The sequence below is a fragment of the Benincasa hispida genome, chromosome 2 (genome assembly GCF_027475165.1).
Source record: "Benincasa hispida cultivar pf3 chromosome 2, pf3_genome.v1.1, whole genome shotgun sequence".
NCBI classification, from domain to species: domain Eukaryota; kingdom Viridiplantae; phylum Streptophyta; class Magnoliopsida; order Cucurbitales; family Cucurbitaceae; genus Benincasa; species Benincasa hispida.
Window position 1 is genome coordinate 44,613,699 of NC_143479.1, and position 72,089 is coordinate 44,685,787.

The 72,089-nt window shown below is 32.6% G+C and overlaps 4 protein-coding genes and 2 pseudogenes across 5 annotated transcripts; 3 read left to right on the top strand and 3 right to left on the bottom strand.

The window, feature by feature from the left end:
- Positions 1-16,163: 16,163 nt before the first annotated feature.
- Positions 16,164-18,150, top strand: LHCA3 (PSI type III chlorophyll a/b-binding protein). The gene is made up of 3 exons (XM_039023902.2): positions 16,164-16,550; positions 17,153-17,214; positions 17,326-18,150. The coding sequence occupies exons 1-3, from the start codon at positions 16,407-16,409 to the stop codon at positions 17,939-17,941; spliced, it is 822 nt and encodes a 273-aa protein (XP_038879830.1). The 5' UTR covers positions 16,164-16,406; the 3' UTR covers positions 17,942-18,150.
- A 5,291-nt stretch (positions 18,151-23,441) lies between these two features.
- LOC150037926 (phosphoinositide phosphatase SAC5-like) lies at positions 23,442-24,520 on the top strand. Its single transcript, XM_090311079.1, has 3 exons — positions 23,442-23,525; positions 23,618-23,750; positions 24,384-24,520. Exons 1-3 carry the CDS (start codon positions 23,442-23,444, stop codon positions 24,518-24,520), a joined length of 354 nt encoding a protein of 117 aa, XP_090167205.1.
- Positions 24,521-30,569: 6,049 nt separating this feature from the next.
- Positions 30,570-33,936, top strand: LOC120072336 (DUF538 family protein, putative (Protein of unknown function, DUF538)). Of its 2 annotated transcripts, none has more exons than XM_039024806.2 (2): positions 30,570-31,246; positions 33,733-33,936. In XM_039024806.2, the coding sequence occupies exons 1-2, from the start codon at positions 30,774-30,776 to the stop codon at positions 33,740-33,742; spliced, it is 483 nt and encodes a 160-aa protein (XP_038880734.1). In that variant the 5' UTR covers positions 30,570-30,773; the 3' UTR covers positions 33,743-33,936. The 2 variants fall into 2 exon arrangements, with proteins under 2 accessions (XP_038880734.1, XP_038880736.1); XM_039024808.2 differs by having other exon boundaries at positions 30,676-31,251.
- A 15,230-nt stretch (positions 33,937-49,166) lies between these two features.
- LOC120072075 (protein FAR-RED ELONGATED HYPOCOTYL 3-like) lies at positions 49,167-49,886 on the bottom strand. The gene has a single exon (XM_039024496.1). It carries the CDS (start codon positions 49,884-49,886, stop codon positions 49,167-49,169), a length of 720 nt encoding a protein of 239 aa, XP_038880424.1.
- A 7,813-nt stretch (positions 49,887-57,699) lies between these two features.
- LOC150037927 (transcription factor DYT1-like) lies at positions 57,700-59,057 on the bottom strand (annotated as a pseudogene).
- Positions 59,058-61,175: 2,118 nt separating this feature from the next.
- LOC120072077 (expansin-like A1) lies at positions 61,176-62,458 on the bottom strand (annotated as a pseudogene).
- Positions 62,459-72,089: the final 9,631 nt, after the last annotated feature.

Below are 72,089 nucleotides of genomic sequence, written 5' to 3' on the forward strand. Positions count from 1 at the left end.
CTCTTTCCATTTACTCTTTGTGAATTAAGAAAGCATGTTTAGTTTAATATTTGTCCTCTATGTTGTTTTTCTCTGTATTTTAAATAGTTCAAAAAAACGAATTCACTAACACAAGTGATCATTCACTTTCGTTACAAAATTTGATTCCTTCAAATACAACTTCCACATTAGACCTTGCATAACTATCAAGTCAATGCCCTTATACAAACTTGTAGGGTTGCTAACATCACATTGTATAATTGGAGTTACTATAGAGGGAACTAGAATGTCCTTATTTCCATTTTTCTTGCAAGATGAGGCTTGACAGAGCATGTATTCATTCGAGGTGGGCTAGATAACTTCATAGGGTAAGGTTATGGAGAAATTTATGATGAAATACTTTCTCTCACTATGACAAGAAGATTGGGAAAAGAAATAGTCACGTACGTACAACTACAGAATAAATCTCTAAGTGATAAATGAGTCAGGTTCAAGAGGTTGGTATGCAAATTCCCTTACAATGGAATATTGTAATTGTGTACAAATGGAAGTATTTTATGGAGGGTTAAGTTGAACATCACAAATGGTGGTGGACGCATCAACTAATAGAGCCTTTGATGGAAAAGATCTATACCAAAGCATAACAGATATTTGAACGCACAGCGAAAAACAATTATGAACAGATTGACGATGGATTTTGACCAGTTAGTTTAGAGATGAATAGAACTTAAAAGATACATGACCTTGCATACATCCTTTTAGTGCCCCCAATCTTGCCTATTTAAGTTTTATTCATCCTTGGATTCCATTCATTGTTCTACCTTTGTTCTCTTACATATCTCTCTTCCATTCTTCTCTTTTCCTCTCTAAAATAGTCATGGCATCTGGCCAACATGCCACAAACTAAACTGCGATTCTTATCTCAGAAACAAAGGGCAATCTCTGAGCTCTTTGTTTCTACAGCTATAAAGTAACCTGAAGTGACTGAACTATCACTATTCTCCGCTCCTGAGTGAAGGGTATCACAATCGTTTAAGGGTCTCAAGGCGATTGTGTGACACTTGTTCTCGCCCTCGAACAAGTTAACCAATCCAGATCCAAATAGTCGATGGCACAATGGGCGTTTCTCACAACTTCCACCCCGTTCTTGAGAAAAGATTTTAGAAAACAGGTTTAGAGGAAAAGGTTTTCGCAAACACTCGAAAGCATGTATAAACAATGAATATTAATCTTACAACTAGAAAGCAATAAGCAACAACACGGCTTTATAGCATACAACTCACTAGTATGAGGATATGATGATTAGTCTTACCTTTATATAGTGCATTCTGAACAAAAACACATCTGTCACCCTTGCATATGAAAATGGGCAAGCGGTCACACACTAAGAAAAGTATATAGAAAGCAAACTACCTAGCAAAAGGAAATACATAGGATGAAAGCGAGATGGAGGCGGACATGTGGCCATGAATAATACACCTTGGATAAGTATGACTATGACAAAGAGTGCCATTGCTTTTGGTTAGCTTCGTTTGAAAGGCCTCCCTTGCTCTATAGCCCCTTTGAATCATAGGTCAAAAGGAAATAAGTGGTTAACTGCCCACGATATATATTGGTGCGCATGTAAAGAAATTCTAGACTATATTGGTAGTTCTTCGTGAAAGCAACCCTTCTTCTTTTCTTCTTTTTGAAACATGTTTTGGTTCACCCTATCTTCTTTGTTTCTTGTAAACGTTCTTTCATGCATGACTAGTTTTGATGTTGGGAATGTTTTACGATGCAATAGTTTACTTCCTTTTGAAGGAAATTTTTATTTTTGTTTTGTTCTACATGTTGGTTTTTATAAAGCATATCCTTTTATCTTTTGCCAGCTAGTTGCTTTATCTTTTTGGCTTTTGATTCAAGTCTGCACGTCTCAAATTAACTTTATGATGAGTGTTATGTGAGGTCTAGCCCTTCAAAGTGGGAAGTTTTTGTTTGTCATGTTGAAGATAAATCTCTTAATCATCTTTTTCTTTGCTACTTGCAAAAGTCACCACTCAAACCTCTTTTAGAAATGAGGATCTTCCTCCTCTTTTAGTTTGGGGAGGAAGAGGTATGAAAGTGTTTATTCATTATTTTTTTTGTAAAATAACAATAATAAGAATAAGCTTGACAACTTCAATGTCAACGCAAAGGAAGTGACCAAGGGCAACTATGATACCCATAATGGCTACTAGATGAAAGCCTAACAAAGATAAGAGTCTAAATTGTTATTGACACTTGCTCATAGTTGGATATCTTTCATCATAAATTTGGATAAGTGATATGGAAAGTGCACACATCAAGTTTTAGTAATGGTTAAGAGACCGAATATCATCCTTAGGGGATCAAATGACCAAATTAATTTAGCTATTCTAGAATTATTTAAAAATTAGAAACAAGGTTGTTGACGATTGCTAATAAAAACTAAAAAGAAAAACAAAGATCAAATCTCAAAGATAAAAAATTTTCATAGTGTTGATTTCATTGTTCACATCATTAAGTCATGCATAGGTTTTATGGATATTTATGTTATTCAGTGTTTAAATCTCAAAACTATATTATAGATTATTATCTTTTGAAAAACAATCTTTTCTCATGAAATCCTAATTTATTCCTAATCTTTTGAAATCAAGTTAAGAAGCATCACATTAAACAAAGTCATAAGTGATTTTAATTATTAACATAATTATTTTCATGAGAGATTAACAATGATCTAATGTTATAGGTCTAGTTAAACATGAAATCTATCAAATGTTCTAACTTAACATGTAATGATGGCCAATCAACATAGAAGAAAGTATGATAACACCGAAAAATAATAAAATCTACAATATCCATAAAAACTCTAAACATTAACTTTAAATCCATGAACAAGTTCACCAACACCCTAAAATCAATAAGTCTAGTCACTCACTGATGTCAAAAACATACTTTCATAAATAAATAAAGATACTAAATTTTAATTTTTTTTTTCTTTTAGTTGTTGGCTTTTGTTTTAAAAGAAAAGAAAAAAAAAAAGAAGCTAGCTGGAACCCTAGCCTCCTCTCTCCCCTTTTCCTCTCCCTCTCTTTTACATCTTTCTCTCTCCCCTCTCTCTCCTCTTCTCATGATTTTCAACAATCAGAAACCCTATCCAATAAGTTTCTATCTTCATTCATCCTCCCTATATAGATGGCATGTAGACCCAAGGCCGCATTCGACGACTCCTACGCATAGTGGTTGACGGCGGAAAACCACTGCAACTCCGGCAGGCAGCAACAGTGCGAAAACCACGATGGTGACTACATCACCATAACGGTCGAGGATAACATTCAGTAGCAATTTTGCATGTCCTTAGTGGTGGACGACAACCCACACGTCTCTTCCTCCAACGAGCGACGACAGTGCCCATGCAACTACCCTTCAGTGACTCCGACTATAGACGAACCTATAAAGTTTGGCAACGGTTGCGACTTGGATTTGACGACCTATGTGACTTAACAATCTGGTAGTAGCATTTTTCCCTTTTTCGACAAGGATTAAACGAATTCGGACACCAACCAGCAAGGTTTCGAATTGTTTTGGGCTTGGAATAGTTTCGGAACTATTCGAACACCTTCCACCAAGGACTCAAGTCTGTCTTGTTAAACTCGATGCGAGGTTCATGGATCGAGGTTTAAGATTATTTCATGAGCCTTTTGATTAATTTAGAATTGCTTAGAAACACTTAGGTGAGTAGAATTCTACATGTTGGGTCTGTTTGCTTGTGTGCTAGCATGTTGTATAATTTATTTCTATTATTACTGTTACATCTTATGCTATCATAGAAACTATGATGCATTCTGATATGGTTGGGCACGCATGGATGTTCGTTGTGTTGATTTTATATGATAAAACTGAAGGAATTGAATTCCTCTATGGAAGCATGTGAACGTGTGTGCTTTCAAAATCCATTTTGGAAATTCATGAAAAATATATAAACAATAGAACAAGATATACATAAATTTACAAGCATGCTTTACAGGGGAAAGAGGAAGAAGACTAACCCTTGAAGACAGTCTTCAATACTTTCCTCTTGAACAAACTCCCACATCTCAAATTCTTCGTACATGGAAAATCTCCCTTGAACTTCTCTGCACGAACTTTAAGAGGACACTACCATGGGGTTTTTCTATTCTCTGACAAGAATTGAGATGGTAGGATCTCATTGTTTGGAGAAGGGAAAGCTAACTTTTTGAGAGATAGAGAGTAATTGATATGTTGAGAGGAAATTGAGTGAGATACCTATTCAGAAGAACTCCGATTCTATCTCTCTAACATCATAGAACTCTTCTCCTGTGAATTGGACATGTGTAAGGGAAGACAACTCCCCTCAATCTCACGTTAAGTCCCTTGTTAACTGCAGGGGAGTTAACTTTTATATTTAATTTAATATTAAATTCAATATTATTTAATTAAATTAAATTGAAAAATATTAACTAATATAATTAAATATCATATTTAATTAATGTAACATTTGAATCATATTCAAATGTATTTCTTCTCATATACTATAATTTTAATATGGAACTCATTCACATTAAACTTAACATATGGTTTTAATATGAATCCCATTCATATTAAATTTAACCTATAGTTATAATATGAATTTCATTCATATTATTTAATATTTGAATCTTATTCAAATATATTATTCTCTCATATAACCTATAGTTTTAGTGTGAATCATATTCATATTAATTTTGACTTATAGTTTTATATGAATCACATTCATATAAATAATAGTTAAATCTTATTCAAATATTTATCTCTCTCATATAATAAAGTATATGATTCAAAATTAACTTTATATTAAAATGTATATATACGTTATATTGATTGTATCTTATACAATTAAATTTCTTATTTAATTTGAACAATTCAAATCAATCCAAGATGAATTAATTCTTGTTTTACCCTTAGTGAGCTAGCAAGGGGACCATATGGATCTATAGATTAGAAGCTCTTAATCAATATTCATTAACTGCAGGTCACTCCACTAAAGACCCACAGCTGCACTCTTCGCATTATAGATATATTTCTGTGGCCATGGATATAACCAATCAATAGTAAGTCGACCCTTCACGAGTCGCTCGTAATTATAGCTAGGTCAAATTATCATTTTTCCTTTACAATTACATCTAACTTCTTAAGTCCTACTAATCCTCTAATGAACAACCTGTTTATGGTTCTATCATAAACAAAAACCCTCACAGGCCAACAAAAGGGAGGGCTCTCATTGTTCAAGACCCAGAATCAATATTTAAGGGAGTAATTCATCTACTTACCCTAAAAATGGGAATGAGCGAATTTAATCTTGTGTAGCTATGTTCCCAACTCTCTACTTGGATAAATCCCCAAAATGGTAGGCTTATTGAGGTGACGAATCTTGCCACTCTCACCCATACAAATCAAAAGACTACCCTCATAGATAGGAGTTTATAACTCACTTAGGATTATGGTCGAGTCATCTATGGTCATCCTACGAAATGTTAATCTCTTCAATCAATGGTGTTATAAAGAAAGATTAATCATTTCACGGTCCTTTCTTAAACAAGTTCTTTGTGTAGGATACTTCCACTCGCATGTCTCCACATGAACGATTAGGATCAAATCGTTTTGTAACACTTTACAACCATTATAACAATTACAAAGTAGGTCATATCCATAGTGTCACTAGGATAAGATACTCAATCTTATCCATATACTATAGACTATTTACATTATTACTTAAACATGATCGACCTGTATGTCATCCACATACATATTTAAGTTACATAAAATAACCTTGGATCTTTATGTAATAGACAATTGCATTTATAAAATAATCAACAACCATTATTTCAAACAACATATAACTACGAGGTTTTAGGGCATACATCCCAACAAAATCATGTTAAGGTGCTATTATGTGATTTTATGAATAGAAGCATATTGGTTGTTGAGATGTTAGTATACGTATATGTTCAATGTTAAACCTAATTTTAGTACAAAATGACGAAAATACCTTTAGAGTAGATCAAACTATATCTTAGGACAAGATTAAACCTGAAAATAGGTGAAAAGGGGCAAAAAAAAATGAGAAAGAAGATGTGCACAATGTGTTGCAAACAGGGTAGTGCCGCAAGCGGTGCTACAGAATACAGAAAATTTTCATGTGCTAATAGATACAACAAGTAAACATAGTTAACACACTGTTAATGCATTCTTTAATTTGTAACATTTTCTTTAATTGTCAATTTCGTAAGCAATTTCACTCTGAAATGCCTCATACCATTGAAGATAGTTGTCCTCCCTTATAAACCCATAATCATCCTCTTATTTAACCAATGTGGGATTTTGGTCGCATTTCCAACAATCCTCCCCTCGAACAAAGGACCACATCATAGTCTCCCCTCAAATAGTCCTCCATCCATATAACTCTTATCTAGGCTTACTCCTCTTCACCGTGTTGGGGTTGATGCCCTAAATCTCGTAGGGTCCTATAGTTTATAATTGTATTGTACAAACATTTTACTTATTTAATAAAATATGAGATGTTTTATTTGACATTTAGTTGTATTAAACCCACAAATCAATAAACTAACATCCAAGGTTATCTTCTGTAGCTTAAACATGTATGTGAAGACATACAGGTGAATCATGTTTAAGCGATAACCTAAATGGTCTGTAGTAGATGGATAAGGTTGGATACCTTATCCTGGTGACACTATGAATACAACTCACTTTGTAGATATTACAATTGTTGTAAAGTACTATAAATCACTACAAGAAAAAGAAGTTCTCCCGACGCCTAAATAGAGCATCGGGAGAGAAGGTCTTTCCGACAAAGTAAAGGGCCTTTGGGTGTTCCCCGGGGAAATTCCGACGCGGTAAAGGTTTGTCGGGAGTTCCCCGGGAACTCCCGACGCATGAAACCGACGTCAGGAGTACCCAGAGAACTCCCAACACATTAAACTGGCGTCGGGACTTCCCCGGGGAACTCCCGACGTCGGGCGGCGTCGAGAAAGGGGTCAGACCCCTTCTTCTTTCCCACTCCCCCATTTTTTCTTCCTCTCTCTCTCCCCCAACTGCCGTGCCCCTATTTTCTTCCTCTCCCTCTCATATTTTTCCCTCTTTCTCCCATTTTCCTCATTTTTCTTCACCATTCTTCCTCCCTCTCCCCATTTTTCCATCATTTTACACTTTAACTCCCATTTTCTCCATTTTCCCATCCAACTTTTCTTCCATTTTTTTCATCAAATTTTTCTTCCATTTCTCCCTTTTCTTCCATCCTTTTACACTTTCCATTTTTCCCGTAAAATTTTTCTTCCATTTCTCCCTTTTCTTCCATCAATTTTTGCTACCGCCGCCACCCCAGCTGTAATCAACTGCCCGCCGTCTCCTCGCCAATAATTTTCTCATTTTATTTTATCTTGTATATTTATTTAAATTATATGTGAAATGGCCATTAAGATGTGTTAAATATTATACTCGCTTTTGTTAATTTTCTGAAATTGTTGTACAAATCATGTCCATCAATATTATGCCCATTAAAATCTTATCTGAAATTTTTTTTTTGTACAAATCATGCCCATTAATATCTCGTCAATTTTACAGAATATATTTGATTATTTGCAGCCTAAGCATGCATGATTTAACATTTATGTTGAATAAATGAAAGGCCTATATTAATCTAAAAAATATTAAATAAATCTTTAAACTTCCAATTTGGTACTTAACATATTTAATATTTTAAAAAAGTTTAAAGAATCTATTAGACATAAAACTAAATTTTGTGTCTAATGGAAAATTGAAGTTTAAATTTTGTGTCCAATAGGCTTGTAAATTTTAGAAGATATTGAATAGATGAAACGCCTATATTAGACACAAAATTGAAAGCTTGGAGACGTACTAAATAAAACATTTGAAAGTTGTTAAAACAATTTAAGCGGTCTAAGGACCTATGTATTTATTTTGCCTTAGGTAATTTATAATTGTTATAGTTTATTAAGTATGTCAATGAATGCAATTGTATGATTCTAATTTATTTCATTTATTTTATAAAAGTTATAATTAAATTAAATTAGAAATTAAAATCAATAATTCAAAATTACATGCAAACCTTAAGTTAAAATCATTTTTTAAATAGTTTTTAAGATATGATTCATATAGACCTAAGATCATTTTTCTAATAAGATTAGAAATAAAGTTTAATCTTTTAATCAGTTTAATAGAATTAAATTGAGTTTTAATTAAAAGATTAAATTTGTAACAAATGTATCTATAAGGAACTTTTTGTCTAAGGTTAGTTCTGTCCAGACTTTGGTATTTAGTTGATGAATACGTAACACCCCTATCTAGGAACTTATGAATTAGATAGATTTGTTACAAACATGCAATGGTTGATCAAAGTTTATTAAAATTTTTAATAAATATTAATCAAAAAATTTTACCTATCCAAAGTAAATGTTATTTTTGGACAAATTAAACAAACACTTAGTTAAAAATCAATAGTCGGATTTTCTTAAGTTATAGAGAGCATCAAGGCTTGAGTATGGTTAAGGGTCGACGAGCGGTTTGAGCCTTAGGTACGACTGAGAGTGGACGCTGGATGCTGAAGGGAACATCGAGGCCTTGAGTACAGTTAATGGTCAATGTACAATTTAAGGCCTTAAGTACAGCTAAGTCTTGAATGAACACCATAAAGGATTTTGATGAGATCTTGTGTATGGTCAAGGGTCAATGTGGCTCGAGGGATTCAGTTCGAGATATTTTATGGAAGTTAAACTTAAGTGTTGAGCAAACTGAAAGATCTTGATTAGAAATAACACTATATGATGATGCAATTCATATGTTTTGTGTGTTGTAATCAATATTTATAGTGAATATTTATACTTGAATAATTGTTATGTATAGGCATGATTGCTTGTATGCTGTTTGGTGGCCTTTCCTGTGTGGGTTACTTACCAGTACAAGTTTGTACCGACCTCCCACCAGATTTTGTAGGTGCTGACGAGTATTATAACTATGGTGATGCTCAAGAGCGAGTTTGAGAAAGATTGACGCTTAGGCAAATGTCATTGTTTTGGTCTCTTTTCTTTATAAGATTATTTCACTCGAACTTTAAAAAAATGAAACTTTGTTTTATGTTCAAGTAAGTTTTTCAGTTGGCATTGAGTTGAGCTTGTAATGAACTTTAGTAGTTTTGTTATTTATTGTTTTAGTTTGTACTTAAAACTAGGATTATTCCTAGTCTTGATTTTTATGGTTTGTGTGTTGACAAAATTGTGTAGTCTGAAAACTATGGTAGTTTTGTAGAAAAGAAGTTTGTTGTTGAATGTTACTGGGCATGTGGTTTTTTGAAAATAGGTGGCAAAGATAAAAAATGTGTTTAGCATTGTTATGTTGCCAAAATTTTTACTGATATGTTAAAACCTATTTTTGGGTGAATGTCGATTTAGCTTTCTTAAGATTCCTTAAGTTGTATTTTGGGGTCCTTGAAAATTTGATTTGAAAAATAGTTGAAAACCTTAGAATTTATAAAACAAACTTTCAAAAATTATCACGACACTACTTTATAATGCAATAGCATTTTGATGCATATAAGGAAACTTTCGAATACCATGACGTCGCTCTTTGGCGCCAACGCTTCGGATTTGGGCATCACGCAAGCGTCGCAGCGCCCCCTTTTCTACATCAATAACCTTCTTTTTTTTCCCTTACTTTGCGGAATTAGCCCCTTCTTGTCTTTATTAGAAAAGAGTGGATCATTTTCACTCAATTAAACTCCAAATCACATTCTTTTGCTCATCTCCTTAAAATCAATAAAAAAAAAAACATCAAATCTAATAATATTAAGGACTAGTTACATAAATAGAATTTAAGCACAAAATAATAGAATATGTAGTACAAGGATAAAATAATTATATATATAGATCAAAAAATTGTAAAAGACTAAAAAACCCATACCTAGCCACCATTTTTTTCGCTTCTTCCTAGTTTTCTCAAATTAAAAGTCATCACTGATAGCAGTTATCGTTGATCACTGATAGGTTCTATCAGCTGCTATCGTTGATAGCTTCTATCAATTGCTATCGATGATAGTTGTTATCAGCAATAGCTTTCAATTTTAGAAAAATTAATACAATCTTGAAATATTAACTTTTAATTTGCTATCAATTATTATTAACTATCATTGATTCACTTTCATCAATTGGAATCAACGTTGAAATATTACTACTTAAGGCTATCAATGGCTATCAATGATAGATTTATAAATAGTGATCAACTTTGAAAGAAGACCAATAACTTTGATTACCATAGTAGTTATCATTAATAATCTTTTATCATGACTATCACTGATAGCAGCTATCAGTCATTATCACTGATAGACTTTCATCAATTAGAATCAACCTTGAAATAGTAACACTTAAGGCTATTAATGATATATTTCTATAATTGGTTATCACCTTTGAAAGAAACTCGATATATAGATATCACTTAAATTTTATTACCGATATCACTAATATCACTCATATTGTGGTTATCAGTGATAGCTTCTTTCACTGATAACATCATTAATAAGATGCTATCAACGATCTCACTGATATCATGCTATCAGTGATAGTTCTCTATCATTGATAACGTGCTATCAGTGGTAGCTTCTATCACCGATAACGTGTTATCGGATAACTTCTATTATCGATAACATGCTATTAGTATTAGCTTCTATCATTGGTAACATGCTATTAGTAGTAGCTTCTATCAATCATAACCACTGAACACCTTTTTGCCCCTTTCTTGTCCTTCCCAAACATTTATAAGTCTCCTTTCTTTTCGATGATAGCTTCTATCACTGATAAACATTCTATTAGTGATAACTTCTAGGCATTCCACTTACATTTTAGTTCGAGATTCAACTTTATTAATTAAGTTCACTAAGTTGGCTATCAATGATAGATTTCTACAAGTGGCTATTAACTACGAAAATATAATCAAAGATTAAGCTATCAATGATAGAAAATATTAGTGGCTATCATTGATAGACTTTCATTTGCTATTTATATTTATTCTTTGTTATAATAATCAAACTTGATGATTGGCTTGTTGGTGTTAAGTCAATTATGAATTGAATACTTTCAAGTCATGCGTATGGAACTCAGCATCATAATTCTTGTGAAAAAAAAAAAGGGAAGAAGAAAAAATTCAAATAAAGGAAAGAAAAATTTTAAAAATAAGAGAAAGAGAAAAATAAAAAACTGAAGAAAAAGAAAGAAAATTAAATAGGAAAAATGAAGCAAAAACTGGAAAAATGAAAGAAAAACTAAAAAAGAAAAAGAAAAAGAAAGACAAGAAGCAAAAACAGAGAAAGACAAGAAAATAAAATAATAAAAAAAAGATAAAGGAAGAAGCAAAAATTGGAGAAATTGAAGAAAATAAAAATTAAAAAAAAGGAATAAGTAAGAGCTGAAGAAAGAGAAAAAAAGAATAATAAAAAACTAAAGTAAGAAAAGAAAATTAAAAAAAGAAAGAAAAAAGAAAGAAAAAAAGAAGAAAATGAAAGAAAATAAAAAAAAATAAAGGAAAGATCCAAAAATCGGATAAAGGAAAGAATAAAATTAAAAAAAAAAAAAAGGAGAAGAAGCAAAAACTAAGAAAGAAAATAAAATGAAAAAATGAAAATAGGGAGGGAAGAAGCAAAAATCAAAGAAGAGAAATAAAATAAAAAGACTAAAAAAAAGTTGTACAACAAAATAAGACAAGGGAGAGCGAAATTGGAAATTAAAAAAAAAATTCAAAGATTGACTAGTCAACTCTTCCATATTTGCAAATATTTTTAAAATGTAATATATTTTTAGATTTTTTCTCTTATTCTACTATGCATTACAAATATCTTAATATTAAGTCAAAACAACTCCAAATTCAAGGCAAAGGTGCTTTTTACCACTTCAAACTTAGAATTTTGTTAGTCCCAAGGAAAAAATAGAACAAAATCGTAGGAAAATTTTAAATAAACATACTAATGACTCAAGTCTCATTATCTGAAATAACATGCTAGATTCATAAGTAAAAACATTCAAATACATCTATTGTTGAGAAATTTCAAAGCCAAATCTTTTCATCCCTCATGTGTGTGTAAGTCACTTTCAATTTAAAACTTAAAAACTCAAATTTTCCTTCTTAGAGTTTTTCCAGTTCTCTCCTGACTCAAGCATCAATTATCAAGCATAAGAATACTAAAAAAAATAGTATATCAACTGAGGTGCATGAAACAACACTCGAGAGTGCCCAAAACTTGCAATTCTTTTAGCTAAGGACATTAGCTTTCACACATCTACTGCAAGACCCAGAATATTTGCTCAATGGGTGTCCTAACTGATCATAGTAAGGATAACTCTTTTTACCCCAAATCATGCATACATATTACAAGTTCATTTTTTTTTCTTGCTTCCTATTCTTATTTTTCTCTTTCTTCCTCTATTATTTTCTATGAAAACTTTTATTTTTAAGCAAGAAAATACAGTCTCTCTTTTTTCTTAGTATAACATTACAAATTATTATGCAAGTCGACTCTTTAACCGGTAGGGCCTTTCGAGATGACAACCAAATTGATTCAAATTAACTCATTTTCAATTAATAATTCTAATTCAAAGTGACTACATGTTTAAAATATAAGATACTTCAAGAAGGACTTAAAAACATCTTAACTCATACTTTAAGCTGGGTGTACTAGCTCAATTATGTGAGTGGTATAATGCTTTGAGATAGTCTTCTCTTAATCGGGGTCGAGGAGAATTATTATGTGTGATTGTAATAATTTCTCATATAGTGAAATTTTCTTGTCCGTGGTTTTTTCTTCGATATGGAGTTTTTTCTACGTTAATTCTTGTGTTTCTAGTTTTATATTATTTTTTTAGTTTCTCTTTTTTTTTTTTTCTTATAGCATTTGGAGAGTGGGTTAAAATAATAGAGAGTAAAAGCTATTTTAATTCTGTAACGACCTAACTTTTCTAATAATTACTAATAGGACATTACTACATGCGTGCATAAACCTTAAGTAAATATTTTATACTTTTACTTAAATCAAAGTAAATTCATGAATTAAATAATATTATTAAAGTAAATACTTAACCTTAAAATAGTTGCTCAGGATCTCCCTAGAAACAATAGTTAAAACCAGAAAATATGAAATAAAAATATTCGAATTGCAACATTCAAAGTTCTAAAATTCAAACACTGAAAAACTCGTTTCAGAACATGAAAAGACTAAGCAAAAGCTTTCAACTGGTCCCATGACACTATCACACATTTCTCTCGTCATGCATAGTGCATCATTTCCTTTACCTGAAAACATGTAACATAAAAATATGAGTATATAAAATACTCAGTATCTAACCCTATTACTAGGGACAAATTATGCATTTATGTCCAATAAATGTATTCATACTAGTGTGACATGCATACTTTACTATCATGAATGATTTACAAGCGAATAATTGGATCCACCTTACTATAGGTGAGGTGTAATCTAGTGAATTCCAAAGGAAGCAAAAACCTCCATCTAGTGATCCCAAAGAAACACAAAGCCTCCAATGAACCTAAAGGAACACAAAGCCTCTATTGAACCTGAAGGAACATAACCTCTAGCGAACCTGAAGAATCACAACCTCTAGTGAGCACGAAGGATCACAACCTCTAGTGAACCCAAAAGAACATGTCCTCTAGTGAATATGAAGGAAAATTTCCTCTAGTGAACCCGAAGGATCACAACCTTTTATGGAATATACAATTACAGGTAGGAGGGCAATTATCACTAATCTATCTCACTTACAACATATTTTAGGGTCCCACACATATACACATTAGTCACATGTAGGTAACATCGTGCTCATAAAACTTCTTTATTTATATAGAATATCATGTTTTTCAATATTATTAGAAAGAGTCGAACCTATTATACTATCTATGTCACTTGGCTCAAAAACAGCTCCAATAGTAAGATTACTTACCTCGAGTTAATACCCAGACAAAATAGCAAATTATTCCCCTTTTATCTTGAGTGAAAAAAAATATTGAATTACCCTATATATAAATCAAAATAACTTAAATATTTAGGGCATAAATCAACTATGAAATTCATTCTAACAGTCTCCAAATACTTACCTAACTTGAGGCTTGATCCAAGATCAATTCTAAACTTTTCTCAACAATTCGAACGTAGGCACAAACCTACAGAGAGTTTTAGACCAATTTTTCCAAACAGAATTACCAAGTCTTAGAACTTACCCAAATCCACTAAGAAAGTTAACGAACTCCTATCCCCACTGAATTGCTTGCCAACACTTCCAAAATCCAAATTTGAAATTCAAATAGTATGGCTATCAAAAAATTGAAGCCAAAAGTCAATTGGTATCCATGGAGCCCTGAATCAAACTTTTATTTTTTTTTTTTTAACTTTTTGAGTCTCCAACAATTATTCCAATAATTATATATCCGATTTGATAGATAGACGAATATACAAGCATACATTTCATGTTTGTTTGAGTAATAGCAATAACATTCCTCAATATCATGCTAAGATAGCTAAGATTTCCAGAAGAAGATGTCATTTGTTTGATGAGAAATAAAAAGGAATATCGAAAATTCGAGTGGCTGAAGCTGAAGCAACTACTTTCGAAGCAACAGAAAGAAAAACAACGACGGGAATGGGAGAGTCTATACTTCTCTGACACGTATTTATTTTCCTTTTCCTTTTATCCTTAAATTCCCAATATTAAATCCAAGATTCCAAATCTTCTTTCACTTATAATCTAAATTGAATTATCTCAAAGTCCATAATTGAATTCAAACCCAAAATTCAAGATATCATCCAAATAATTTAAAATAATTAAATTAAAATTACCTAAAAATTTGAGATGTCACAAACCTTGTTTTGCTATAATAAAACCATTTACAACTCATTAGTTAAAATTATCCACTCTATCTCTTACCAAAATATTTTCAATAACTCGACACATCGACGACCAACTTCTGAGGTCCAACTTCAACTATCACTTTCAACGACTACTCTGGTGCCTAGCTTTAGCGAAGACCGCCTTTGATGCTCAATTTTGGCACCTTAAAAAAACCACCTCAGAAGTATGGTGGTAGTTGCAATTGTGCACTCTCAAACTTTTAATTGTTAAAAATGGGTCTTCAAACTCATACAAATGTTAAAATTTGACCCTCAAATTTGCATAATGATAAAAATTGTATTCACAAACATCTAATAATAAAAATTAAATCCTCAAACTTATAAACTAGAATGGTTAAAATTGAGCTTCAAAATTAGTGTATAAACCGTAGGAAATAACATATAGAAGATATAGAGAAATGATTATTTCAAATTTTATTCAGTTCTATGAAAGGGGAATAAATTCTGATGGAAACAAAAAATTTAATTAAAAAAAAAAAAAAAAAAAAAAAACCCCACTTTAACAATGACGTAACTAATTGAAAATTCAATGAGTAAATTTTCAAAATTTGAGGCCCATTTTTAATTCTTTTATAAGTTTGAGCAACCTAAAATTTTTTTATCTCCTCACTACAAATATGTGTTTTAATCATCCATTGAGCTATGCATAAATTAAAAAATAAGTTTAGTTAATTTATATAGTTGATAAAATATGATATTTAAGGTATCATTACTTGTATAATTAAAAAGTTATAGGAAAAAAAAACCAAACGTGAACTATAAAATATAACATGTACTCCAAACATAAATAAACATAACCCAGAGAATATAATATCCACAAATTTTAATAATCAACATAACATTTCAAACAAATAATATTTAGGAGGATAAACCGAAATGAAAACTAGATCTACCTAGGACCAAAAAGGTGTCTCTTTTTTTTATTATTAGTAGGTATACTTTAATCATGATAAACTAAATCACAAGAATTGAGTATATTTATACACCTTTCATAATTTAAATTAAAATGTATCCAACACTATTTATAAGTTTACTTTTTTTAAGATTAAAAATTATTATTTTAAGTATTATAACAATCTCAAAGTAAAGCTCAATAATCATCAAATGACCATAGACAATGTAATTAAAAAGTAAAAATAGTTGAAAAAAACAAGTAAAGAAGTGGATGAGACAATATCTCTTATCTGGAAAGCCATGAGATCCAGGTGGACAGTTGTAGTTGGATTGTTAGATCCCAACCCAATCCAAAACCTGGGACACTTGAAATCTCAACCAGAATTTGGATTCTAAAATCTGCCTCTCTTCAACCTCTAGCTTATCTTATTCTTTCCCATTTCCATTTTATTATTCCTATTCCTTCCTCTCACATCATCACTTCACCAATAACCCTTTCTCTCCCATTTTTTGCTTTGAAAAAACTAAGGCTAATATGGCTACTCAGGCACTTGTTTCATCTTCTTTAACTTCTTCAGTTGGTGCAGCCAGACAGAGATTAGGGGCAAAACCTTCTTTTGGATCTTCAAGGAAAGCAGCTTCTTTTGTTGTTAGAGCTGAAGCCACTCCTCCTGTTAAGGTTAGTTTTTCTTTTCCTTTTATCTCTACTTGTGTTTGGATTCTTACTGTTATTAGTGTTTAATATGGTATTATAACCAGTGATCTTGTGTTTGAACTCTTGTTTTCTCTTTGATTCACGTTCGTAATCATTTGTCCAGTATTGTGCTAGCTTTCATGTAAAAAGATTAAATTTACTGTCATGACTTAGGTTCCATTTGTCAATAACTTTGTTTTTGTTATTATGTTTTTTATATTTATGCTTCTTTTATACTAATTTTTATATTAGTGTTATTGGAGAAACACTTTAGTTGTTAGTTAAGTTTTGAACACGGAAATTACTTTTTTTTTTACTCAATTTTTTAAATTATTAGTGAAAAGTAGGTATGAAAATAAAGAAATTATTAGATAGAAATAGCGTTTATAACCTTAAACCTTAAAAAATCAAAAATTAAAAATCAAATAATTATCAAACGAGATCTTAACTATTGAATTTAATTTTCAAGGGAGTAGTTTGAGCATAGCTCATTGAAGAATGCAACTACGACCTTTTTCTAAAGTCAAATATTATTTGTTGGAGTTAGTTTAGTTATGAGATTTAATATTATGTTATTAATATTGCAGCAAGGAGCAGATAGACAACTATGGTTTGCCTCAAAACAAAGTCTTTCTTACTTGGATGGAAGGTATTAACCAAAAAAAAAAAAAAGAATTCACCGATTTCTCGTAAACAAGAATGTTATCAAATAGAGCAAGTTTTAAAAAGTATTAATTTGAATTGCTTTGTAAATTGATAGTCTCCCGGGCGATTACGGGTTCGACCCATTGGGGCTGTCGGACCCCGAGGGCACAGGAGGGTTCATCGAGCCAAGATGGTTAGCATACGGCGAAGTGATCAACGGGAGGTTCGCGATGTTGGGAGCAGCGGGAGCCATTGCCCCAGAGATCTTTGGATCACTAGGGCTAATCCCACCAGAAACAGCCCTCCCATGGTTCAAAACAGGAGTCATCCCACCAGCAGGGACCTACAACTATTGGGCAGACCCATACACACTGTTTGTGTTTGAAATGGCTCTAATGGGCTTTGCTGAACACAGAAGATTTCAAGATTGGGCCAAGCCAGGGTCCATGGGGAAACAATACTTTTTGGGCCTAGAAAAGTTCTTGGGTGGGTCAGGGGACCCAGCATACCCAGGTGGGCCCTTGTTCAATCCATTAGGGTTTGGGAAAGATGAGAAGTCATTGAAGGATTTGAAGCTGAAGGAAGTGAAGAATGGAAGGCTTGCAATGTTGGCAATATTGGGTTATTTTGTACAAGGACTTGTCACTGGTGTTGGGCCTTACCAAAACCTTTTGGATCATTTATCTGACCCTGTCAACAACAATGTTTTGACCAGCCTTAAATTCCACTAGAAAGGGATATATATGTCAATTGTAATTTGTGTATTGTATATTAATATGGGTCACAATCCTTTTGGGTTGCTTTGGAGCTTTGAAAATTTGTTTCCCCCCTCTCTCTTTATTTGTAACATGATTTGAGGAAAAAACTTTTCTCTAATATTTTGCATGGTCTTCTTTGTAAGAATATTGACATATATGTTAATTACCTATCTAGGTATCAATTGATGCTTCTTTTTCCCCTAATTAAAATTAGTATAGCATTTTATAGTAATCTTCCTTGGCTTCCTCGCAACAAGTTGTTTCATTTCATATGTCCATAATGGAGGGTAGGATTTTAGAAGAGAAAAAGTGTGAATCATATAAGTGGGGAGAAAGTCATAATTTCATTTAACTTAAATATGCCTTTATGTAGGCTTACAGATAACCATAGAATCTCAATGGTTAAGAAACCATAACTAATACTAAATGCTTATAACTTCTCACATAAACAAAACTCCCAAAGAACTCAATGGACATTATTGGCTAAAAAAAATTAAAAAATTAAAAAATTAAAAAAACCAAAAGAATCAAGTTTAATGCTAAAACTTTCATTTTCTCATTAACAATGGAACCTTTCATATTCTCAAAATAGGATTAGTTTTTCATTCCTTATTGAGTGCTCATAAAGTGCCAGAAGAAAAGTCTATAAACATCAATATCTTACCATTTGCATTGATGTTGGGTGTATTGAGTTGGTTCAACTTTTTTTTTTTTTTTTTTTTTTGGAGCAAAACCATAATTGAACTACCAAAATAATGAAGAAAAGTGTAGAATCGATTTTTAGGAAAAATCGCACCGACCAAACCGTCAAACCCAATGCTTCATCGTGGTTCGGTGTCAGCCAACCAATTGTGCATGTGGGGTCGTGAAATTGGGTCGGGTGGATCGGTTTGCACACACGCGTGTGCTCCACCTCCTTTTTTAAAAGGGGCACTTGCAAGAATAGTAAAAGAACATTCTTAAAATTACAAATTTTAGTAATGATTTTTCAAATTTTGCAAATATAGCAAAAAAAGATTGAAGCAGATTTTCGTTTTTATTCTTCCAAATCTACCTTTATTGGTGTATCAGCATGTACAACAATAGTAAATTTGATATAATTTATATTTGGTAAATTATCTGATAGATTTTTTATCTTGTATATCAATTGACTAATCTACCAAATATAAAGTCTAAAAGTTAACAATTGATATATTAAAATTATCATTCGTATATCCTATTTTTCAGTCAATAAGTGCTCGTACATTTTATATGATTCATGGACTTTGACTAATATACGAAATATAAAATATATAAGTTACACATGAAATATTACCATTTAAATAAAATTTAGATGAGTGTTGTGATGGGATCAAATTCCCCAAATGAAGCGTTTTATCGCTTTTAATTTTATTTTAGGAAGATGAAAATTACATAAAATTAAGAAATAAAGACGCAGACATCACATATTGTATACATTATTTAGGTTAAGCATGAATTTAAAATTGAAAGATGAATTATCTTTGAAAAAACTTCTTCAACAATTCTTCTCTTTTGGTGAAATAAATTCCTCTTCTGTGTGATAAAGCCTCCAAAAAGTCTTCCTTGCTATGGCTCTAGCAAGAACCCATTTGTGGCAGTGCATTTTGAAAGAGAATAGAGAATTAGGAGAAAGAAGCAAAATTATAGAGAACTGTTCTTCTGTAATTGTTTTTTAGAGAGAGTTTTTGTGTATTTTACCAGGTGACTGTTGTTAGGAATGTCTTAAAACTCGCAATTCATGTTAAACATTCTATTTATCAATAAAATATTATTGAGTATTTTATTCAATAAAATTGTTGATTTTGCATTCTATTATGAAAATCCAATAAACGTATCCATGGCTATAGTATGAGTATTTTAATTTTATGTGGTGACATAAACAGGATCAAGTTAATAGTATATATAGCCTAAATGGTCTAATAAGTATATGGATGAAATTGGATATCTCATCCTGGTAACACTATTGGATGCGGCCTATTTTGTATAAGTAATACAAATGATGTGATCCACAGATCATTCATGTAGAGACATGTGAATGAGGGGCATCCTATGCAATGAGTTTGCATATAGACTCGAACACGAAATAGTCACTTTTTTTTATAACGATCGTTTACTGTTAAAATTGACTATTTCATTTTTAAGTAACCTACGATAACTCGATCTTAATCCTGAACTAGTTATGAACTCCTGTTTATTCGAGATTATCCCTTGATCTGCATGGGTGAGAGTAGTCCAATAGCACTGCTCAATAAGCCTTCCATTTTGGAGATAAGACCAGATGAATAGCTGGGGGCATAGCCCTGCAAGATGGAATTCACTCCTACCCATTTTAGGGTTAGCAGATAGGTTGTTCTCTTAAGTACTGATTCTAGGTCTTGAACAATCGGGGCCTCACCTTCTCATGACAAAGAAAGGACTTGATTTATAAGTAGTATTATGAATCGAATTGTTCATTAGAGTGTCAGTGGGAACTTAAGGAACGAGATGTATTTATAGGGGTAAAATGGTAATCTTGACCTAGTTGTGATTACGAACAACCTGTGAAGGATCGACTTACTAATTATGGTTTATATGAACAGAAATATATCTACAGTGAGGAGAGTGCAACTATCGAGCTATAGTGATATGTCTTGATAGTTAACAAATAGTAATTAGTTCGATTAAAGAGTTTCAACGAATTAATTACATATCGTTAGAGCTCATGATATGTAGGTCCATTAAGTCCCTCTACTAGCTCATTAAATTGGAATAACAAATTAAGTATTTCTGTATGAATTTAGGGTTTTCGATTGTTTGTATATGATACAATTATAAACGTTTATTTTAATTGAAATTAGAAAATCAATTAATATTTAAATTATGATTTAAATATAAAATTGATTTATTGGTGATATTAATATTTTATTAATTTAATATTTAGATATTAAATTAATATTATTTAAAAATAAATTAAAATTAGTTTTTATTTAAATTAATTATTTTTTAATTAATTTTATAAAATTAATTTATATAAAATCATTTCATGTTAATGGGTTTTTCTAATTTTAGGAAAAACTCGCTAACATGTATTATGGAATATCACCAAAATCCATTGCTAATCTTCAAGTTGGGGCTGCCCAACATGCAACCTGATACATTTGCATGGTTTTATCTATATATATAGAAGCTCCATGCATGAAGACCAGTGAGAGATTGAAAAAATAGAAAAGTTCTGAATTAATAACCTTGCTCTCATTCCTCATCAACCCAACTTGTTCAAGTGTTTCTACCACACATTCTAGCTTGAGCATAATAAAGATGATCTCGGTGGTAGTCCTCTCGATAATTCAAGCGAGATCTTGGTGTTTTTTAGCTGATTTTGTGGAGGTATCTTCAAATGTAATATGTGTTTCAAACCCTCTTTTGAATATCATATGTATAGCATGCTTAAAACTCAAATTAAACGTAGTTTAAATGCTTAATGATTCTATAGTCTTCCGCTGCATGATATATCATTCCTTCAATTGGTATCAGAGTATGATTTAAGCGCTTAACTATTGTTAACTGCCTCAGAGAGTTATTAATTAATTAATTTTAATTAATATTAAATATTTAATTAATTAAATAATCATTTAATATTTAATTAAATATCTCATATTTTATTTAATAAAGATTTGAATCATATTCAGATACATATTTTCTCTTTTAACCTATAGTTTTAATATTAATATTATTCACATTAACTTATAGTCTATATTTTTAATACGAATCTTATTCATATTAATTAATAATTGAATTATATTCAAATATATTAAATCTCCCATATTATATAGTATAATTTTGAATCTCAGTCAAAATTAACTATATATTATAATGTATCTACACTGCACCATATACAATGCATATGTTTCTCGAACATTTCAAATTATTCTTTCAAAACTTTTTGGTCCTTGGTAATCAGTTATGAGCTAGCAAGGGGACCTAATGGATCTACAGATTATAAGCTTTAGTGCTTCGAGATTAATTATTAAACTCTTTAATTATTTAATCAACATTCATTAACTATAACACAAATCACTATAGACCCATAGTTGTACTCTTATGTAGAACATGTTGCATCCATGGATATAATCATTACTTTTAAGTCGATCCTTCACGAGTTGTTTGTAATTATATCGAGGTCAAATGTCTGTTTTCTCCCTATAATTACCTTTGTATCCTTAAGTACCACCGATTCTCTAATGAACAATTTATCTATGGTTCAATCATAAACTAAGTCCCTCTTGAGCCAATGAGAGGGTGAGTCCCCATTGTTCACCTCCCAGAGTCAATAGTTAATAGAACTACACATCTACTTTTTCAATACGGGAAAGAGTGAATTTTATCTTGTGAAATTATGTTCTCAACTCCCTATTCGATCAAGTCCTCAAAATGGTAGGCTTGTTGAGTCGATGGCTTGGGCCACTCTCACTCATGAAAATCAAAGGACGAGCTCTAATATACAGGAGTTCATAACTCACTTAAGATTAAGATCGAGTTACATATCACTACAAGAATTTTGGGCTTTAATGTCGATTGGACAAGGTGAAACCGGATGTATAATGTCGATTTTGTTTTTTTTAAAAAGCGGATCTTTAATGTCGGTTTTAAACCAACATTGTAGGTATACCTTTAATGTATATTTATAACACTAAAGATCTGCATTTTTTATCTTTTTTTTCCCCTATTTTTTTCATTTCCTACTTCACCACCACCCCCCCCCCCCAATTTTTATCATTCTCAGACTTCCACTCACCCACAACCCACGCGAAACACACAACTCGGCCAAGCATCCGGCCAACACCTACCCCTCCTTGTCCATTTCCGGCAACCAATTGTCTCGAATGCGCTCTTCGGGGAGAGAGAAGACTGGAGACTCGCTGACTTCAGAGTAGACTTTGGAACCAGTGGCAGAGCTTTTCCAGAAACGTCCACTCGATTTTCCAATTTCCTTTGATCGCTCTACTTCGCTCCAGCAGCCGACCTCCGATAAGAAAAATCAGAACGCCTTGCCGCAGAGTTCGAGTTTTCGAGCTCGCTCCCTCACTTACCTTCTCCTTCAACTTCAGCAGCTTGTTAATCAGGTTCATTGAGTTTTGAATTTGATTATGTGACTGTGATTGGTATGGATGATCGAGGATTTGATGTTTGATTATTAACGGATGAGTGTTGATTGAAATTTTTGTGTTGGACTATATGGCTTTCGGTCTTTCGGAAGGATTGCACTGTTACATTCTTGACTTTGATCAACTAGTTGATGATGTTATAGAATAATACAAGAAGTTTAAAGGTTTTTTGGGTTGATACTAACTTCGTATGTGGATAATTACTCTTACCATCATTTCTCAATCCTTTTCAATTACCGAATCTTTTATTTTGACTCATAGGTAGACCAGAATTGAAAGGATTACCTCATTTCATATTAGGACAATCCATGGAGGGAGTTGTTACTTTGAAAATGCACTGGAAAGAACCAAAGCTATGGGTTGGAGTGGTTCTTATGGCTCCCATGTGTAAAGTAAGTTCAAACATTTCCACAAGGGAAGAAGTTTTTTTGATATTGTTTTAGTCTGTACAGGTATGTGAATAGTGATTTCATTGCTTTCTAAGATTGCAAACGATGTGAAACCACTAGAACCAGTTCTTAAGGTCTTAAATCTAATGTCTAATGTGGTGCCAAAAGCCAAGCTTCTCCCAAAGGTCGATCTTGGTGAACTAGCTCTCAGAGAAATGAAGGAAACTGGTTCGTATGCCTTACTTTCTTCACTAGATTTTCATACCAATGGAGCCTTTGTATATTTAGTTCCTTAAGTACACATCTGTGATTTGAGCGTATATTCTTGATATCCCCATCATAAAGCATATAAAACATTGAACACCTCATGATTGTCATAAGAAATTCATGGTGTTTGAGTGCTACTTGCTGCAAGTATGATAGTATTTCAGTTTAGAGTTAGTAAAATCGGTTCATCCAAATATATCACGAGAGAAACGAAATGGAACGTACCCATAAACATTTATTCCTATTAAGAGTTTCTTCTATGTTTAGAACATTTTATGCCATTTGGTCGGTCTGTTTGCGTATGTAAGAGAGATTAAAAGTATAAATTCAAAAAAAAATTGTCCAAATCTCATAAGCTGCCATTCTGGTTTCATCTTTCACGATCTGCTCAATCTGAGCAAGATTTTTTTAAAGAAATTGAAGAGGGTTGTTCTTAATTTGTAACAATAATGAAAACCCAATTGATGAAATTATACCCTATTGAAGGCAGTTTGATGGTAGCCATTAATGTCTTCTCTCAATTGCTTTGTAATTACATTCTTTTTGTTTTTCAGACGCTTGAGACGGCATTAAACCTGTGATCAACTTGTTCAGAAACTTTTTACGGCATTGAACCAGTGTCAAAGAAGGATCAGAATTACGAAGCAACAAGACTAAAGTTTGAGAATCTTGTTTTGAGATATGGGAATCCAATAATTATATTGAATTTGATTAAGGTATTTCCTCATTAACGATTTTGTTTTATTAGTAGATGCATGAAACTTGTTCACTCATACATGCCTATTTAGATGTAAGAATGGTACTAGGTTGTTACTCCAATTTCAAACTCAATTTAAGAGTTGTCAACTAAAATTTCAAAATAATTACAATTTGAATTAAGTTCTTTAACTTTTATAAGTGAATCACTCTAAATTCTTAGACTTTCTCTTTAGCATTATTGATTCATCATTCACATATGTTAAATTGAGATAAGAATTAAACTATTTCAGAGTAACGTTCTTTCGGAAACTAGTTAAATTAGAATTTTTTAGCTAACTCATTTGAACGATACTAGTTAAATTAGAATTTTTTAGCTAACTCATTTGAACGATAATGAAATGATTTTGAGTGAAGTTTTTCATTTCGTTAGGTTCAAGTTTGATGTGTAAGGCTAAATTTTGATTCTTGAGGATTTGGAAGGAAGATAGGAAGATTGCATTGGACATGTTTTAAGAAGGTTAACAAGTGGAGAAGGTGCACCCAACACAAAAAGGACTTCATATTAACATTAATAACAAGTACATGGTAATATTTATAAGATGCTTATCTTAAAAGTCTATTTGTTCTAAACTTTGGATTAGATTCAGTGTTGGAATGATATGATTATCCTGCAGTTATGGTAGTCATAGCTTAGTTGTTTATGACTTCCATTGAGTGGTTTATGGTAGTGGAACTTCTTAGGCATCATTTGGTAGTTTATATTTATGCATTATTTGTCTAAATGAATCTAGTTGCACTATGGTAATTTGTGGGTTACTCATGCATTGTGGGTTAGTTAATTCTTCATTATCATCGTCGAATCTTTTGTTTTCTCTTGTTTAACCATTTATTGTGCTTCTTCGTCAATTTGAATCTAATTCGTCCTTGGAATCTTGTTTGGATAATCTAGGATTGACCCTTGATAGCATCTTTTAGTTGGAGATGTTTTTTATGGTTTCATTTGATTGAAGTCTTGTATCCGTTTGGTGTGCTTTTTAGTTGCTTGAAGTTTTGGTGTTGCTTTTGGGGGCCTTCTACTTTTAGTTATAGGGATAATGTAAAACTTTTTAGTTGGAGATGCTAATTTCCCCCTTTCCTCTTTAGTATGTTTATGCTTATGTTTTGACATATTTTGGATTTTTATTATGTGATTTGAACTTCTGTGTGGTTGTTTATAACAGAACATGATGTCTTGGCCTTCTTTGCAAATTCCCATGAATACTCAAAATCATAAATTCCCATGTTGTCTTTCTATAGCTCCCTAGCTTGAATTTCATAAATTCTTTGTATGAGGTAATTGAATTCTTATTATATGTTGTTTGTCTATTTCTCTCTACTTGTAGGAAGTCATGCTTTTGATTTGTATCAAATCTGTGGTGGATGGTGGAGAGAACATAACGACGAAGCAATTGAAAGACTATTTGAAAAACACTATATAATGGTAACAAGTATGTGTGCACTTTTTTTTTTTTTTTTTTTGGGGGGGGGGGGGGATATTTATAAGTTTTAGTTTGTATTTTATAGTTTAAAAGTAAGTTCTCGCTCTTTTTTTATATACCAATAAAAGTGTTGGCTTTTTGGCCCTTAATCTCAAATTAATTAATTTTAATTAATTAATTAATCAATGTTTTGATGATAACAAACTCAATTTTTAATTACTGAAAATCTTAGTGTTTTAATATGTCCATAGCATAGAGTTTGAAACAACGATTCCAACACCTCTTGAATCACTCAAATCGAAGCTAAAACGAAGACGATATGACCGAAACAAGTCTATAGAGAAAATACCGTGGTGGATGACGTGGTATAACCAGACCATTTGCATGTAGACATGTGGCAGCATATTGGTTGAATGGTGGATCATTGAGAGATTAACATATGATGGACTTTTGATTTTTGGATTGATTTAAAATAAAAAAAATTGAAATTTAAAAGAAATTTAAAAGGAAAATAAATTTAATATTATATTATGTTTGTGTCTAACGACTAGTTTTTTTACATATAGTATATTTTTTATTTTTGGATTGACTTTAAAAAGAATGAATTTAAAAAGAAAATGAATTTAATATTATTTTATGTTTGTGTCTAACAGCTAATTTTTGACACATGGTATGTTTTTTATTTTTTGGATTAATTTTAAAAAGAAAAGGAATTTCAAAAGAAAAGGAATTTAATATTATATTTTGTTTGTATCTAACGACTAGTTTAGTTTAAAATCTCCACCATTGATTTTTCTTTTCCAAAATCCAATGGTCCAAATTAATTGTGGTTTCTAAAAATTTTTCCATCTCTATATAAACCATCTTCCTCTCCAAATTTTAAATAAACAAATTTTACATTTCATAATCGTCCAAAACTCAAAAGTTCCATTGTTGCTCTCTCTAAGTTTCCAATTTTGGATTTTAGCTATGCAAGAAGAATTAAATCAATTTGAAAGAATAAAGTTTGGGAGTTAGTACATAGGCCTTCTCATGCTTCTATAATTGGAAAGTCTCTAGGCCCTCTCATGCTTCTATAATTGGAACCAAATGGGTCTTTAGAAATAAAATAAATGAAAATGGAAATATCATTAGAAATAAAGTTAGACCTGTAGCTCAAGGTTATTGTCAAGAGAAAGGAATAGATTATGAAGAAACTTTTGCACTCGTTGCTAGATTAGAAGCTATTAGAATATTGCTTGCTTTTGCTTCTTATAAGAATTTCATTTTGTACCAAATGGATGTGAAAAGTGCATTTTTAAATGGTTATATCATGGAGGAAGTTTATGTAGAACAAACTCCGGAGTTGAAAGTTTTGATTTTCCTAATCATGTCTATAAGTTGAAAAAGACTCTTTATGGCTTAAAACAAGCTTCAAGAGCTTGGTATGATAGACTTAGTAATTTCTTGCTTGAGAATGGATTTAAAATTGGTAAAATTGATACTACTCTTTTTATTAAGACTAAAGAAAATGATATGCTTTTAGTACAAATATATGTGGATGATATTATTTTTGGTTCTACTAATCCATCTTTGTGTGAAGAATTTTCTAAGTATATGCATAGTGAACTTGAGATGAGTATGATGGGAGAACTTAGCTTCTTCCTTGGACTCCAAATCAAACAACTCAAGGATGGTATTTTCATAAGTCAAGAAAAATATACAAGGGATTTGCTCAAAAGGTTCAAATTCAATGAAGGTAAAATTGCAAAAACTCCTATGAGCACATCTACTAAGCTTGACAAAGATGAAAAAGGTAAGTGTATGGATATAAAAACTTATAGAGGTATGATTGGATCTTTACTTTATTTAATCGCTAGTAGACCCGATATTATGTTTAGTGTATGTCTTTGTGCTAGATTTCAATCTTGTCCTAAGGAATCACATTTACATGCCGTTAAAAGAATTTTCAAATTTTAAATAAACAAATGTTACATTTCATAATCCTCCAAAACTCAAAAGTTTCATTGTTGCTCTCTCTAAGTTCCCAATTTTTTTTTCTTTTCTTCTTATTCTTGAGAGAGTGTTATTGTATTGTGAGGATAAACTTGTTGAGTGCTTAAACTTGTAAATCCACTCTAGTGAGAGTTGTATTGTGTTCTTAAAAAATTCCAACATCCTAAACCGTGGAAAGAATCGAGTTTGCTCTTGAACCCGTAAAAGGAGCGGTGGTGTAACGGTTGGGCTCTAATCCGTGGAAAGAGTCGGAAAGATTTTATTCAAATTCCCAAGAGGTGCTTGGGGAGTGGAGTAGGTCGAGTTTGACCGAACCACTATAAAAAAATTAGGGTGTCTTTTTCTCTAACTCTTTTCTTTTTATTTTTGCAATTAGTTTAAGCAATTTATTGTATGTTTTAGTTTGTTCTTATTTATTTGCTAAAATTTGATAGAATTAAATTATCACATTTTTTGTTATCTTATTTGTTGCATAATTTGAATTTTTCTTATTATTTATAAAAAGTGTATTAATTAGTTTAATTTGGTTAATTTAGAAAAAAAAAATAATATTAAACTCTATTCACCACCCTCTAGAGTTCCCATATCGATCCAACAAAAAGTTGTCTAGATCTAACAAAATTTTAATTTTGCTATGTAACCCTTATGAGTTTTGGTAATTTGTTGATTACCTTGGTATTAGAGTTAAATTATCATATAATTCCTCTTTTGTGACTTATTATTATGGATTTGTGAAAGCAATTAAGAATTTATTTTGTGCATGGACAGGTTGATTACCTTGGTTTTAAGGACATGTCGTTTTTAACTTTTTGACCGACATTAAAAATGGATTGGACAATAATTATATTGAATACACGGACAATAATTGAAAAAAAAAATGAACGTGGTATTTACAAAAAAATGGATAATAATTGAAAAAAAATGGACAAGAATTCTGGGCTTTAATGTCGGTTTAAAACCGACAATAAAGGACAACCGACATTAAAGATAGTGTTATTAAAGCTCTTTAATGTCAGTTTTAAACCAACATTGTACGCCTCTTCAATGTCGGTTTAAAACTGACATTAAAGACAACCGACATTAAACGACTTTAATAACATTATCTTTAATGTCGGTTGTCAATCGACATTAAATCCCTTTAATGTCGGTTTTAAACCAACATTAAAGCTCATAATTTTTATAGTGTATGGCCATTTTGTGAAATATTTATCTCTCGAATTAATAGAGTTACAAAGAGAGATTAATTTTTTTGTGGTCGAGTCTTATACTAATTCTTTATATAGGCTATCCTCATTTGCATGTCTCCACTAAACGATTTGGATCAATTTTTTTTTTTTTTTTTTGCTATTTATTGTAATTTTCCTCTTTTATATATATATAAATTATTAATAAGTAATAATAGCTTTCCAAGTTTCCTTAGTTATATAATTGAAAAATTTATTAATCAAATTAGTTTAGGTAGGAATAGGAACTAAGTCTGAGAATTTAATTTATTGTAAAATGTGACCTTTTTTCCCTACGCAAGATTTTTGCTACAGGGTGTTTGTGATAAATGGCCACTCAGTAAGATTTATGCATTTTTTAGCCCTATATTTTTCTATTACATATAGGATATTTGTAACACAGGGCCATTTTGTATTTTTAGCCAGAACAAATTTAAATTTTTCTCTCAATTGTGTTACTCAAAATTATAAATTATTTATTTGATTTTGTAAATAATTGTAACAATTTATTGTGATTATTTTATTTGGTCATGTTACATTATTTGAATTTGAATTGGAATAGATTCTAAATAATAAGATCGACACTAAAAAAACAGATTTAAGCGAATCGAACCGATCTTAACTGAACTAGGGTGGTTCAACTCAAAAACCGAAATCTAGAATTTTCGATTATATTAGCACTATTTTTTTTATTTCTTTCTTGATATTGTTTAATTTATTTAATTTTTATAAATATGTTTAAATTAAATTTATAATTCACATATATAATTAATTTTATTAATAATAATGTTAATATAATAATTTATTCCGTTATTATGAATTAATATGAAAAATCATAGTCGTTTAAAAAAAATGACTAACTATAATTATATTTCCTTAAATCTCTTTTTATTAGTAATATATATTAACATCATAATTATTAATTAGAATTAGTAATTAGTCTTTAAAAAAATTCAATTAATTAAATAAGTTAAATTTTTTTAATTAAATAATCTCTAGTTTTAATCTATAATTATAGTTATTTTTTAAATTAAAAATATTGTTTGATGATTTAAAATCAATTAGTTTATTTCAATTTGTTTTAATCTATAATTATAGTTATTTTTTAAATTAAAAATATTATTTGATGATTCAAAATCAATTTGTTTTATATATATGTAAGGGTTATAATTAACATTAAACAATTAGTTAGTTAACTTTTTAATTAACAAAACTGCAGAGTAGATATTTAAATATATCAATATTTTTAATAAAAAAATTGAGAATAGAAATATGGATTATATATATATATATATATATATATATATATCAGTCGCTAACCATTATTTAAAAAGATATACTAATATAGAACGAAGTCTTCAATAATTAAAGAGGTGTAAGATGGAGGTGTTGATATTTGGAGGCAGAAAGTCATTCTCACATGAACTCTTGTAAGAATATTATTTTTATAAAAGGACTTGTAAGAATATTATAAAATCAAGTCAATCAATGCAATGAATCATTGACAAGACGACGAAATTATTATTTAAACGAAGCAAGCGGCAGGCAAGTCGCTCCCCTGTTTCTCTTTCTACCCGAAACCTCCATCAATGGCGTCCTTCTCCGGAATCCTCTCCAAATTCTCACTATTCCTTCTGATTCTCGCCGTTTCCACTCAAACCCATCTCTCTTTTTCAACTTCAACTGATATCCACGATCTTCTTCCTCTTTACGGTTTTCCAATCGGTCTCTTACCCAACAATGTCCAGTCCTACACTCTCTCAGACGACGGTAGCTTCGATATCCAACTCCAAAGCGATTGCTATGTGAAATTCACCGATCTGGTCTATTACGGAAGAAATATCAAGGGGAAATTGAGCTATGGGTCTTTGACCGATGTTTCTGGGATTCAAGTGAAGAAGCTCTTTGCATGGCTTCCTATTACTGGAATCAAGGTTAGTCAAGGCTCTAAATCCATCGAATTTGCGGTTGGGTTCTTGTCTGAGAATTTGCCGGTCAGCATGTTCGAGTCAATTCCTACATGTAGAAAGAGAGCTTCCCTAGGAGAAAGAGCAAAAGCAATGTGAGGTACTTTTGTTCTGTCTTTTAGTTGATATTCTTGATATTTGCATTTTTCTATTGAGTGATTATTTGATTGTTCAGTTTAGACTCTTGATTTTTACTTTCCATTTTGCTTTCTGTTTATAAGTGTGTTTGTGAATCATGGATCTAGAATATGAAATGATGACAGTTAGTAGTATGCTTGTTCTGAGATTTGGGTTCTTTGCTGTGATTTGAGTTTTTTGTTGACTACAATAATAGTTCTATGATCTATTCATCGAACTATTATTACAGTCAAAACGACGATGGAAATGAGAATGTCCCATCCAAGAAGTTACCAAAAGTTCTCCAAATAGTTGTGAGCCAGGATTCAATTATCCATGTGGATATGTATATTGGAATTTCAATTTTATGGATATAATAAAGGATTGTTATCAATAAAATGTCGATATCCACGGATATTTCTACAAATAAATTCTTCTTTACATTAGTAATTAATCTCTTTTTGCTTCTAAGCTAGATCATAGATCTTGTTGTTAGTTTAAATCTTTATGTACAGATTAATAGATGGTTTTTTTAATGGGTATTTACAAAAGATATCAAAGATATTGATTAATATTTAATATTGATGTTGAACTCTTCCATATATGGAAGTAATGATGAATATATTGATGAATCGATGGATATTTCAATCCTTGGTTGTGGGAGAGCTAAAGCTGTAATGACTCGAAGGGAAAATTCTTTTGCACAAGGAAATGATCAGTGAGGGCTTCTGTTGTTTTGGATGGAAAAGAAAATGTGAGCTTATCCAAATGAGATGTTTATTGTGTCCGAGATTTCTTTCAATTCTTTTCAAGAGTTACACTAGATCCAATGGGTTGCCAACTCATTCATAGTGAACTATTGGATCTGCTAGAATTTGTAAAGGAGTTGAAAGAGGATGATTGTCTTGTAAACTGAATTTCATTGTTAAGCACAGTTCATAGTCAAGTCAGAGATAACACAAGGTACTTTTATTTAGGAAGGTAAGTTAATTAGGTCTCGTTTGGTGACCCATTTCGTTTTTGTTTTCAAATATTAAGCCTATAGACACTACTTCTACCTCCAAATTTCTTCTTTTGTTAAATACTTTTTACCAATGGTCTAAAAATTAAATCAAGTCAAAATTTGAAAACTAAAAAAGTAACTTTTAGAAAGTTGTTTTTGTTTTTGGAATTTGGTTAAAAATTCAACCATGGTACTTAAGAAAGATGCAAATCATTGTAAGAAATAGGGAGGAAATAGGCTTAATTTTCAAAAACCAAAAACAAAAAGAAATGAAATGCTTACCAAACGAGGCCTTATTGTTTCGTTTGATAATGGTTTTGTTTATTTTTCACTTTCTGAGGCTTTTTAAAATGACAAATTATTTGTAAGCAAACTCAATCTTTAAAAACAGAAAATAAAATTGAGGCTTAACCAAGCTCAGAATAGGCCTAAATGAACATTAATCTATAAGCAAACTCCAGATTTAACAGCCTCTCACCAACTCGAAACCGACTCCCTCATCAAGTAAATGAAGAAATTAGAACAACATGAAGCTTTTGATATGATGTAAACCGATTCAGCTACAGAGTAGATGGGACTTTGATGAGATTGCAATGTGATCAATGAAGTGATCATATTGCAGTTTAAGAAACATTTTGAATAGAAATCAAGATTACATTTAAATCATGAACAATTAGATTTCTAATCTCGTTTCTTTCTCTCTCTTTCTCCTTCAAAGTAACTTGTTTTGAAGAAAAAATCAGCAGTTGAAGTAGCTAAGAGGGATCCTCTTATAGAATTATAGGATACCTGTTTATCAGCTACCTTTCAATCCCTTCAGTTTTGCTAATTGAGAAAACCGTTCTTCTTCTGTCATCTTATTCTAATGCTTCCTGATTAACAATAACTCCTTGAGTTAAAAATGGAAGAGAGAAGTTATTTGGAAGGTTACTTCTATGGACATGCCCTATAAAGTTTACTTATAAGCTTCCCTTTTGTTAAAGATATAATAATACAGATTTGAGGAACATTGAGAGTTAAAAATTTGTTTCAATGCTAATTCAGTTAGTCTAAAATGGTTTTACAAAAATTCTTTAGTGGATGACCAGTAAGACAAGATTAAGAACGGGAAGAATAAAATATTTGGAAGTTGAGGGATCAAGATAGAATGTTCCGAATGTTAGAAGTTTAGAGACGGAAAACATGTAAGTTGCCGTTTGAAATGTAATGAAGTTCCTCCCTATTTCTGGGTTCCTCATGATTGGAAAGTTGTTTAGCTTGAATTTCTTAAATGATGATTAATCTTGTTCCCTGTTGATCATGTATTGATTCAACTATGTATATAATCATGTTTGTTCTCTTTTGAAAAATACATAAGTGCATTTTGGAGTTTATCCATCCTTTTGTAGTCTAGTCAATTATTCAATTGTTCAATCACAGTATGTCACGTGACAAATTCTTCTATTTGTCTGTCTCTTGTAGGTGGAAGTAATAGCTTTCCAAAGCGTTTATCCTTTCCATTTGGTGTGAGAAGCATGTTGACCTTTGCAAGAAGAATAAAGTAATCTTTGTTTCTATGTCATGAACCAACCATGTTCATTTTAAATCCTTTTTTTAATGTCTTTATCATAAATATTTCACATGTTTATCAAATGTTTCTTTCAATAATATTATCCTTTTACTATATATCTAATCTAGAGTGTCTAGCATAAGAGGAAGTACAACGAACATTAGGCTATACGTTGGTCTTGATGACCCGTTTGATAACGTCTCCCTCTCTTCTTTTTTTTTGCTTTTGTTTCATCTTTTTTTATAAAGAAAAATCAAACTCTGTTTTGTAACCTTCTTTTGTTTATTGGTCTTTCATTTTCCTTTTTATCCAAATTGAAACAAAAAGGAGTTTACCAGAGAACACGCCACCAGAACCTAGTTTTGGTATTCACGTTGACTCCAGCAACTAGCAATTCTGTCACAACTTGCTTGGTTCAATTTTGTAACTAACTTATTATCTCAGGACCTCAAATATGGCAGGAAAGAAACCATGCACCACTTGGTAAAATTGCTGTGTCTATCAAACTGGTGCTGCTACTCTTGATTGTACTAAGAGTATGAACAAATAGGCGGAAAGATTGATAATTAGGGGTTATTTGGGGCATTGAGATGATATAAAATGTGGGGAGTTATGATGAGTTCTAATGTCTGAGGAGTTCTGATGTCTGGGAAGTTCAGATCGAGTATAATCGAGTATGTTCAAACATTGAGATGATATAGGATGTGGGATATATCATCTCATATTGGGCAACTTGTAAGCAAAGTTATCCTAGTTCTCCTTCGATCTTTAGAATATTTTTCATGGAACATTTCAAATAATGAGAAACAAGATATAGAGACATTACCAAACATCTAAATCAAAACTAAGAAACAAGAAATAGGTACATTAGGAACATTACAATCTCAATTTCAAGGGTTATCTAAGTCCTATTTGATAATCTCTTAAGAAGTACGGACAGTTTAGTTTGACTAGCGTGTTCATTTTCGATACATGTGAGATGCTTAGACTCTCGATGATTAGCAAAAATCAAATGATTATAAACGGAACGTTGATAGTTTTCTTAAATACTTTTAACTAGTAGAGTGAACTTATAATGAATCTAAATAAAAATTTAATGCAGGCAACCAACACACTGCAAAGCAAATACCAGATATCCTATTGGTACAAATATCTAAATAAATAAAATAAAACCTTCAAATTCAGAGAAATTTAATCGTCAAAATCAATAAAAAGGCCATCATAGACCAAGACCAACCACCCCACTCTAAGGAAGTGCTTGCTGGTATTAAGAAAACTCTCCTCTCCCAAGACGAGGGATAAGAATAAGGCGCATCCCCATCTGCTGCATCTAAATATGCTACGGAACGAGCCTTGTCTACGAAGCAAGTTCAGTCAGCTATTTCATATGATCGGAAAGTCCCATCTATGAATACCTTCTTTTCAATATTTTTGGTACCACAATTAAGAATTGTTTGCCCACATAGCGTCAAGGAATCGAAGCAATCCTGAGATCGGGAGGAAGTGGTTTTTCTCCGCGGCTAGGGGGTTCGGAGGCTTTGGGATTGCAATCTTGCTGCAAGGCTCGTTCCGTACTTGACTTACGCGCTCGTGTAGTACTCACCCCAAAGAGAATTTTTTTGCCTAAAAAAGACCTCTCGTCAGACCATGATCATAGCAGTCCCCACTGGAATCAAAATCTTTAGTTGGATCGCAAGAAAAAAAATCAATTCTTGTTTTTTAATCAACGCCCCCTTGGGTTCCGAAGGAATATATTCTTCTGTTAAGCGAAATGGATGTTCCATAGACAAATGGAATAAGTTGATGATATAGTCCACCTTTCTTCTATCGGGACGACTGCACGTTACATCATAGCAGCACGACAAAATAAAGGCGGAAGGAGAATGCTGTTAATTAGTTTTCCAAAGCCAGGGACTGGTCGGTAGTTTCTTGTTCAAATCCAAAATCTTAAGTCACCAATCAATAAGAAAGAATGGATAGCCTTTAAACAAGGTATTCAATAACTCCTGTAGCGGCAAAGACCCACAACTCTCGAAGAGGACGCTTTCCAAGCGGACTGAAGAAGACCCTCCAAGAGTGCACCTTTCCCATTTCGTCAGCCAACGAGATTCCTCGTAATCGAGACCATATGTTTGAGTCAAGCCTTTCCTTTTTCTTTCTCATCAAACGAATGGCATTAAGTTTTCAAAAAGAACAACGTTCACCGAAAGGACTCGAAATGTAACAAGTCCGTGAGATTGGATTGAAGGAATGACCCCCTCTTTCCATCGTACTGGAGCGATCCGAGAAGAATGATTAGGGTATAAATGAAAGGAGTGGCACAAAGTGTCGCTTCGGGAACATCATAAGGGCATCTCGGTAATGAAAATTTCTCTTTAGCAATCAGCCATCAGCCCTCTTCAAGCTGTCTTCTGTTTAATGGATAGAGATGTGGGGTGAGATCTCATACTTGAAGAAAGCAAGAAAACGATAGTAAACGCAAAGTAGTGTGTTTTAATGCATGACTTTCTTGCAAGTACAAGGCCTGCCCTAATATTCTAGGGCAATTCCCAAGTCTCCAAGTGGGCCCTCTTGGCCACCCGCGACCTTGATGTAGAATCGGCCAATTTCAGGCTCTTTTTCAAAAGAACTAGAAATGGGTATTAAACAAAGGACGTCAAGCCAACTTAGCTTTTTGGTAGTTGAAACAGCGGTTGAAGCTAAAGGAATGATTTAGATCTTTTGAGTTCTGGGTAATTCTATTTATCAATTTTTTGTTTAAATTGATTTTTTTTTTTTGTTCATTAAGATAATTCCAAGGATTATCGAATTCATCATAAGAAAGTTTGTCATAGTTAACAAGGTTGAAACTTCCAGGAAAAAACTTCGAATTGGGAACAATTTCCTGCCAAAATTTTGTAGAGAGAATCAAAATGGAAGGAGTCAATTTGATGAATCTAGTAAGTTTCCTTAAATAGATCTTGAAGTCTCAATAATCGTGTCTTGCTTGTGGTGGGGTTGTATAAGAATTCGACTTTCTAAGGTCTAACCTTTCGCTCCCCTACTGAAAAGGAGCAAAGCAGCTTCGCACCACTGATAGACTACTTAAGATTCAATTCAAAAGGTCCTACTTAGTTTCTCAAGACACAAGATCTTATCATCTTCACAAGCTTTGATGAGTTAAAGGTGCTCAATCCATGTTTTTTTGACAGAGGAAGAATAAATTGTTTAATACATGAAGAAGAAGAATCCATCTTCCACAACGGGTAGTATCCAGAAAGATAACAGCGGAAAGTTCGATAGAAGGTCCTATCAAAGACCCCTAAGAAACAAGACAATGATCCCTAGTTAGGTGGTCGAGGAAAAGGAATTTCCTCGAATACATCGAAACAATATATGAGATATGAATTTAATCGAACTCCAACCAAAAAGAGAGCTCCATTGAAATAAGTAGCATTCCCTTTAAGAGTAAAGAGCATTAGGCCAATATGGCTCCATTGGCTATTACTACTTGTGCCAAATGTAAGAATCTCAACGAGGGTAGCACCTTCACATGGTGAGAAGTCTTATGATTTTGTACTACTTTGTCTTGGGATTGAACCCAAATCCATGAAAGTAACTTGAATATTTAAGTTCCCTTGCTTGGGAATTAGAGTAAAGTTCAAGGAACTCATTTGTCATGGGATTGAATATAAAAATCTATCGAAAACTTACAATCAACAGAACAACAAAGAAAGCCGTTGCAGGTATCAAGAATTTGAACGAAACTAGAGGACCAACTAGAAGGGAAGGTACATGAGGCAACAACATTAATCCCTTCTTTACAATATTGTTTACATACAAGCCTGCAAATGGGCAAATTGTAGAAGGGCAATTTTGACAAGATTACCTCAATAATATCATCATTTACCATCATCTTCTTCATCTCCATCAATCTTCTCCTTCTCATCCTTTTCTATTTATAATAACACATAAGGAAAATATTTAGCCGCTTTCATATCTTTTTTAATTTTATGATTATATATAAATATACTATTTACTTTATTAGATTCCCTTATGAAGAGAAACATTCGGTTTTCTTTTATCCCTTTCCGTGTATGATTCTAGGGATATATTAGGTTATTTCAGGTTTAAAATCATAAAATAAATTATTTTGTTCCTATTTTTTAGTATTACACACGAAAGAAAAAAAATCTAATTTTTCTCCTATTTTTTTAACATCAAACATGAATAGTACTAAATATTTTTAAAAAATTAGTTTCATTTTAAATAAAAATTTTCAATTTTAATTTATTTTCAAGATTTGATTTCAAATCAATTTTTTTCTATAAATTCAATCCGGACACTCCAATCTATTTGTTTTTATATGGTTAAACAATGAGTATTATAATCTATTTATTTTTATATGAAAAGTTTAATATAGGTGTATCCGTAGTTTAATTTTTTAGAAATTGACGAATTATCATATTTTTTTTAAAAAAAAATATTGTAATTAGAACGTGAGATGGGGAAATCAAACTTCTAATTTCGAAGTCGATAGTATGAGACTATGTCAGTTGAGCTACATTCATGTTGGTCGAATTATCGTATCCGATCATATCTATATCACGTATTTATATTGGTGTCTATCTTTCATTGGTGCTACAGGTAAAAAGCTTACTTAGTCTAAATTTTAACAAATATGTAGTTAATTTAAAACTGTGTGCATGAGGCTTAAGATTGTAGTTGTGTTATAGTGGTGGAAATGCATGAATTTTTCCTCCCCACTTGGGTGCAAGTCCTACCAATATGGACGCTTTTTTATTCTTTAAATATTTTTCTGTTAAACTATGATTTAATATGAAAATAATAATAAAAGAAAATTTTCTCCATATTGACTGTCTAAAACGAGCTTATGCAAATTAAATTAAAAAAACAAACATACAATTGATTCTATAATTTGGTTACCATATCATATCTATAAATTAAGTAATTTTAAAATCTTCCAATTTATCCAATTTAAATTTTTTGTACCGATTAGCAAAATAAGAATTAATTCATATTTTCGCATGCAAAATTACATTGTTATTTGCAAAAATATTTTTTTTTTCAGAATTACATTAGATTTTCATAACCATATCTTGCAAGCAACATTTGATGTTGTTTTCTTAAAAGAATATGCATTACCTTTTAAAAGGGATAAAACAGAAGATTTTAAAATAAAAGTTATAATTTAACTAGTACAAAATTAAATTAAAAAATTATATATATAATTTGTTCCATGTAGGATTTGAACCCACCTAGAGGTGATAGTTGGTTCGATTTTGTTGAATTTTGGGTCAACCAAGAAGAAACAAACCAACCAATAGATTTTATAGGGAAGAGATCTAAACCGATGTCCAATAAAGAACAAAATCAATTAACTAACTTTTATTTGGTTCGATTTATTATCGGTTTGGTTCTCGATTTTTTTTTTCAATTTGGTTTTGAATTGGTCATTTTTATTAAGTTTAAATTAAAATTGGGTCTTTTTATATATATATTGAAATTGGTCACTTTTTTTTTCAAGGCACTTTCTAAAAAAATATACACAATCCATAATAATTGGTCCTTTTTTTAAACAATAAATATATGTGCATTGTAATAATTAAAACAATAAAAATGTCTAATGTTGGAGTTTATTTTTAAGAGTATATATTACTTCTATTTAGTTGGGTTTTGTTTTATTTTTCCAATCAAATTTCGATCTAAATTAATACTTTTTTTATTTTCTTTAAATACAAACTAATATATCTAATTTTATATTAAAAAAATATACCAAACTATTGGATGGATTTAGATTGATTTGGTTTTTCGATTTTTAGTTGCACATCCGTATCTCCATGGCTCTACTACAGATGCAATATTAAGCCTTATTGCACACGATTTTTTTTTAAACTAAATACATATTTATTAAATTTAGACTTAAAGTCAAACTTCAATTTAATGCTTTTTACATGTGGCACGATTTCCCATGTGTTTGCAATTTTTTTAACTGACGGATTATACTAAATATCCCATTTTCCTAAATAGTTTGAAATATACTTTTTTTTTTTTGGCTAATATTTAAATAACCCGATATGACATATTGTTAATTGTTAATTTCCTTTTAATAAATTAATATGCTAATCTAGATAGACTAAATACTATTAACAACCAATCTTTAAAATATTTATGTTTCGTTATTATTTTTCAATGTTTATCTGAATTTTATGAACTTAGTAAAATGTTGACATATTAAAAGATATTTCTAAAATTATTACAAAAATAAAAAAATTAATAAATATTCTAAACTTTTTATACAAGTTAAAATGTCTACTTTTTATGATGAGATTTTGTTACTTGTTTTTTTTTTCATGTTTTATAAATTTTTTTAACAAAATAATAAAAATATAAATTCACCAAACTTCCATAACAAAATGATGGAAATTCAATATCATACTAACATCTAAAAACGTACTATTCATGTAATTAAATAAAAAAAACAAATAGAGTAATTTAAGCTTAGGCTTTAATTCAATGAAATTTAAAATTTAGAGTTAATAATGATATAGATCTAGGGTTGAGCATCAAAAGTTGATTATTATCTGATAAGCACTAAGGAAAAAAGGTAGTTTGCCAAAATGAGCATAGCTCAACTGACATAGTACTTGTACCTTCAACCTCGAGGTTAAAGATTTGATTTCCCCACCTCACATATTTAATTCAATACCTGTGCAGGGGGGATTAGTAAAGAACATTAGCAACTACAAATATAGGTTATTACTTAAACAAACTCATTTATCTAATTCTTTTCTTTTCTAATTTATACCTTGTATCTTTTTGTCCTTTATTTATATAACATTAATTTCTTCTCTTTCTCACGATTTTTTAAAAATAATGTCATTTTAATAATTATTGATATAAATAGGGTTGATACAAATGAAATGATAAATTATGGTAGAAAAATCGTGGACCTGGTCCACGAGTAGCTAAAACGTGTACTAGGTCCATGAAAAGCATGTGTCCATATCTGACCTGCTAACCTACCACTTGTTTATGCTGACCTGCTAATCTGCCACTCATCTACCATTCAACATTTACTGAGACTCGTGGACCTCATCCACAATTACCATAATCATGGACCCCATCCACGACTTTGTGGTCCCTAAATCTTCCTCCCCCTCCCAGCGATCACATCTGGCCTCTTCCCTAATATGAGTTCTCTATTTCTCTCCTATCACCGATCGCTTTCGCCTCTGTGCCTACTGTCGTCCGATCGACTATCTATGCTTTCTTCTTCTTTTTTATTTTCATTTTAATTTCTTCTTTTCAATATATGATATTGTGGTTAATATTTCTTTATATCTAGTTCTTTTTTTCCAAACATGTGGATGAATAGATCTAATATCTGGGTTGTTTTATTGTGGTTGGTTCCAAACATGTGGTGGGTTCTTTTCAATATATGATATTGTGGTTAATATTTATTTGAGTTGTTTGTAGACATTTGAGTTTGGGCTGAAAATTTATACTACTTTTTGTAGGGGTGTTCAAACAATCCGACAACTTGAATAACCAAGACTACCCAACCCAAAATATAAGGGTTGGGTTGGGTCATGGGTTGGCTAAAAAAAAATTGGGTTGATCCAACCCAACCCGAATTATATATATATATAAATAAAATATACTATATATATATTTATCTTTGTTTAAAATTTGATTACTTTGTATTGATTAATTTGTGAATTTTAAATATTTTTATTTTAAAAATTGTTATGATATTTGTCTTTATTTGAAGTTTGCAATAAATATCTTAGATATAATTGATATTTAGCATTTGAATTTTATGAGACTTTAGTTATTAGTCATGTGTTATATATAATTTTACATATTTTTAATTAAAAAGAAAAAAAATAAATTATAACTCGACAACCCAACCCAACCCAACCTGAATTTTAAGGGTTGAGTTTGGGTTGGGTTAGAGAGTTTTTTTGGATTCTTTGGGTTGCCAATCCAACCAACCTGAAAATTCAGGTTGGTTCAAAAAACACCCTCAACCCAACCCAACCCATGTACACCTCTAATTTTTTGTTCTTGGACGTTTGAATTTGAACTTCAAAGTTAGATTAACTTTCGTTTTTTGGACCATTTTAGTTTGGACTTGAAATTTAGATTGTTATTTGAGTTTGTTGTTTTAGTTTTGCACCGATATTGGATTGAATTGTACTTGTTGTTTTTTTGTCTATTTATTTATTTTTAGATTTGAAATAAATTATTAGTTTGGACTAATGCCGAATTTGATTGATCTTGGACTATTAGTTTGAACTAATATTTTCTTAACTTTACCAGTTGTCAACAAATTTGTTAAATATGTCGTTATGTCCTAAAGATTTAGTCGTGGACCTAGATATGATGGAGACGATGGTATTGAAGTAGAAATTGATGAATTATTTGGAGAAACTTCAAATACACCAAAAGAAAATGGGTTGGTACCTTCAGAGCTATTCACACAAATAGAGGAGAATTACTAATTTAGTTTGTGAAGAAGGGTCAACAATGGAGGAAAGATGAAGAGGTGTGGAGAACTCTAGTCTAGTACAAAAAGAAATGTTTTCTAAAACTAAAGAAGACCTATAAATGGTTGTAAAAAAATATTATATGAAAGAACACTATCAGATTTTTGTGCTAGAATCGAACAAAGATATCTGGTATGTGAAATGCAAACAGTGGACGAATGATTGTGATTGGAAGTTGCGTGCTTGTTGGTGTAAAACCCATGAGATATTTGAAATTATGAAACTTGAAGGAGAGCACTTATGTTTGTATTCAGAATTGTCACAAAATCATTCACAACTTGATTCAAATTTCATGAATACTGAAATTCAAAACATGGTTAGAGTTGATCCTGGTATTCCTGTAGCCTTACTCCAAGAGGTAATTAAGAAAGAATATGGATATAATGTCAATTATAAAGTGTGTGACATGTGAAGCTAAAAGCATTAATTAAAGTTTTTGGTGATTGGGAGAAATAAAATGCAACTTTTGTACTGGTTGGGTGTTGTTGTGCACTACAATCTTAGAACACGAGTGGACTTTCATTTTATTTCTTCTGATATTCCTGGTAAGGCTATTTTTGGTCGAGGTTTTTGGTCATTTAATCCTGTAAGAGAAGGTTTCCAATATTGTAGGCCATTGATTCAAATAGATAGAACTTATCTCTACGGCAAGTATAAAGGAAAATTATTGACTGTCCTATCTATTGACTTAAATAAGCATATATTTTCACTTGCCTTTGCTATTGTTGAATGAGAAAACAAGTATAGCTGGTCATGGTATCTGTGGATATTACAAGAATATGTTACCTAATAAGATGGTATTTGCCCAATTTCTAATAGACATAAAGACATTATTGCTATAATTAACAATGAAAAAATTGGTTGAAGTGAACCTAGAGCATACCATCGTTATTTTTATGTCATTTGATAGTAATTTCAATACGAAATATAAATCAAAACAACTAAAAAAATTCATGTTTAAGGTTGGAAATCAACACCAAAGGTACAAGTTCATCAGATGCATGAAAGAGTTAAAGCAATTGAACTTTGAGTGTCTTGAATGTTTTTCTGATATAGATATAGAAAAATGGACACAATTACATGACAATGGCTACTGCTTTGGTTGGATGACAAACAATATAGTTGAATGCATGAATCGGTTTTTAAAGGAGCTAGAATGTTACTTATCACATCTTTGGTTAGGCTAATATTCTATCGCACAATCCTATATTTTGACCGTCTTAAACAAGAAATTAGTGAAGTACTTGATCGTTGGGACATATACACAGAATATGAAAAATACTCATTGTTCATAATCGACATGGGATAATGGGTCTACTATAGTGTTGAGTTGTCAGAGAAGAGAGGCAATAGTTGAACGTAGTATATTTTTAGATCCATGTATCATACCTTTCCTACGATAGGCAAGTTTTCTGGGAGTTGCATAGATTGGGTCTACTAATTAGATTGGCACCGTATTACCGCTTTGGTAGAGCATTGAAGACCGAAAATCCACACATTTTATATGCCTTATGGGGAATGTACCATTATACTGCAAGATGTTGCAGTTCAATTTGGATTGCCAGTGGAGACCTGTGATTGGATTGTTGATGTATGATTGGCAATAGGTTTGTGATGATTTTTTGGACATTCGACCACTTGATTTGAAAGGGTCAAGATCGACTATCTCGTGGCTAGTGTCGCAGTTTATAGGGTTGGCCCTCAATGCTAATGATATCAACATACAAAGATATGCACGAGGAGATATTATGTAGCTTATTAGAAGATTATTGTTCGCGGACAAGTCCAACACATCGGTACACCTTTTGTTCCTTCCACTATTGGGCAATTTTGAGCAAGCTGGTAGGTACTCGTGGGGTGGTGCTTGTCTTGCATGAATTTACAGAGAATTATGTCAGACTAGTCATGCACCGACTTTGGAAATAACAGGCCTACTAATACTACTGCAATTATGAGCTTATGACTTATTTAACACTATCGCACATTAAGTTTAGTTACAAACTCTAGATCATTTTGTTGACGTCTACTCAGTGCCAAGTATTATTTTTTTTTTATATGTTCGTGTATCATTTTATATAATCAAATATTATAATTTTTTTATATGCATGTTTAGATGAAGCGGTGTCTTAGCTGCATCTGAACCTTTAACAAACATGTTGTTAGTATACAAACTATCTTTTGACCGACTGATGCATAATTTGTTGGGATTGGTGTCCTAATTCTCCTAGAGTCTCGTAGTTTGTAAACTTTACATATTGTTATGAATAAAATAAGAGTTATTTTATTTAGCATTTACTCATATCCAATAAACAAAGCTCCATGGTTATTTTATGTAAACTTAAGCATGTATATGAGATATACAAGTGGATCATGCCTTAAGTGATAACCTAAAAAGGTATGTAGTATAAGGATTAAGAAGGGATACCTGATCCTGATGACACTACGGATATGTCCCACTTTGTAGAGGTTTACAAGTGTTGTGAACTACTATAGATGGTATATTCTAACCATTCATATGGAGACATACGAACGAGGGTGTTCTATACAAAGAGTTTGCATAAGACCAGACCATGAGATGAATAGTCTCTTTATATAACGTTGTTGATATTTGAGACTTATATTTCACCTAAACGACCATAGGTGACATGACCTCAATCCTCAGTGTTTTGGGAACTCCTGCCTTTAAGGGTAGTTCTTTGATTAATATGGGTGAGAGTGACCAGATTGCTAATTCAACATGCCTACCTTTTTAGGGATTAGTCTGATTTGGGAGCTGAGAACTCAGTTACACAAGATGGAATTCACTCATTTCCTGAAGTAAGCGTAAGTAGATAGATTTCTCCCTTAAGTGCTGATTCTGGGTCTTGAACATAGTAGTCACATCCTCTCTTTGGAAGAGAGACTCAGTCATAGTATGACTATGACTTATGTTCATTAGAGGGAGCAGTGGTACTTAAGGAGTTAGATGTAACTATAAGGGCATAACGGTTATTAGCCCAGCTGTACTTACGAGCGATCTGTGAAGGGTTATCGCACTATTAATTAGTTGATATGGACACAAAATATATTTATAGTAAGGAGAGTGCTACTGTCGATCTTTAGTGGAGTGTCCGACAGTTAACGAATGGTGGATCCCGTGACTAAAGAGTTTAGTCAGTTATTCATGTACCATTGGAGCTTCAAGCTATAGGTTCATAAGGTCCCCTTGGTAGCTCAATGGATTCAAGTTGAGAATTCGTTCTTGGTGTTTGATTTGAAATGTTCAAATTAACAAGAGGAAATTCGATTAGATATGATATGATCAGTGTGAGTATGAGATACATCAAGTGGAGGATAAATGTAAATGAGATTTACATTAAGTACCATGAAATAGAAAAAGAATTATGGTTTATATATTTCATGAGATGAAATATTAAAATTATAGGTTATAAATATAATATGGTAAGTTGATTATCATATATATTTATAATAAAATTAATTATTGGATAATTATATCTTTTTCCCTAATAACCAATTGAGTAGGAGGTTATTGGTGGTTTCATGATAACTATGAGATAAAAGGAAAAATGTTTTCCTAAATTTAAAAGATTTGTGAGAGTTGTTATTCTCGGAAAGAACTCACAAATCGTTGTTAAGTGAGAATTGTTTTCACTAAACAATAGCTGAAAGAGAGACTAAACGATCGTGGATTGACACTATACAATAGTTCACTTAGTTGGTCGTAGCTAAACGATCGCAGGGCTTTTGCTATACGATAGCTTGCCTTCTTCTAAACGATTAAGCAGTCGTTTATACGATAGTCTCTTATCATCTCCCACTTGCTCAATCATCTACACGATTATTATTCCTTCGGTCACTTCCTCTAACCAAGTCCATACAGAGCCCACACTTCTGGATTCTCACACCGAGAATACCAAGGTAGCCATTGTGGTGTTGTCTTACTCAACTCGACTGAGTTCGAGTTTTTGGAGGCCGTTCATTGGGTTCGTGATCTTGGAGATCGTTGAGTTCGTGTTTCTTGATTGATCGTCCTGTGTTGCGGTTGTTATGTTTGAGGTTCGTGTGTTACTGTCTTAGAGACTAAATGAGCGTTCATGATCAAAGGAGTTTGAAGCATGAGTCTTCAAAGGTATGTATACTTTATCCCTTGACGTTATTATAAAGCATGTTGTAATTTCGTATTGTGCATGACCTATAAGTTTCTGTTTCTTGACTGTAATTGTTAATGTTCAATTTCAAATGAAATTTGGAATGATCATTCTGCTACTCCTAGAAATCCTCATGTCTGATTTCTTTCATAATTAGGTAACAATATATATCTGTCATATACAAATGGATATTATATGCTTTATGGGATTTAATATTCTTGTATAAAATTTCATATAAATTGGATGCTATACACACAAGATATTATATTATTACTGCCTGATTATTATTATGATCGTCAAGACATTTGGTTGGCGGTTAGCCCTCTTATAAGCTTCCATATCGTACAGTGGCATCAACTAGGTCAGGTGTTCAGATAGTTCAGTCCACAACTGTAACACCCCGAATTTTTATTCTTAATGTAATTTCAGTATTTTCTATTATTCGAGGATATTTTTGAAATTTTGAAAATTCAAAATGTAATTATTATGATTTAATTGCTAAGAAATTGGTGTTTTAATTTATAGGTTTAATCAGAGGAAAATTATGGAAATTGAACTTTTTATGTCACACAAATTAAATTTGAAATTAATGTCAAGAATTAATTTCATTTTGGAAAGGGGTTAGTTAAAATTCTTTTGAATTGAAAATTTTAAGGGAAAAGGGGATTAAAAGTTGGAAGAAAGAGAATAAAATAAGGTAAGATAAGATATAATAAAATAAAATAAAACAAAATATTTTATTTTATTTTATTTTATTTCCCCCTCCCCCTTCTTTTTCTCACGCAAAGCAACGGAAAATTTCATGAAATGACCCGAAACCTAAAAACTTTTCTACCAATGACCTATTTCTAAAAAATTTTCTACCACTGACCTTTTTCCTATGCGAAATTTCAAAATTACCCCCAGTTTTTAAAAAGCTTTCAAACCGCACGGGGAACGCGTCTCTACGAATACTTTAAGCGAGCATTTAGATATTACTAAGCGATCAGATATGTATTACTAAGTAATCAGATAGATATTATTAAGCGATTGGATAGATATTACTAAGCGATCAGATAGATATTACTAAGAGATCGAATAGTTATTACTAAGTGATCAGATAGATATTATTAAACGATCGTTTAGCTAAATGTTACGTGATCGTTTAGATATCTATTATGCGTTCGTTTGGCTAACTGTTACGTGATCGTTTAGTTTTTGTTATACGATCAATTTGGTAATGCGGTCGTGTAGAGAATACTAAGCGGTCGTTTAGCTATCCACTAAGCGATCGTTGAGATATCTATTATGCGATTGTATAGTTTTTGCTAAACGATCGTTTAGAAAATACTAAGCGATCATTTAGCTAACTGTTATGCGATCGTTTAGATATCCATTATGCGATCGTTTGGCTAATACTAAGCGACCGTTTAAGTTTTGTTATGTGATCGTTTAGATAATACTAAGCGATCGTTTAGCTAACTGTTACGCGATCGTTTAGACATCCATTGTGCGATCGTCTGGCTAATACTAAGCGATCGGGTTTTGTTATGTGATCATTTAGATAACAATAAGCGATAGCTAACTATTATGCGATGGTTTAGTTTTCGTTTAGATAAATTTGTGCTAAATTTGTAGAATACAATTGGTGTTGTACATTTAATTAAGCGATCATTTAGATAAATTTGTGCTAAAGTTACATATTGCACAGTATAATTGGTGTTGTACAGAATATAATTGGTGCTAAAATTATATATTGTATAGTGTAAATTTGTACAGTATAATTGGTGCTAAAATTACATATTGTATACTATAATTGGTGTTGTACAGAAAAATCAAAGCGAAAGCAAAAATTACATATTGTTTAGTCTAGATTGGCCAGTGTCAGGTGTTATCAACGTTTGTCAGCACGTTTTCTTGTTAGTCCTGTCTGACCACATCGTGTACACTTGTGTATTTGTCGTTGCTTCTCTCCAATAGAAGGTATCCTGACGGTTTGACGTCGACCTATAATTATTACCTTTTGCGGTGGTAGAATTGGTTCAAAATCTCCAACCCATTCTTGACTGTGCCCGACTTGGAAGATTGGTTCAGCATAAGCAGCAAGCACACACTCAACTGTAAACCATTTTGCGCATAATGTTTAAACATTAATATTTCTCAGGGTCACTGCAGATATTGCATGGGAGCATGGGATCTCGAGGCAATCAAACTCCATACATATACATGTCCGTGAACGAAGATCAACCAACCCTTCCAAAAATTATCCATCGTCCACATTAATTATATGCATATACACCGAAAAAACATGATATGTTCTAGACATCAATTATGATTCCTTAAAAATACTCATTGCATAATCAGTTACAATGTTTGTGCAAGCCATTGCATGTGTACGTCGGATATAGAACCAATCGTGGATATGCTCTAATAGCTTTGTTATTAGTAGTTCTCGAGCATCTTTCAACACCCCATTGAGGCATTCTACTATATTTGTCATCATCTTGTCATACCTACAAAGGACTTGATAAACCCTTGCCCACCGTTGTAATCCAACCTCCTCAAGATAGGCCGTCACACCAGGATATTGATAGAGCTTAGCCCAATACATTTAAAAGTCAGACATTCTATATGTTTTCGCCTAGGTAGAAATATAGGATTATGTCCTTATTCTTGCACCAATTTGTTCCGAATATGGTATATACACAGGGCATGAAATGCATCAGGGAATATCCCTACAACCGCCTTTACAATTGAGATGTGACGATCTGATATAATCACTAGATTGGGAACGTCTCCTATTGAAGCCTTCAAATGAGTCATGAACCAAGTCCATGATGCATCGTTCTCACCATCTACAATACTGAAGGCGATAGGATATATATTGTTATTTTCATCAATACACGTTGCAATTAACAACATACCTTTGTATTTCACATGCAAATGGGTCCTATCAACAACGATTACTGGGCGGATGTAGTTTAGAAAACCCCTAATACACAGACCAAGTGCCATGAAGACGTACTTAAAGTATTGTTCGTCTTCTACTTCAACCTCAAATATGGTACCTTGATTTGCAAGCTTAAGTGCCTCACCGTATGCCTTAACAACAGTATATGATCCTTCTGGCGGCCCTCGTGCATATACTAATTCGTACTCTCTAGCCCGATAAGTCTGTCCATAGGTAATGTTCACTCTATATTCTCGTCGGACGCCCTTAATTATATCTTTTGGGCAGTAGGTTTGGTCAATTTGTTCGTATTTGGACTTTATTAAGTGTCCAATAACCCAACTTTTTACTTGTCGATGATTACCAGTTCTCATTTCAAGAGAACATGTATGTTCCCTGGGATATTTGGTCACTTTGAAAGAATCACTTTCTTTCATTTTCTTGGCACAAACCCTCCACTTTCATTCCTCCACCGAACACCGAATAGTTAGCAAGCTCTTCGTTGACTTTTTTATGTAGTAATCAAATTTATTTCTTACTGTAAGCATCGATAATTTAACTGACAAGTCATATTTCAAAAAGAAAATTTGACTGACCTTCATATCCTCGTCATTCAGACAGTCATGAGGTATTGTGACGAGGTTGTCATACGATGGGCCCTCTGATAGTCCGGGTATATCAACAAATAGTTCGGTTGGAACGGTGGAATGTATATCACAACCGGTGGAACGGGAACAGGTGGGGTTGGAACATGGATGTTAGGTGTTGAAGAAGTTTGTCTATATCCATGTTCAGTATTGAATTGTGAAGTACATCTGGGTTCACTATTCTGACCAAACCAAGCTTCACTTCGGTCATCCCCTAAGTTACATGGCACAATATGATCATCAATTGAAGACATGGTATGAATTGGATTTGGAGATCGGTTAGATTGCAATGTTGGTGTACTCCATGACTGTTAGTAGGTGTAACTGATGCAAATAATGGCATCTAGGATATCTCACTGCCTTCTAAAAAGAAGCTAAGATCTTCATCGTCGACTATGTCAATTGGGGGAGCCGGGACCAACAGATTGTAGCAACATTTGATGTGTATATCAAACATATCCGGATTGATATCCAGTCTTTAGTGCATCATACACACTAATTCACTGACTGTTATATCATTTCTGACTTTCAGACATTTCATATGACCACCAACATAATTTCTTCTGAACTCATCCCAATCCTCACCAAATTGTACAAAGATGCAAAGTAGCACCATTGATCTAAAATTGGATAAACAAATCATTGATAAGTGAACGATCGTATATAAATAACTATGCGATCGTGTATAAATTACTACACGATCGTGTAGTAATTTATACACGATCATTTAGTAATATATGCAATGAGTATAATTTACTACATGTATAATTTACTACACGATCATTTAGTAAATTATACACGATCATTCAACATTAAATTACTACACGATCATTTATAATTTACTACTCGATTGTGTATAATTTACTACACGATCGTTTATAATTTACTAAACGATCATGTTGTAATTTATGAACGATCATGTAGTAATTTGTAAACGATCGCATAGTAATTTACTAAATGATCGCATAATAAATGATTCCTTGTATTATAAACGATCATATAGTAAACGATTCCTCATATTACTCATTGCATATATTACTAAACGATCGTTTATAATTTTACTAAACGATCGTGTATAAATTACTACACGGTCGTTTATTATTTACTAAACGATCGTGTAAATTACTACACGCTCGTTTATAATTTACTATAAGACCGTGTATAATTTATTACACGATCATTTATTCGATGATCGTGTAGTAAATTATACACGATCGTATAGTAATTTAATGCGAAGTGACACTTATTATGAAAGCGATTTGAGAGAAGCAATCGTACATTGAATGAAGAGTTAAAGAAATCGTTAAAGGAAGAAGAAATGTGGATTGAATCCAACTATGAGAGAGAAAGCTACGAGAGAATTCGAAGATGTTGGGTTAAAACTCTGAGAGAAAGCTAAGAGAGAACAATGAGAGAATTTCGTGGGGAGTTCAACGACAGTAAGTGAATAATGAGAGAGACATTCTATTCTCTTCAGAATATTAGTTGGGAATAAATGTTTTGGTGGAATGTTGGTGGTGTGTTGAATGCACATTGAATGAAAGGCTGAAGAAATCGTAGAAGGAAGAATAAATATAGTGCGGTCTAAAGGCTTTTTAAAAACTAGGGGTAATTTTGATATTTCGCATAGAGAAAAGGTCAGTGTTAGAAAAGTTTTTAGGAAGAGACCATTGGTAGAAAAGTTTTTGGGTTTTAGGTCATTTTGTGAAAATTTCCCAAAGCAATGCCCTCTAAGATTTTTTCCTTTCTCTCGGTTGTTCGAGACCTAGCCGTCGTTGCCTTTATCCACGTTGCGTCTGCCAACGAAGCCAGTCGCCTCACCGTTCGCTTCGCTCAACTACTCAGCGCCGCCCTACTCGTTCCGCCGCCACCACCACGGCCCCAAGTCACCCAGTCGCCGCCCTCCAGCCACACGCATCCGCAAGTCGCCATTCGCCGTTTCCCCTCTTGCCTCAGCCAGCGCCGCCCAGATCGGAAGCCGAGTGTCCACCATCCCTCGCCCTCTTGACTGCATGTTGTCATTCTTCGCGTCGAGCACGGGTTCGAGGACCAACCACTTCTGTTTGACGAGCCGCCGCCACAGGTCCCAGCCCAGTCTGTTTTCACAGTCGTTGTTTGTTTTGGTCATCGGTTTTGGATAGATTTTCTGGTTGAGGTAAGATTCGAGTAGTTTTGTTGCAGTTTCTTGAGGATTCTGGAGTGCCCACTGACTGTTGGTGTCAATTTGTTAATGCCCACTTAATTTTGGACTAAAATCTAATCTACGGAACTTACTAGAGGTAGTGTGTATACTTAATTGAACCAGTTTTATGCTTCTGCTCATGATATGTAGATTTCTTTTCATGTTTTTTTTTTTTTTAAACTTTTAGTTTTGATGTTTTGTCCTCGCTCACATGCATCCTAAGAAAATTCCTAGAAGGTTACCCAACATAGGATTACTTCAAGCTAAGCATACTTAACTATGAAGTTCAGCCATCAAAAAGGAAGGTGCGCCTTATTAGTTTAGGTAGTAACTTTCAGTTCCTTTTAAGTCTTTCTTAACTAGATTTTCATGTTGTGACATCTCAAAATTTCAGGTAATTTAAACTTAATTATCTTGAAATATTTTGGAGTTATTTTGAATTTTGAGGTTATATTGAATTATTGTGTAAAGATTATTTAATTTTAAAATTTTCTTCGATGAAGTAATTGGGAACTTAAATTTAATTTAAGGATAATCTGGATTTATCTCAAATTTTACTTTAATTTGGGAATTGAATTAAAATTTAGAGATTTGAAAATTGATTATAATTTGAAGAAGATAATTAATCTAAATCAATTTTTTTTGGGATAACTGATTTAAATTTATTTTCCTAAAAGGATTTAAGAAGTTAATTTTTAAAAAGAGTGGGAATTTTGAATTTGAGACGGAAAAAGGAAAGGGTTACAAGTTATATATATATATCTATATATATATAGTAGTTGAGTGAAGTTAAAAAAAAAGAAATTATTTCAAATGGTAAAACTGTTGAAAATATTTACAAAATATAACAATTTTAAAACTATCAATGATAGACACTAATAGATTTCTATCAATGTCACTGATAGATACAAATTTTGATATATTTTGTAAATATTTTGGTTCATTTTTCTATATTTAAAAAAAAACCCAAAAAAAAGTAAAAAAGAGAATTAAAAAGAAAAAAAATAAAATTCTCTTTTTTTTTCTCCTCCCTACGCACGCAAAGAAAGACCACTCCCCCGTTATCTCTTTCAGAGGCTGTTTGCGACGCTGAAATGATATAGAATGTGGGGAGTTCTTGTTATGTCAGTGCTATCTGGTTCAATTTTTGTACTTTATAATAATTTGACTAAATGAACACTATTTTTTTTTTTAAATCTTATAATCCAATTATTGTATCCATCCTATTTGGAATAAGATATTGATTGCATTTTTTTATTCTTTCCAATCTCAAGATATGATATATAGTTCAATTTTATATTAAAATAATCTAAAATGATTCCATTGATAATTTATATTGAAATAATTAAAATTGATTATATTAATTACTGAATAAAATGTGGATTGATTTTTTTTTTTTTTTAAGTATACATATTTTTTTTATAACCCTAAAATTTGGTCAAGGATTTAATTTTGGATCTTTCACTCCAAACATTCCTTTTAAACCTAAGTAGTTATTTTACAAATTTGATTTCTATTAATTGATTTGGGAAGTTAATCAAAATTATTTGGAAGAGTGGTTTTACATAGAAGTCTTGACTTGATGAAGAGTTCCACACTAATTTTGGCTTTGAATGTTAATGAGATTTGGTCCAAATTAATTGGAAATTTGACTTACCATGATTGAGGTGGGATAATTAAATTTTTTCCCTTTTGACATGGAGTAGTTTGAAAATAAAATCTCCCCAATTCAACCTTGAAATTTTCCCAACATGTGACTTCAAGTAGTGGAATCATAATTTTCACCCTTTTTTTTAAAATAAAAAATAAAAATTTGGAAATTCTTCAAATAACAAGTAAAACTACCCAAAATTTGGAGGACTCGGTTGGGATCATTTGAGCCTCCAACATTTTTTTTTTTTTTTTTTTTTTTGATTTGATATTCATTCCTTATAAATAGAAATGAACAGAGTCTTTCTTTATTTTTTTTTTTTTGATTTTTTGATTTTTTAATTTCCTTTTCTTAAAAAAACTTTCAATCAGTAAGTAATGCCCTTGAAGCAGAATCAGCTAGTTGGTCGATGCTAAGCATTGCTCGGAATCCCTCTGCTTCTACTGATTTTTTTCTTCTTTTTTTCTGCATTTTCTGAAACTATTTGCCAGTGTCAGTCGGTTCTCCATTTTTTTTAGTGCGTTGTTGCCGTTAAACGCCATAGCCGAGATCGCCGTCGTTTACTATGGAGTGTGGCGGCATTAGTTCTTCCCCGGCATTGAGCGATTGAATGGGAGAGGGAGAGAACAGAAAGAGAGATGGAGAGGACAGAGAGAGAAAGTTGAGGCGGTGAGATAAAGCTACACTGTTTCCAACTCGGTGTAGTTGGATATAGAAAATGGGTGATATAAGATGTTGGCCCCCAAACGATGAGCTAATATAAGATACCATTTCATCTCGTTTCATCTCATCTTGACCCCAAATAGCCCCTCATACTCTACCGATTAGAGCCTTAGCAGCCGCTGCTTCCAGTCCTCTTCCTTCACCAGTCGCACGTCGTTCGGTAGTCGACGACCAGCGCCGTCCATCGCCGCCACCTCCCTCTTCCTTACTAGTTCAGCCGCCCAACCCTCTCCCTCCCACGCACGTTCAGCCGTTGACCCAACTACCGCCACCGTCTGCACGAGCCACTGCCTCGCCGCTTGCATTGTTGGAACCCGCCACAATTTCAATAAAGTTAAATTGGAAACCTCTGAATAAATTGGTTAATTGGGGTTAAACCCAAAAGATTTAAATATTGGATTTATTATTTTAGGTGTTGTTTCAAGGTCTTGCATGGCAGGGAGAAGATGAGCTTGCTTTGGTTTATTTGGATTTAATTTTGAAGTAAGTAATCTTATTATTGGAACTAGGCAATAAATTTAAATGATAAATTTGTTGGTTTCGAGATTGTATGAACCAATTAAAAAGGATATATGAATACGTGATAAAAATGTTTGAGTATGTTATAAGTATGAACATGATTTAGAGTTTTATGAGATATATTAAGAGGATAATTGGACATGGGCCTATATTCTAGATAACTATACTATTGTGGCTACCTTTGCTTTAGACAAAATAGATTTAAACTATTATTTTTTGTTTTGCCCAACAATTTTAGAAAAGATATATTTTTATTGTTGGAATTTAGTTACGACATGTTATGAATTTATGAGATATTAGGTTATGAGTTCATGAATTTATTAAATGTTATGTTATGAATTTATGAGATATTAGGCTATGAATTTATTAAATGTTATGTTATGATTTCATGATAAGGGACCATTTTATCGCATGTTTCTTGAAAGACCAAATTAGTGACAATTGCCCTCCTACTCGTAGCTATATACACTTTTGATTTAATTATGTACGCCTTCGGGTCCACCAGTTTATGTGTAGTTTTGGGTCACCCATATTATGTGCGCCTTCGGGTCCACTAGTTTATGTGCGCCTTCGGGATCACCAGTTATGTGTTCCTTCAGATTCACCAGTTAGTATGAGTACATCTCACCTACGGTAGGGTGAATTAAATTGTTCACTTAAATGACCGTCCATGTACAACTTTAACACTTCAGATTAGGTCTCACCAGCTCAGAATGTTCAGTTCATATTGCATTTATTGAACATAAATGCTTAGCCTAACCTCGGTAATGGAGTTACTTACTGAGTTTTTTATGGTCATTCCTTCTCATGTTTCCTTTTGAGGAAAAGGTAAGGGTACACCGATAAATGACAGACAAAATCTATGATCGAGTCACTGGGATCAGTCATATGCTTTCGCTCATGTTTTCAAGATTTTTTATATTTTAAAACTTATAGTTTTGATGTTTGAACCTGAAGTTCTAGTTTTCGTATTCTTAAATTTTTTAGGATAATTTTATAGTTTTGTTTTATGTTTTTTTAAGGGTATCTTGCTAAATGAATTTCAGTTATTTATTTTTATGGTATTTAATTGATTTTTACCAAATCATGAAAAAGTGTCGATTTGTAATGTATGCACACATGTTGTAACGATCTAGTTTAAGTCTTAAGGAGCCATGTCGTTACACATGTTCTCAGAATCCCTCTTCAGATGATTTTGGTTCATTCATGTCTCTCTCTTAAACTCCGATTATTACGAAATTGCACTTTCGATGTTTTACAAACATTTATTTCATATTGAGAAACATTATATCCAATCAATGAAAAATTAAAAGGAATGAAAGAAAACTACAAAAATCATTCCACGAGTCCTATATGGCAAGCACACGGTGGTTGGTGAGTGGATTGGTAGAAAATCGTATATAGGATACACGATTTTTCTACCCTATTTTTGTCAATACATTTAAGTTATACCTTAATTCTAAAATTTGTTTCACAAATACTTTATAAACTATATTATTCATAACATTAATTCCTTTCTCACACCATTTTCAGTTAAATAAACATTTTTTTTTCCTTTCGAACCTATAAGAATTCCAAATTCTATTTTTCGTATTGGTTCCTCTCCAACGTGATAAGTTCCCAGTTTTTATTTATTTATTTTTAAAATCTTCAATTGATCTCTCTCTACTCTTTGCCATAACCGCTATGGCGAAGGCTGCTTCTTGTTTGATTTAGGTTTTCTCCCTTTTTTTCCGTTCTTCTCTACTATTTAACTTAACAAATTAAATATGAGATTTTCTTTCCAACCTTTATGTCCTTCAAAATAAATCCCAACTCGTTTTGACCTTCTTTTTCTCATAACACATCCAAAATCAACTACAAATAAAAAATACCCACAAAATTTTGAAATTTTCTTAAACAAAAAAGAAAACTTACCATATGTGATTTTAACTCATCACCATTTGTTCTATTTTCAACATCTCAAATATTTGATGCTAAAATACCCATTTTTAATCTCTCAATCTCTCTCTTTCTCTTTTCTGTAACTCTCTTTTCCTTTTAGTTTTTGCCCTTATTCCCAATTCAATTTTTCTCTTTTTTTACTCTTTAATTTCAAATTGAAAAATCAACGTCCTTGCATCTGGACCTCGACTTTTCCGTATTTAGTCGTTCGAAGTACTAGATAACAAATTCAAAATAATTTAACATGTGAATAATTATATATCTTCATTGGTATGAGATCTTTTGCATGAAATAAAAAATAAAATCAGAAAAGTTTATGCATAAAATGGACAATGGAGATTCTATTATATCTTCAAATGTAATTACTTAAGAAAAGCTTTCGGCAACCTAATAACAAGTAACATTATTTGAAGGACAAATCCATGTGAAGCCCAAAGTTAAAATTTCTAAATAGTTAAACTCTTACAAAACTATAATGATATAGCTTGGAATATGCCACTTCTAAATAAATAAAAAGTTTAAAAATTAAGTAGAAATATCTCAAAAGCATATTGTATATGATTGTGCGCATATATATAATGTCTTTAAAATCCATTGACGATCTCAAGCAGCAACTCTTCAGTTTGCTGAGTAGTTGACTTCCAAAAGTTCCCCTGATAAATAAAATATTAAAAAATATATCTAAGAGAGGCTAACTGATAATGTAATCTAACACACTAAATCTTCATCCAAAATTACTCTAAATTTATCATTCATTCTAGAACTGATGATCATTACGAAGGACCGAGGATCGACAACTACTTCTACTACCAAGACCTAAGACTAGAAATCAGCGGTGGAGACTAGGAATTGAGAGCTAGTGACCAGTAACTTTGATTCAATGACCACTAACCATTCAAAGAGTGATTGTTGGTTATCAACCAGCTCGAAATTCCAGTTCTACTCGTTTTTTCTTAATTTCTTTACTATAGTTTTCAAGTTCACCATCCAATATATAATACACAAATTGAATTCGAGTTTGACTTGAATATTCTTTGAAACATGGTTATCAAATAAAATAGGTAACAAAACTAAGTAACTTAAGTTAAGTATTGGTAAATGTAGAATTTAAATTAGATTAATTTTTAGAATATCTTGAGGACTTACATTGATATTGAGGATGGTGGTTATAATAACTGCTTCTTTTATGGTTGTGGTACTTGTATCAATTAGCTCAAAGCCAAGAGAATCCAAGGCTTCAATTAATTTAGTGAATGTGCCTTTCCGTTTATGGAAAAGTATTTTCATCTAAAATTTGTGTTCCTCAATTTGAGAAACTCTCACATCTGCCTGTTTAATTTTGAAATAGACAAATAAAGAAAACAAAAAATGTAAAACATTAGAGAAACGACACCATACAGATTTACGTGGTTTATTAGCTATATCTACGTCTTACAAATTCAACTTAGATTTCGATACTTGACCGTCGGAGCATATCATTTATCAGATTCAAGACATTTCAACGTATATTATGAAATAGATAATTAGGGCAAACCTGAACATAAGTTTGGATTAAGTGTGTTGGTGCTATATTATTATCACTTGGTGTTGGCCATACAACTTTTGTTGATGAATCTTCTAATTCTACAAGTTGGTCTTTGAGAATGTTAACCATCTTTTGCAACTGTTGGATGTAAGTTATAGCATCCTCGATAATGGTTGCTTTGTTCATCTGAATGGAAAAAAAAATAAATTAGAAAGTAAGATTATGATTTGAAATTGTTCAATTAAAGAAATTAATGGATTAATGAAGCCATTTTAGGGATGTTACATTTGTGATGATGGGAACAATGCTACGTAGTAACAAAAGCTTATTGCTAAGCTTCTGCCTCCGTCATCTTTCTGAAAGGAGGTTCTTGGATTTGTATTCAATGAATTCATTAGTAGGTAGGTGTTGGTCCATATCAATGTGATGTTGATATCTTCTTCGATCGTGCATAATTTGTCATATTCAGAGCTAATATATGCCATATCATTGAGAATATTGATCGTCTCTATTAGTGAGATTGATAGGATAGCTCTTCCGATTGAATTAAAATGAAACATTTCAATAATAGAGAATCATGGTGGTTAAAAATTTAATAATGGGTGCGAATTTCATTTTATGTGATTGAAGATAAATGGGAAAACAATTTTGTGGTGAGAGAATAATTTTGTTATACTTACACTTGCATGATTCACTCTTAACACATTTTAGATAACTAAATTTCAATTTTATACTAAAGAATGTATACTTTTATTCCACATACCTTCAAATATTTTTTTTTTTTTTCAAAATTTGGTTTAATATTGCATGCACGTCTATTGTCGTAAATATTTTTTTAGAGTTAAATTAAAGATTAAATAATAAGTTTAGTCTATGAACTTTCATGTTCGTCCTTCTATTCTCAAAATTTTTTAAATCATCCCATTATTAAATGAGCTTTCAGTTTTGTGTTTGATAGATTTCAAACTTTAAAGAATATTTATTAAGAAAATTATTATTTTTAAACTTGAAAATATGTTGAAACTTTTAAAATAAAATGGTAGATCAACGTCTCTTGTCAGAACGAAATGTGACTTTTCTTTCATCCTCATTTCTTCTTTTGTTATCTTTCCTTTTTTCTTTTTCAATATATGTATTCTTGAGCTAGTTATATTGAATTTTCTTAAATTTTATTTCTTTAAAAAATAAATTATATTCCAATACACTTTATTTTTTAAAGGAATTTAAATTTAAATAAGTATTGATCATGTTAAGGTAATTGAATATTATATATTTAACAAAATATATTATCTTCCGATTTACTTCCTTTAAAAAGTTAATTAAGCATTAGTATGGCTAAATTACACATTTGATTGTTAATTTGTTTAAAGAATAAATTGGAATATAACCCTGAAAAAAAGAGTGGCATTTTAAGGTGCCCAATGCCAACTTTTATGATTTTTTACTTAATTCTTGTCTTTTGAAGTTACGGGAATAGAAAAGTTACATTTTTGTCGTCTCTTAAAGAGATGAGGATCTATCTATCTATTTTATTATATATATTTTTTAATCAATCAAACTACAATATTTTGAATAATAAGTTTCAAATCACGTATGTAATAAATTTAAAAAATAATAATATTAAAATATATATATATATCTAACCTTACAAGTACTTATATTGTATGTTTGGCTCAACAACGTAATTTGGGTTAAGTTGATAAAAATTATTAACTCAATGTTTTGTTCACCAACTTTTTGAATAAGTTATTTTTACCAGCTCACTTTAATTCAACTCTTCTCTCATTTCCTCCATTGTTTTCAATGGCTCCATCCATTGGTCACCTTCAGTAACTATTGTTGTCACTCTTGTGATATTATCTAGTAGCTAATTCTGACTATCATGATCAAGCAGTCAACTCCAACGAATATTTGGATGCTAGCAGATTTTCAATTATTACGATATCACAGATATTAACAAAAGTAAAAAAATAATTAAAAAAAATATGGGATAAATGTAAGGGTCTATACAAAGAATAAGAAACAAGACACGGTTAAAAACATGTTTATGCTTCGTTTTCTATTAAATAGAAATGAAAAAGAAAATAAAAAAGAGTTATCCGGCACAGTTCTATTTTTCTTTATTTAAAAAATGAAACAAAAATGAGAAACGATTAAAAAAAGAAATAAAATTTGTTAAACAGATAATCGAATTCTATTGAATTCTTTCATTCTTTATTTAGATATGGAATTCTAAATGGAAAAATAAGAAAAAATTATCAAATACGATTATATTTTCTTTATTTAAAAAGAAATAAAATTTATCATTTTTTATTTAAAATAAGTAAACACACACACAAAAAGAGAGAGAGACAGAGACAGAGACAGAGAGAAACAAAAAATGAGAAATGATAAAAAAAAAAAATTAACAACGTTGTTTTTTATTTTATTTATTTATTTTTTGAGTTACGAACACTATCACACTGATAATCCAATTCTATTGAATTTTTTTATACATATGAAAAACACATTATTATTGCCTCCAATTCAGACGATTCAAGGTTTGTCACTACATTTATAAGGTGAACGAGCAATATCTTTTATTTGAATTTCAGTGTCATAAATCTCTCTGTATCTCCAAGAACCAGGACTAACGTAATTGGCATAAATCTATTTTATATCATATCCTGAAGTTACCATCATTGATATGTACACTGTTCCTCTTGATATATCATTGCTATCCCAGATAGCACCTTGATGCTTTTTCATACGGCCCCATTTTGAAAAACGAACCTATTAAATAATTCAATGCACAAATAACAATAATATTTAGTATTTTAGTTAAAAATATCAGTTATTGATGAATCATTACAATTAATTATTTAAGAAGGTTGTATGATTTTAAAGTGACCTGAAATATATTAACTACCTCCTTAATATAGAAATTTGATAGCTAAATAGTATGGTTTACTGCTCCATTCAACAATTTGCACCATCAAATTTTTGTTTTTGTATTCACATAGTATCCTGCCAAAAAAAAAAAAATTAGTTGATTAATTTTGAACTAACTTAGGCTCAATAAATAAAAAGTTCACAAGTTATATGTTAGATATATTTACCTCTTGTATTCCACATCCAAAATATCCATTTTCAAAAGTTCTTTAGCCTTGCCCTTTAAAGTCATGCTAGAGAAAGCTTTTCTACCCATAAAGAATTCTATTTTGTTTTCATAATTTTGATCTGTCACAACTACTTTAGTCCCCATTGTGTTGCACAATCTCTTGTTCTTGCATCTTACCTACATATTAAAAAAAAAAACAAGCACACTTTTCATCCATGTTAGAGAAGAAAACAAAAATGAAAAAGGAAAAGGAAAGGTGGAAGAAAATAGAAATGAGTCACTAACATTCTGTTGAGAATTTGTTTTCTCTCCATCAATCAAACCAAGCCAAGTGTGATATTCTTTATTCTTTTTGTATTATTATGTAACCATATTTTAGGGCAATGAGTGTATAAAAGTAAATAGGGTTGTAGCTACTATTATTGATTGAATACAAAGGAGAAAAGAAGGAAGTCGAAAAGGTTCTCTAAAAAAGAACCAAAACCTCTTGATCTTCAACTTGGTATCAGAGCTACCATGGCCGACGCCACACTCACTGGAAGTTCCTCCACGGCCGAACCAGTGAAGTTCACCACACCACCCCTCAATCAACTCCTAAATCAGCTCACCACCAGGAAGCTAGAACGCGACAACTTCATGTTGTAGAAGACACTCGCGCTGCCCATCCTCCGAAGCTACAAGCTCGAAGGACATCTTTCAGGACAAATACCCTGCCCATCGATGTTTGTTCGGACTACCTCTGAAGAAATTTCCAGCTCCCAAACGATCAGTGACGACGGAGTCAGCTCATCAGTTGAACAATGTCTGAATCCTCAATATGAAGCATGGCTGGCCGTCGATCAACTTCTGCTAGGATGGCTGTACAACTCCATGGCTCCAGACGTAGCAGTTCAACTCATAGGGTATGAGAATGCTAAAGAACTGTGGCAAGCTATCCAAGAGCTATTCAGTGTTCAATCTCAAGCTGAAAAAGACTACCTAAGGCAATTGTTCCAAAAGACAAGGAAAGGCAGTCAGATAATGAGTGAGTACCTTAAGTTGATGAAGTTGCACTCCGACAACCTTGCGCAGGTAGACAACCCTATGTCAACAAGAGCATTAATCTCACAAGTTCTCCTTGGCCTTGATGAAGAATACAACCTAGTAGTCATGGGCATCCAGGGTAAACCAGGTATTTCTTGGTTAGATATGTAATCCAAACTTCTTTCTAATGAAAAACGATTGGAACACCAAAACTCTGTCAAAATGTATAGCTCCTTTGCCCAGCAGCCTTCTGTCAATGTAGCTTTTAACAGAAATACAAATGGAGGGAAGCCACATTTCAATCCCTCATTCAATGGGAATAGGCAATAAGGCAACAGCTCCAAAGGCAACAACTCTAATCATAATCCATTCAATGGACAAGGTGGCGATCGAGGTCGAGGAAGAGGTCGAAACAACAACTCAAACAGACCAACATGCCAAGTTTGTGGGAAGTATGGTCATTCAGCCTTGGTATGCTATCATTGGTTTGACAAAGAATACTCTCAGAAAAATGGACAATGCAGAGGAAATCATGGGTCAGTTGGGCACAACAATAATGCCGCCACTATGTTCACAGCCTCACAGCCCTCCAACCCCTTCATGGCCACACCAGAAACAATAGCTGATATAAATTGGTATATCGATAGTGGAGCTGCTAATCATGTCACTCCTGATTATAACATCAATAACCCAACCGAGTATGGAGGTAATGAACTGATCTTGCAGGTAATGGGGGAAAACTACATATATCTCACACTGATCAGTCATATCTGATGGAAGAAATGAGTTTATACTAAATGATGTCCTATGTGTGCCTAATATAGTGAAGAATTTGATTAGCATATCCAAGTTAGCTCATGACAATGCTGTGGTTATTTAATTTCACATTGACTGTTGTGTCATTAAGGACAAGGCTACGAGCAAAATACTGCTGAAAGGGAGCTTGACAGAGGATTATACCACCTACGAGGGACTGAAGTACTGAAAGACAACACAAAAAGAAGAGGGAATGCTCTATATAAAAATAACAACCCGACTGCCCTAGTTTTATCAGGAATTAGGATAAATTTGGTTGAGTCAAGAGCTGTCTGACATAGGAGATTAGGACATCCGTTAATTAAAATACTAGATTATATCATTAGAGAATGTAATTTACCAGTAAAATCTAATGAAGGAAATGAATTTTGTGATTCATGCCAATTAGGAAAAGTAAGTGCCTTACCATTTCCAAACTCTCAATCTCGAGCATCTAACAAGTTTGACTTAATACATACAGATATATGGGGACCAACCCCTTTTGAATCTACTGATGGATACCGATACTTCATACTATTCTTGGATGATCATAGTCGATATGTGTGGATATACCCTATGAAACAGAAAAGTGAGACATTGGCAACGTTCAATCACTTAACTCAATTAATCCAAACTCAATTCAAATATGGGATCAAAATGCTTCAATCAGATAATGGTAAAAGTATGATAGAATACATCACCTCTGTGAGTCTAAAGGCATCTTAATCAGAAACTCATGCCCCTATATCTCTGCACAAAATGGCAGAGCTGAGCGCAAGCATCGACATATCGTCGAAATCGGATTCACACTACTTGCACAGGCATCTATGCCTCTGTCCTTTTAGTGGGAGGCATTCTCAACAGCAGCTTGTCTCATAAAGGGAATGCCTACCACAGTGCTACAAGGTAAATCACCCATCATTGTACTGTTTGGCTCTAACCTTGATTTTCTCAATCTTAGGATATTCGGATGTGCTTTCTTCCCTTACCTAAGGCCATAACACAGTAAAAAATTCCAACTACACTCGGAGAAATGTGTGTATATTGGTCCCAGCTCACATCACAAGGGGTACAGATGCCTCAATCCATCAGACCGAATTCACACCAGCAGACATATGAAATTTAATGAGAATGACTTCCCCTTTGCATCCCCATTGTGCATCACGATCGCCTAGACGACAGATAAAACGATCGCTAAACCTCCATCGTTTAGCACGATCGCCCAGACGACAGGCCAAAAGAAAGACAATACGATTGCTGAGTTCTCATCGCTTAGAACGATCACCCAAACGACAGACAACACGATCGTTCAACTACCGTTATTTAGAACGATCGCCCAGACGACAGACAACAATCGTTCAGCCTCCATCATTTAGAACGATCGCGCAGGCGATAGGCAATGTGATCGTTCAGGGCCCATCGTCTAGAACGATCGCCCAGACGAAAGACAACGCGATCGCTCAGTCTCCATCGTATAGAATGATTGCTCAGGTAAAAAACACGACGATCGTAGAGAGTCTATCAACTAGACAAATCGGTGAAAACTCATCGCATAGAACGATCACCACAGCGAAGAACCCCACGATCGCTGACATTCCATCGTCCAACACGATCATTTAGGCAATAACCCCTCCCATAGCTGAGTCCTTAATCCCGAGCCTTCAACCCATACTCAATAACCTGCTCAGTAACAATCATTCCTACAAGTAAATCCAACACCACCATATGCTCCCGATTATGCTTCAAACACCACAAACCAAACTTCCTCACCAGGCATCCCACCAAAGCCCAAATATCTCCCTAACGATAAGCCCCACCCATCCCTCACCGGTGCCCCTGACTCAAACCATCCCAGTCCGGCATGACAGTCCCACTATACCACATATATAACATCCTACTGATAATTCAACCTCTACCACCCTGCCAACGCCTACCATCTCCTCCCACTCCTCACCTGTTCCCACTCACCCTAGGGTAATAAGAGCCAAAGCTGGCATATTTAAACCCAAAGCCTGGATAATAATCAAAATCACTGATTGGTCTCAAACAGAGCCCATAAGAATCACAACTACACTTGCAACTCTTCAATGGAAGAAGGCAATGGATGAGGAATACTCGGCTTTCATGAAGAACACGACATGGACACTAGTTCCCCCATCTCTGTTACATAATATAGTTGGAAACAAGTGGATATTTCGACTCAAGAGGAACATGGATGGCTCGATACAGAGATACAAGGCCCGACTAGTTACGAAGGGCTTTCATCAACATCATGGAGTAGACTTCTTTGAGACATTCAGCCCAGTCGTGAAGTCTTCCACAATCCGAGTAGTCATCAGTGTTACTGTGTCACACGGCTGGACTCTCAGGCAACTTGACTTCAACAATGCACTCTTAAATAGAAAACTCGTCGAGGATGTCTATATGTGTTAACCACCCGAGTATGTCAACTCTCAATACTCGAACCATGTCTACAAACTAGAAAAAGCTATCTATGGCTGAAACAAGCACCACGAGCCTAGAATACAACCCTCAGCTCCGTCTTAACAAAATAGGGATTTTATCAGTCACAATTGGATACATCCTTATTCATCTACCACACGATGGGCTCTATAATATTCCTACTTGTCTATGTCGACGATTTCATTATCACAGGTAACAACTCTTAGTTAACAGAGCAACTCATAAAAACTCTTGATATTCAGTTTGCACTCAAGGACTTAGGCCAGCTTCAATATTTTTTGGGAATACAAGTTCACTATATAGACTCTGGCCTACTGATCAACCAATCAAAGTATGTGGATGACCTACTGCATAAACTACAAATAACTGATGTGAAACCAATGCCCTCACCAAGCGTGCAAGGCAAGAAACTATCAAAGATTGATGGACAAACCCTCTTTGAACCTTACATATATCGCAACACCATCGGTGCCCTTCAGTACTTAACTCACACACGGCCGGACATCATCTATGTTGTCAACCAACTGAGTCAATTTCTTCAAACTCCAACTGATGTACATTGGCAGGCAGCTAAGAGAGTCATTCGCTACATCAGCGGCACAAAACATTATGGCCTTTACTTCCAACCAAGCTCGAACCTACATGTCTCTACCTACTCTGATGCTGATTGGGCATCCAATCGGATGACAAAAAAATCAGTGGTTGCCTACTGTAACTTTGTAGGAAACAACATTGTATCATGGTCCTTGAGGAAGCAAATGGTGGTTGCACGGTAGAGTATAAAATCTGAATACAGGGCACTAGCTCATGCTACATCCGAAGTCCTCTGGCTTCAACAACTACTGGTGAGATGGGATTACAATAAAGAACTCGACCAACCATATGGTGTGATAATCTAGGGGCAGGTGCCTTAGCTGTCAACCCGGTGTTTCACTCTAGAACCAAGCATGTAGAAATTGATCTTCACTTTGTCTGGGACCATGTTCTAAAAGGTGACATCACCATTCGATATGTACCTTCAGCAGACTAACTAGCTGATTGCCTCACCAAACCACTCAACAATTCCCACTTCTATACATTACGGTTCAAACTGGGAGTACTTGAAGTACCCTCCAGTTTGAGGGGGATGTTAGAGAAGAAAATAAAAATAAAAAAGGAAGAGGAAAGGTGGAAGAAAATAGAAATGAGTCACTACCATTCTGTTGAGAATTTGTTTTCTCTCCACCAATCAAACCAAGCCAAGTGTGATATTCTTTATTCTCTTTGTATTATTATGTAACCATATTGTAGGACAATGAGTGTATAAAAGTAAATAGGGTTGTAGCTACTATTATTGATTGAATACAAAGGAAAAAAGAAGGAAGTCGAAAAGGCTCTCTAAAAAAAAACCAAAACCTCTTGATCTTCAACTATCCCCCAACTCCTTAATAGTTTTTTTTTTTTAAAAAAAAAAAAAAAACTCTTCAAAGCTTTATATAATTCTAGGCAGAATCACTTTACATTCTCATTTTCTTTTACATATTTAATTTTAATTATGCTTACTTTTTCCTACACTGCAATTTTCTTTTTTATTGAAGTGGTTACATGACAAAGTGGTGTGTCATGTATGAATTTAAGATTCAAAGACTATATGATAGAACGTGGAATCCAATCTCAACTCTCAGTACCAGGTACACCTCAACAAAACGGTCTATCAGAAAGGAAAAATAAAACCTTATTAGACGTGGTATGTTCTATGATGAGCTATGCTCAATTGCCTAGCTCGTTTTGGGGGTATGCAATAGAAACTGCAGTCCATATCTTGAACAACGTTCCATTGAAGAGTGTTTCCGAAATACCTTTCGAGTTATGGAGGGGATGTAAACCTAATCTGCGCTACTTTAGGATTTGGAGTTATCCAACACATGTGCTAGTGACAAATCCTAAGAAATTGGAACTTCATTCAAGATTATGCCAATTTGTTGGTTACCCTAAGGAAACGAAAGGTGGTCTATTCTCCGATCCACAAGAAAACAAATTGTTTGTATCGACAAATGTTACATTCTTGGAAGAAGATCACATGAGAGATCATAAACTAAGAAGTAAATTAGTATTAAATGAAGCTACTGAAGAATCAACAAGAGGTGTTGATGATGATGTTGGTTTTTCATCAAAAGTTAATGAAGGGACTAGCATTTCAAGTCAGTCTCATCCTTCTCAATCGTTGAGAGTGCTTCGACGTAGTGGGAGGATTATAGCACAACTTGAACGTTACTTGGGTTTAACTAAAACTCAGGTCGTCATACCAGATGATGGCGTTGAGAATCCATTGTCTTATAGGCAGACAATGAATGATGTAGACAATGATCAATGGGTCAAAACCATAGACCTTGAAATGGAGTACATGTACTTCAATTCAGTATGGGATTTTATAGAACCACCTGAAGAGGTTAAACCCATAACATGTAAATGGATCTATAAGAGAAAGAGAGATGTAGCTGGGAAAGTACAGACCTTCAAAGCTAGACTCATAGCAAAGGGTTATACCCAAAGGGAAGGGGTTGACTATGAGGAAACTTTTTTCCCTGTTGATATGCTTAAGTCTATAAAAATTCTCTTATCCATAGCTACATATTATGACTATGAAATATGACTAATGGATGTCAAGATAGCCTTTCTGAATGGCAATCTTGAAACGAATATCTTTATGTCTCAGCTCGAGGGGTTCATAGTCCAAGATTAGGAGCAAAAAGTTCGTAAACTGAATCGATCCATTTATGGGTTGAAATAGACATCTATATCTTGGAATATTAGGTTTGATACTGCGATCAAATATTTTGGTTTTAACCAAAACGTTATTGAGCCTTGTGTGTATAAGAAGATAATCAATGATAAAGTAGCTTTCTTAGAATTTTATATGGATGATATCCTATTCATTGGAAATTATGTATGATACCTTATTGATTTAAAAAGTGGCTAACAGCCCAATTTCAAATGAAAGATTTGGAAAAGGCACAGTATGTTCTTGGGATCTAAATCATTAAGGATCGTAAGAACAAAAAGCTAACTATGTCTCAAGCAACTTATATCGATAAGGTGTTGATTCGATATTCGATGCTGAACTCGAAGAAAGGTTCATTGCCTTTCAGGCATGGAGTTCACTTGTCTAAGCAACAATGTCCTAAGACATCTTAAAAAGTTGAGGACATGAGACGTATTCCTTATGCCTCAGTTGTGGGTAGCTTAATGTATGTTATGCTCTGCACTAGGCCTGACATTTGTTATGTAGTGGGAATTGTCAGTGGGTACCAGTCCAATCCAATGTTAGACCACTAGATTGCGGTTAAGAATATTTTTAAGTATCTTAGGAGAATGAGGGACTATATGCTCATGTGTGGAGCTAAGAATTTGATTCTTACGGGATACACAGGCTTTGATTTCCAAACTGACCAGGATTCTAGGAAGTCCACATCAAGATCAGTGTTCACCCTGAACGGGGGAGCTGTAGTATGGCGTAGCATCGAGCAATGATGCATTGCAGACTCACCATGGAGGTTGAGTATGTAGTTGCTTGTAAAGCAACAAATGAGGCAGGTTGGCTAAGGAAGTTCCTAAGTGATTTGGAAGTTGTTCCAAACATGAACTTGCCGATCACCTTATATTGTGACAATAGTGGGGCTGTGGCCAACTCGAAAGAGCCTCGTAGCTATAAACGAAGAAAGTACATAGAGAGGAAGTATCACCTGATACAAAAGATTGTGCAACGAGGAGATGTGATCGTCACAAAGATCGCTTTTGAGCACATCATTGCTGATCTATTTACAAAGGCTTTCTCGGCTAAAGTGTTCAAAAGTCATCTAGAGAATCTAGGTTTACGAGATACGTACATTGTGTAATCTAGAGCAAGTGGAAGATGTGTAATGGGTATGAGATGCCCTAATTTATTGTATTTTACTTTTTATTTGTAACATTCCCGTTATTCCATGTAATGTACATCTCACTAACAAGAGTTTTAGTTCAAGTGGGAGCTTGTTGGGTTTTATGCCCTAAAACTCGTAGATAGTGAACGTAATTAAATGGTCGTCATTAATAAATAGTTATTAATGTTTTTATCAATAAGTGTTATTGATATTTTATTTAATTTTATCTTATTAATCCTAAAATCCAATAAACTAACATCCTAGTTTGTCTTATAAGTCTTGAACTGTATGTGGAGTCATATAAGGATCAATGTTCAAGATACAACCTAAATGGTCTATAGTATAGGAATAAGGTTGGGTAGCTTATCTTGGTAACACTATGGATATGTCCCACTTTGTATTTAATACAAACACAGTGATCCAACGCATTCATGTAGAAGACACGCAAGTGGAGGTATCCTTTTCAATAAGTTTGCACAGGACCGGACCGCGAAATAGTAATCACTAGATGTAACGCTGTTGACTAGTTAGGTTTCTATTTCAATAGAATGACCTAAGCAACTTAGTCTTACTCTTGAGCATATTATGAACTTCTGTTCACGAGGGATTGCCCTTTTATTTGTATAGGTGAGAGTGACCAGTTCGCCGACTCAATATGCCTACTATTTTAGGGATAAGACCGAGTGGGTAGCTATGAACATAATCATACCAGATGGATTTCACTCCTTCTCGACTTCAGGGTAGATGTAAGTGGTGTCTCCGGGACTTGAACAAAGGGTCCTACCCTCACACTGGCCCGAAAGGGATTTCTATTTAATGTTTGGATCATAAAAATGTTGTTCATTAGAGGAGCACTAGTACTTAAGGATGTAGAGGTAACCTAGGGATAAAATGGTAATTTAACCCAACTAGTGTTATGGACACTCGTGAAGGACTAACTTGCTGTTATTGGTTTATATCCGTGGACACAGAAACATATCTATAGTGAGAAGAGTGCAGTTGTGGGTATTCAGTGGAATGTACCCACAATTAACGAATATTGATTAATTTGGTTAATGTGTTTAGCCAATTAATTTCACATCATTGGAGCTTCTGATCTGCAGATCCATTAGGTCCCCTTCTTAGCTTGTAAAGGGTATTGAGATAATTTGTCATTAAATTGAATTTGAAATGTTCAAATTCGGAATTGGGAATTATGTTTACATTTTAATATAAAATTTAATTTTAGACTTTATTATTAATTTCGGATAGATTCAAAATTAATAAATGAGAGAAGGAATTATTGGAAAGGAGTTCAAATATTAATTTAATATGAATAATATTCATATTAAAAGTTATAGGTTAAAAATAATGTATATTGGATGCGCATTAAAACTATAGGTTAAATGAGAGAAATGTTTTTTAATATGATTCAAATGGAAAATTAAATTAAATATGTGATATTTAATTGGATGATTAATTAATTGAAGAATTAATTAATTAATAAACTAAATTAATTAAATCAAAACTATAGGTTAAAATTAATGTACATTAGACACACATTAAGACTATAGGTTGAAATTAATGTACATTAGACACACATTAAAACTATAGATTATGTGAGAGAAAATTATTTAAATATGATTTAAATGGTCATTTAACTAAATATGATTTAATTAATTAATTTAATTTGGTTTTAATTTGTAAACAAATTAACCCCATTTTAGGGAAGTTACCACGAAATTGGGTTTTCATCCCTTCATATAGAACTTTTCTTTATGAAAAAAAATAGAAATAACAAAAATGAAAATAAAGATTTAAAAAAATCAATGAATCTCAATATAAATTATAAAATCAACATTTTAAATCAATTAAATAAGTATAGTGTTTTACCTTTCTTTTTTGTTAAATAACTTAGGAATGACCCTCTATATTACAATTTAAATATAACATATTACCTTTCTATAAAGTAAGATAAAATTGTAAGAACTATATATAATAATAATTATTATTTTTTTACAAATTAGAAAATTTTGCAAAATCGTACCCACCCCTATAAATTAAATAGAATAGTTACACACCTAGCCTTTTATACAAGCTTAAATAATTTATTAAAAAAAAAAAGTCTGTCTTCGTAACTTAAATAATCGAAAATTGACAGATTTCAGTATATATTTGTTATGAATTTTA

Excerpts from the sequence above, each read along its gene's own strand:
- LHCA3 (XM_039023902.2), top strand. The coding sequence starts at position 16,407 with ATGGCTACTCAGGCACTTGTTTCATCTTCTTTAACTTCTTCAGTTGGT. Across the intron at positions 16,551-17,152 it reads AAGCCACTCCTCCTGTTAAG|CAAGGAGCAGATAGACAACT; the intron begins GTTAGTTTTTCT and ends TTAATATTGCAG. Across the intron at positions 17,215-17,325 it reads CTTTCTTACTTGGATGGAAG|TCTCCCGGGCGATTACGGGT; the intron begins GTATTAACCAAA and ends GTAAATTGATAG.
- LOC150037926 (XM_090311079.1), top strand. The coding sequence starts at position 23,442 with ATGGAGGGAGTTGTTACTTTGAAAATGCACTGGAAAGAACCAAAGCTA. Across the intron at positions 23,526-23,617 it reads TTATGGCTCCCATGTGTAAA|ATTGCAAACGATGTGAAACC; the intron begins GTAAGTTCAAAC and ends TTGCTTTCTAAG. Across the intron at positions 23,751-24,383 it reads CAGAGAAATGAAGGAAACTG|AAACTTTTTACGGCATTGAA; the intron begins GTTCGTATGCCT and ends CAACTTGTTCAG.
- LOC120072336 (XM_039024806.2), top strand. The coding sequence starts at position 30,774 with ATGGCGTCCTTCTCCGGAATCCTCTCCAAATTCTCACTATTCCTTCTG.
- LOC120072075 (XM_039024496.1), bottom strand. The coding sequence starts at position 49,886 with ATGAAAGAAAGTGATTCTTTCAAAGTGACCAAATATCCCAGGGAACAT.